The 72089-nt window shown below is 33.5% G+C and overlaps 1 protein-coding gene across 1 annotated transcript; it reads right to left on the reverse strand.

The window, feature by feature from the left end:
* Positions 20851 to 42118, reverse strand: LOC18507258 (polyvinylalcohol dehydrogenase). The gene is made up of 4 exons (XM_018118870.1): positions 42032 to 42118; positions 41428 to 41915; positions 21594 to 22194; positions 20851 to 21494 (listed from the first exon to the last, which is right to left on the reverse strand). The coding sequence occupies exons 1-4, from the start codon at positions 42116 to 42118 to the stop codon at positions 21036 to 21038; spliced, it is 1635 nt and encodes a 544-aa protein (XP_017974359.1). The 3' UTR covers positions 20851 to 21035.

Below are 72089 nucleotides of genomic sequence, written 5' to 3' on the forward strand. Positions count from 1 at the left end.
TTCTTATGTTTTGATTTTTAGTTAAATTGATAGTTTTAGTTAGTTAAATGTGTATAGAAATCAAATTGGGCAAGAAAGCATGAAATTTTCACAATACCCACCCTTGGCCAAATCTTCAATGATGTACAATGATGAAGAACTGATTTTTATTCTAAGAGAAATGAAGAGAAAATGATGAAAAATGGTTAAATGTGATAGAAAAACAAAGTGGAAAATTTACCTAGTTAATGTCCCATTTTTGGCCGAATTTTCCAAGGAGAAAAGTGAGCTGATTTTGGTGATTTTAGAGGATTAGTGGCTGATATTTAATGGTTAGAAATGTTGGAGAGAAAATGGGACAATTTAGAGCTAAAATAGAGAGCGTTAGCAATTTATCGGGTAAAGTGCCAAAAGTAAGTTAATACCGCGTTTAAGCCATTTTAGGCTATTGCATTTCATACCATGCATTAGTATAGGATTTAAATCAATTATGTAGTGATTTAGCATCAATGTGGTAAATTGTGAAATTTTTGCAATGTGTCTAGGAGGAGAGCCTTCCAGGAAAGGCAAGGAAGTCGTACTGGACGAACAGTGATCGGGGCACCTAGAAAGCATTTAATTTGTACAAACGGTGAGTAAACCTATTATTATTATAAATTATCTAGAGTTTATTTTTAGATGCTCTTCATGGATTTTATGAAACGAAAATGAGATTAAAATGAGATTTTTGATGTTTTAGAAATAAATGTGACAAATAAATATATTGTCTTGATTTTCTGAAATAAGAAACTATTGATTATAAAATTGAGTAATTGGAGGCTGTCAATTGTCTTGAAAAATATATTTTCCTATGAATGGCTTATGATATATGAGTATATATGGCTATATTTTATAATTGCATTGGGAATTTATGTAAGTTTTCTTTTACTATACAGGTTGGGTAAATAAATAAAAGTCACGTTATACTGTCAAAATTTTATTAAAATTGGTGGGTTTAGTCACTGCAGTGACGGGTTTTCATGGACTACCTATTAGAGGGGCACAGTAAACCCGGTTATATAGTTACTCCGGATGTAGAGGCGATGAGGGTAACTCCCGGGGTAGTGTTAAAGCTCACTTCACGTCGAATCCCCACATGAATGTGTAACTCGGCCAATGCCAAGGAACAACTTGTTTTCAAAACTAATATGTGTTTAACATGTATATATCTTAATAACCTTGGCGGACTCGGTTAGATGCCTCGGCCAAGGTATCCCTGAGGACTAGTTTTGGCTTGAGCCCTGTTTTTAATTAAAGTTATAAGTCTTAACAACTGTTTTGGTAAATTACAAATATTTTATGGTTTAAGAAATAAATTGAAAACCTTATGAAATGGTTTGTAATTTGTTGTTTAAACTTGCCTCCATTTTACTCGCCTTTAGATATTTATAATAATGTCTGTTTACTCATTGGGATTGTAAAATCTCACCCACCTTTTTTCCAAATATTTCAAGCCTGTGGTAACTTGTAGATACTCGATTTTGTCGAGGATTCCAGTTGACCCCTCTATCATACAGACAGTAAGTTACTATCACCAACATTTGGTGTATTTATGGGCCACTTGTCATTGTAATTATTATTGTACATTATAACTTTGTAAATTATTGTATGTATCAATTTATTTTACTTCTAAGTTACAAAAGATTACTTACACGTGTTTCTATAAATATTGTTTTATATAAAAATGCTATATTTTTATCTTTTCATTTACTTGAGTCAAAAACGACTGGAAATTATTTAAAACTGATATGTAAGCCTTGTGGGGTTCCGATTGGTATTTCAAGTAATGAGTATCAATCGGGACGTCGCGGCAGTTGTCATGGGCTTAAGGGAGGTTCCGAGTTGAGACAAATATATTTGTGCCAAACTGTTATAAAACTATTTTAGGCTTTTTATGAATGTATGAAATTGAATGAGAAATGTTCGAATAATCACTTAAAGACGATATTCTACGTGGGTTCAATTATGATCAGACTGAATTTGTATTCGATCTAACTCGAACTATACACTGTTGAATTAACCAAAACATTCGATTCAACTTCAAATATATTCATTACACTTCCAATATTCCAAATACACCAAAGTACCTCAATGAGCTTGATTGTGACTTAATTCATCGTAACCGAAATTCATTCTGATTCTGAACTAACATGCTAATCAGTGTTAACACAGTCCAATAAATCCATCTACATCATTAGGAATCAAATCCAAGTACATTTACTATGATTTTCTCATTATTGTTCAAGTCATTTACTAAAGGAACTATACTTTTCGATAGTCGTTTTCGATATCCGATACCATAAATCATCAATTACGAGCTAAATAACATAAAATACAACAAAATCGATCGTCAACATGTCATCTGTAAAATTCGGCCAAAGAGGGTTGCTGAAGAGCATGTGATTTTCTTGCTTGTTTTTCATGCCAAACATCATCAAACAACTAAAAACACTAAGATATCATGAAATCTAGCAAAATCCACCATCAAAACCTCTCTCCCTATGTTTGGCCAGCAAGTCTTTCCTCATGGAAACTTGTGTTTCATCCATAGAAAATGAAAAAGAAATCATGGGAAAGGTAGATCTTAAGATAAAATTAAAAAATCTTACCTTTGATTGCTTTGTTCTTTGAAATTCAACAAATTTCTCCTGAATTTTTCTCTCTAGGGTTTGTTTCTATTCTTTTCTCTTTGTTCTTTGCTTTGGCCGGCCATGAAGAGTGAAATGGTAGAGTTTATGTTGAGTTTATAAAGGAAATTATAAAAATATTAAAACTTAACATGTGTCACCATGTGATTGGTCCATGGTTAAAACTTAACAATTAAGCATTTTCTCACCACCACATGTAATCTCTTAATTATCCAAGATATAAAAATGATAATCAGTGAAATTCATGGACTTGACAAGTGTCATGGTGGTGTAAAATTTCAAAAATTTCAATTGCGTCCTCGTGGACACGTGAAATGACTGTTTTGCCCTTATGCTCGGAATTGAAATTTTTCACTTCTCAAATTGAAATTATGTTCCAACTAGTCAAACTTGATCAAAAATCTCTTCCAACATTCCAATTTTGCCCTCGGGTGTCGAAATGACCATTTTGCCCCTATGTTATAAAAATTCCTAATTTGACTCCAAATTAATCCTCAAACTCCGAATTACCATATTAAGACATTATAAGGTTCAATAACTCTCAAATACATCCTAAAATCTCTATTCAAACTAGTTTGAGGTTTTAATCGACTTAATTGTATCACTAGGTACGATGCCGACTTTTAACGATTCTCCAAGACATCCCAGTATGTAGATAAGCTGTTAAGTACATGAATGACATGGCAAGTATATTATAGAGCTGGGCTTGACAAAATGTATTTAAGTCAAATGAGCTTCTAGGTTCTTTGCTCAGTTATGAGATGACTCGAGGGTTTTAGCTTCATGAACTCCGACAAAATCAGCTGCACTGACACTTGTGCTAAGTCAGCTTGCAGCTAATCATTCAAACTTTTGGTGCTACTGGCAACATGCTCTATAGGGTGTCCATCACCTTTCCTCCGCAAATCCTCTAACTTGGTGGCTAATGCCTTCACCACTATGTTAACCCCATGTAATCCCGTCACCACCTCATTCGGGATGGCACTTCATGTCAAACAATCATCCTTCACATCCTAGGAGTAAATCTCCCCCTGACTACATCTAGGTGTCTCTACCCTAGCAAATCTAGCACTTCTACCTCAACTACCATGACCTTTGGAATTAGAGGCTTTTGGTTTAGCTGTCACCCTATCAAGAACGTCCCATTCCAAGGTCCTTCTAGTGGTGGCTCGTTTTCTAGGTGGCATTCTTTACTTAAACAAAAGCACCAACAATCAATAATCATATATATATATATATATATATATTTACATAAGGTAAAAGGTAGTTTTTATATGAATAAAGGAATCTATGCAGCCTCTATTTAGTAATCTGTACTCGGGATACACAAACTATAATACCTCATACTTTGATATGGTGACTAATAAAGCTTATTGGATGTCAATTGAGGGTAATTATAATGTTTAAAAATGATGAAAGATGAAAAGAATAGTTTGGGATAAAATATTTCGCACACGAGAAAATAATAATAAAATAATGATATTTTTATCGAAGAAGAATTTGTGAGATAAAAAGTAATTCGGAAGTCAATTGAAGCATAATAAGGTATTTTGGGTACCAGGAGGACAAGAGAAGACAAGAGAAAATTTTTGAAATAAAATAATATTAAAATATTAATATTTTATTCAGTGTCAAAATTTTTTATGAAGGAGTATATGGTCAATCTAAGTGGGGGAGAAGAAGAATGAGAGAAATTTGGGAGAAAAATTATGCTGGTGGGGCCCGTGTGTCTTTATTAAATAAAGATAGCGCGGGTAAATAAATATTTTAAATATTATGGTGATACCGCATTGGAGTATAACTTCGATATTTTAGTTGCACACATGTAAAAGAAGAAAGATAGATAGAAATTAGAATTTAAATCGTATTGGAAGGGTCAAATTGTAAGAGAGGAAAGTTGAAAAATTTATACATGAAATTTTAATATTTTGAGGAAATAAAATATATAATAAAAAGATAAAGGAATGGAGGTGGCGGCATGGGAAAGATATTTCCAAGAACTTGTCATGAGCCTTAAAGTATGAAATAGTTGAAGAAAGGTCAAAGAAAGCATGTGTTCTTGGGCTAGCCGCCCATGTGACCAAATGGAGATAAATGATAAGATAAAATAATAAAAGAAGTGAAAGCGAAGAAAGAAAAATGATGGGAAAATGTGACATGTGGGAATCTGCCCATGGTGGCAAGAAATACAATAAAGGAAGTCAATTTTTTTAAGCTAGGCATTTGTGAAGTTCGGCCATTGAGAGAAAAAAAAAGACAAAAAGGAAATCGACAAGACAATCAAGTACATTTGGTGATATTTATCCAAGCCAAGACATAGTAAATGATTTTTTTTCTCTTGGTAATGAAACGGCCCTTTGAGAAATAAAAGGAAGGAGGATTAAGAGATAGGTAAGTGTTTTAATTTTTACATTTATAAGTAGAAAGGAAAAATGAGATATATAGTGACTATTGTGCAAGAATTCGTTGAAAGATACTATGTGGATGGCATGTTAAATGGTTGTGTATGAATATTGATGTTATGATTGGGGATAGCATGTAAATGTAAATTGTGGTGCATGTGGACTTAGAAAGTGCTTGATGGAAGTAAATTATAGTTGTTACCATATGCTAGGTTATTGGTGTGGAAATGATGGTTGAATATGATAAATGTCATTGAAAAGGTTAAAATGTGTGCTAGAGTCGTAAATAAGTTATCGGTATTTATAATTAATGGAATTATGCAATGCAAAGAATATAAGTACCTTTGGCAAAAATGTGTTGAGATATAAGCTAATTGAATGTGAATTCATGATTGAATGAAAAAGAGGAGTGGAAATGATGCACTAAAGGTATTAAATTTGGATGGTTGCTAGGAAATACAAAAAAAGTGAGATAGTGCCGTGGTGGCGTGCCAGAGGAAATGACGAGCGACCGGCAAGTAGAAATAGCGATGTAATATCCCGCTATTGTGATGTGAGTAGAGGGTTCCAATTTTAAAATTTTCGTAAATATATACCTATACGTATGATTTATTTTAAACGTGAAAATTGTGAATAGCATGTGCTGGTAACAATCTTAGGAAATTGTGGTTGCAAATTATGTTTAGAAATCGTCTTGAATATATATATGTATAAATTATATGTAAAGTGTTTTGAAAATCGGGAAACAAGCCTTTCACACTTTTTGCCTTCAAATATGTGCCTTATATTTGTGTAGTGTGCATTCATGATTATATTGCTTACTCGCCATGCAAATTACTATTTAAAATTCATGCATAAATTTTATTTTGAGAAAATGATAGATTTTATAATACACAATATTTGACGCTTTGAAAATAATTCGGCATGAATTTTCAGGGACGCAACGTAAATTTTTTTTTAAAACATTTTGGACAAATCGAGAGCGTCAAGAGTAGGTCAGATTTCACATCGGTTAAGTGTGACCCTCGTGCACAAGTGGGCTCTAGCTAGAGAACCATTGGGTCATCGACGGGCGGTTAGGGGTGGTTGGGGCCACAGCCTGTGATATATGTATGCGTGGCTAGGCCACTAGACGATTACGCAGTTGCAACCACTTGATATCTCTGATGTCAGCCAACATCATTGAGATCGCCATGGCATATGGGAATCTGGTGGAAGCGATGCTCCCGAATGTTATTAGGTGGTAGTGGGACCACGAGTTAATTTTCATTCCCTACTCGAGAGTGGCATCTTTGGGTTTTCAAACTCAAAGTTTTTGCATGGTGAAAGCGAAATTTAACGATTTTTAAGCAGCCCTCTTATTTTTACGGTGAAATGAATTTTAACTCATCGAGTGCGAGGTGATTTATGATTTACGTACGAGTTTGATTAACATTCAATTTCATGGGAGCTTGTCGAATATATTGATTTCAATTGAGTAAAATGTCAATTGATATTGACGGCGGAATTTTCTTTATGTAAAATTGTTTTAATTCAATATTTCAAATGATTGTCTTGAATAAGGTTATTGCTCTGTTTTGTAGGGAAAATTTTTATCTGCCTTGGTTAATTTACCAATTGAAGTGTTTATAATGCGTAAGAAATACTCGGTTTTCCATATAAGGAACAAACTCCCGTTTAAAATAAATTGTTTTTGTAATCCTGCATTTTTATATTCAATTGATCTGCTGTTTGCTTGTTTCCCATCTATGCCCTGCTCACAAGCCGATGATCACTGAGTTTGTGAGACTCACACCCTTTTTATTTCTCCCTTTTTGCAGACAAGGATCAGACTAACGTGTAATCATCAACGTGTATGGTCCACCGCAAATAGGTAAGGCATCTCATAGCATTTTAGCTTAAGTCGCTCCACTGTTAGAGATCGAATCGTAGCACTTTATTTATTAAGTTGTAAACGGATATTGATTTTGTTATAAGTAAATAATTGAAGAATGTGAATTTCGATGTATATACTTGTGATTAAATGGTTTAAAGCTTGAATCGATTATTATGTTTATGGTTTAAATCATGGTATGAGAGTATATTGTTTTTAGTATCAATATGGACTGGGTTCGTATATAGTGAACTAAAGGGCATTGTGAGTAAGGCTTGTTCGGGACTTAGCGGGTCTTTCCCAGAAGTCTCGGACGCCAGTAGCCACCGAGGAAAGGTCGTTACACAAACTACCAAAGAAATCCTAACTAGAAACTTGATGACTTTGTTGGACTCACAAGGAAAGCCTAGGACTCTTCGAAACCTAGAACTTTGATACCAACTTTGTCATGACCCAAACTTAGGCCATGACTGGCACAATGGCCTAAAAGGCATAGCCCACACAAGCCTTGTAGTCGTACTTAACTTGTACATGTCCTTATAAGAGCACTCAAATACCCAATTAAATAACTCAAACAATAACTTAAATAACTAAAACCCATGTAAGAAATTCATTTTATATTTATTAGTTTACAAAAAAAAAAGGAAGTCTGTTAAGCTAACAAAGATTGTGTTGAAGGTAAGGAGGATAAAGGTTTGAATCTCACAAATTACAAATTTGTGAAACATTATATATATATATATATATATATATATATATATATATATATATATATATATATATATATAAGTATGTATGTATAATTGGGTTTGAGTTTAGGATATCCTAAAGTTGATACTCGAAACATACTCAAACTCGAGTCAAGTATTTCCACCCCATAACCAAATATAAGGTACTTGAACCCTATGTTATCGAGTCAAGTACTTGCGGATACCCATATAACAACAACCCAAAGCATTAGCCATATCCGTTCCATAACCAAACATAGGGTCCCTGAACCCTATGTTATCGGGTCAAGTACTTGTGGTTACCCATTTAACCACAACACATTTACATGCCTAGCCCTAAACAAAACAACCATTTGAGATTTATTTTGCTTTATTTTTTTTGTCCAATAGAGAATGTGTTGTACTTGACATCTCAAAAATCTTGTGTGTTACATGTGCAGCTTTTATTTTTTTTTCCTTATGAAGTTATGTATGTTGGTTTTTTATTTAATTCTTATTTTATTTTGGTGATTCAAAATTTAATGTGTCTATGGGAGATGTATGACCCTTGATTGTAGAAAGGCATGTCTCTTTAATAATTAGAAGGATACATTTGTTCACTTCTTGAATAGATGTGTCTATCTAATGAAGATATACATTGGTGATGTTTCACTATCTATAAATACACATCCCCTCATTTTTGAAAAGTACTTTTTATCTATTGTATCCTAACTTTAGAAATTTTTTCTAATCCTCTTTTTCTCAAAAATTCAATCCAAGCATTCCATGTTTTAATAAACTCTATTATTCTCCCCTCTACAATTCCTTTAAGAGCAATTGAGAGATTTACGAGTTCGCTTGATTTTTTATTTGAGTGCATAGCAAAATATCCTTGAGTGGTTAGTTGTATCTTGGGAGTAAGACGTCATGGATTGCTATTTGCACCAAGGTAGCGATGGAAAATCTACTCTGAAGTCAGCGCCTTCCATAGTGTGTCTCAAACCAGTGTTCACATTCAAAACGCTTTCTTATTTCTTTTTGTTATCAACTGTCGAGTCTCTATTATTTCTTTCTGTGTTCTTCTTTATATTTTCAAGTATAAAGTTCAACAATTTCAGAGTAGATTTGTTTCTTGCATTTTAAAAAAAATGGTTTCTATTAAAGAAAAATTTTCCTCAAAACCAGAGAAATTCTTTGGGCAAAACTTTCACAGATGGTAGAATCAAATGTATTATTGGTTAACAATCTTAGGACTTTATTTTGTTATCTCTAATCTTGTTGTTTCTTTAAATGAAAATCATGATCTTGTTGATCCTTTAAATCAAAACTCTAGTTCTAACTTAACTAAGAACACAAACACACCAACAGAATTAGATAAGGATTATCTTTGTCATGGTCGTATTTTGTTTGCTTTCTCTGGTAATCTTTACAATATCTTCTACATTACAAAAATTGCACAGGAATTGTGGGAAACATTAGAAAAGAAATATGGTAAAGAGGATGAACGTCTTGATAACTACATTTTAAGGAAATATATGGACCTCAAAATAACTGATAATAAATCTATTGTGGAACAAGCACACCTTTTTCAAGTTCTTATTCATAAGTTGAACCAAAGGAAAATTGATATGTGTAAAAAATTTCATGTGGGTGCCTTACTTGAAAAACTTCTTCCAAAATGGAAATCTTTTGTTTTGTCCCTAAAATATAAGTGTGAGACTTTGACTATGGACAGTTTAATTGTTCTCTTAAAATTGAAGAAAATAGAGAGATAAGGATGAAATGTACAATGAGTTTGAGGACTAAGTAAACATTGTAGGAGGGAAAAATTCAAACTCAAAAAGGGAAGTTTTCAAAAGATAATTTTTGCGAACAACCATTTAGTGTTAACAAGAAAACGAAGAGATGTTGCTTTTGTTTGTGGAAAATCGAGGCATCTAGAAAGAGTTTGTTGAGATCGTAAACGCTAGAAAGCATTTAAGACACTGGTCTCACAGGCTAATATTGTGACTAGTGAGAAAGACAAAAGGTTTGTTTTAATCATTCTTGTGGTCAAGAAAGACAAAAGGTTTGTTTTAATCATTCTTGTGGTCAATTTAGTGTGTGAATCTACCGATTGATGGATTGATACTAGTGCTAATATCCATGTTTGTGCTGACAAATCCATATTTTTAAAATATCAAGTCATTAATAGAAAATATGTGAACTTGGATAATTCTGCAGTTGCACAAGTGACAGGAGAAGGAATGATAGATTCATTACTGACTTCTAGGAAAACCTTATCTCTTCATGAAGCGCAACATGTGCCCGACATTAGAAAGAATTTGATGACTAGCTCTCTTTTCATTAGAGATGGTTATAAATTATTGTTTGAGTCCAAAAAAGTTGTTCTTATTCGAAATGAGTCTTTTGTCGATAAAGGATTTGTATCGACGGTCTCTTCAAGTTAAATGTTGAATGTTTTTTTCCATGGTAACAAAAGTAATAATAGTCTTTCTCTTCATAATATTGTTCCTTCTTCTAATGTTTGCAATGGTTGTTTTGGGCATATTAATAATATGTCCATTAAGAGAATGATAAATTTGGATCTTATTCCTAAATCTGACATAAACATGCATGGAAAATGTGAAATTTGTGTGTAGTCTAAATTTCCTAGAAAGCCTTTTAAATCTGTAACTAGAAAGTTTGTAATCTTAAAGTTAATACATAGCAATGTTTGTGACATTTAAGTTAAACTCTAAGAATGGTAAGAGATACCTTACTACTTTCATAGATTATTTGTCTAAATATTGTTATATCTTTCTAATTTGAACAAAAGATGAGGTTTGGGCTATGTTTACTGCATATAAAAATGAAGTTGAAAGTCAAAAGAAAAAAAGAATCAAAATTCTTCGTTCAGATAAGGGAGGAGAATATGTTTGTATAGAGTTTTCAAACTTCTATAATGATAATGGAATTATGTATCAAGTATTGTTGTCGATTTTATCACACAAGTGTACTTATCATAACAAGTAATGTAATAGTAAGTAGAGTGTCAAATCCCATAGAGAATTGTACCAACTTTTGCTAAATACTAAATTAACACAACCAAATTTTAATCAAACAACCGAATTAAAGTAATCAATTAAAAGCAAAAATAAAACTAAATAATAACTAAATGAAATCTAAAAGTTGATGGGTGAAACTTTACCAAAATACTTCAATTAATAAAAAGCCTAGGATTATAATATCTCTCAATACTTCATCTGAATCTTATTTCTCTCTCTAAACTTACTTCATTAAATTAAGTTGTTAACCTAAAGTTCTAATTTATTTATAAATCTCTATCGAGGTTCTTATAAAATATCTCTCCCAATTAATTTACTATATGTTTATGTAAATTCAACTGAAGAAAAATTCATTAGGCTTGTGACTTAATTTTGGCTACATGCGACACATATGTCTATCTTATATGCAAATCAAATCACCTAATCAACTAAGTGAATTTGAACACATGCTAATCCATTCATAGCCTAATTCAAACTCCTTTCGTCAAGTTGTATCTAGATATCCAAATCAATCTAATTGGTGATCAAGCAATTAGAATCATTAAACATTAATTGGAACAAACAACTGATATTCCATTGATAATAAGTAAAGCAGAGATAAAGAATTCAAACTACATATTGAGTTCAATTATAATCCTAGAAAAAGTAAATTAGTTCATAATATCTACTAAAAACATCATCCAAAGAAAATCAACCATTAATCCAAGTCAAAGAAAGTGGGAAAGAACAAAAGTAGAGAGAGAAAACTAAGATTTTTCAAATCTCAAATCTTCTATCTTCTTTGATTTTTCCTTTTCTTCTTTGCTCTCTTGATAGCCTTTTTTTCTCCAAAAAAACTTTCTTAATCTCTAGTAAAAGTGCATTGCAAGCTCCCTTTTTAAATGGCCCACAAAGACCTAATTTAATTAAAACTTGAATTTTAAAGTGCAAGATGTTGACGAGTGCTGTGGCATTCCTCCATGGGCGTCGTGGACTTTACACTTGAGGTGGCACTATGGTGCATTTTGCCTCATGCTGTTTTTGTTGCACTAGTTCATCTTGTGACGTAATTCTCTCCTTCTTCCAGGATGAATTAGGCAATGTGGCAAACATGAAAGTTGTAGCTCTACCTCTTACCTTTTCAATGGTTCACAAATCACATCAATTGGACTTTTGTATCAAGTATTATTCTTGAATACCACAGCATGTACAAACAAAGTTATCACCATACTTGCACGGATTATCAATAAATATGATCTTTTCATCAAATTTTCTACAAAAGCAATAAAATAGATCAGCAATAACTAAATTTAAAGTGACTTAAAGCTATTTAATATAAAATTAAACTAAAATAGCTTAAACTAGACTACTCAACATGCATTGAACCTAACTAAGAAAAACAACTAAAATACCTAATTTCGAATCTAAAATCTAAATGATTTAGCTATTTAAGCACCCAAAGTGTGACAAAATAACTCAATAGAATAGAGTTATCAAGTATCCTTCTTTATCACACCCCAATCAAGTGATGTGGTAGGGAGGAAAAATTGAACTTTATTAGATATGGTAAACTATATGCTCTCAAGTTCTTGACTCCAACAAAACTTATAGAGTGAAGCATTATTCTCTACATGTCACATTCTGAATAAAGTTCTTCATAAAAAATTAGACAACACTTCATATAAATTATGGAAAGGGAAGAAACCCAAATTAAATTATTTAAAAATGTGGAGGTGATTGGTAAAAGTGAAATTCTATAAATTAAAAGGAAGAAATCGGGACCTAAAACTATTGATCGAGTTCTTATGGGTTATTCCCAAGATAGTGTCACCTACAAGATTTTAGTAACAACATCCAAAATTATTGATATAATTGTCAACACTATCACAGAATCAAGAGATGTTGTATTTTTTTAGGATATTTTACCCTTACCCTTGAAAAATAAGGTGAATCTCCAATTTTGGTGAGGCAAGAGGAAAAAGATTATGATCAATATGGATGGTCCTAGAAGAAACAAAAGAGCGAGAGTAAAGAAAAATTTGGAAACGATTTTTATACCTATCTAATGAAAGATGATCCTCAAATGTACAAGTTGACCATATCATTTGTAGACTCTACTTTTTGGAAAGATGCCATAAATACTAAAATGGAATCTTTAATAAATAATAAAATTTGAGTTTTGACCGAATTGCCTAAGAGGTGTAAACTTGTTGACTGTAAGTAGATATTTAAAAAAAACTTCAGCCAAATGGATCAATAGAAAAATTCAAGGAATGATTAGTTGCAAAAGGTTATTCCCAAAAAGAGTGGTTTGACTATTTTGACACTTATTCTCTAATAGCAAAAATGATGACAATCCAAGTGCTTACAAATTTAGCATCCATATATAAGTTGGAAATCCATTAAGTGGAGGTCAAAACTGCCTTCTAAATGGTGAGTTTGAAGAAGAAATATATATGGACCAACCGAAAGGATTTGTCATTGTCACGACCCGGTACTCTCTTTGAGCCCGTGACAACCGCCGCGATGTCCCGATAGACATACCTTACCCAAAATATCAACCGAAACCTTGCAAGGCTCTAGCATCAGTTCTCCGCCTCCCCTGTGAGCAACAGTTACTAAATATCATGTTTTAAAGGAATATGGACTATTTTCAAATCAAAGTTAATCAAAAAGTAATTTCTACCGCACAGGGGTATTTTTGTCATTTTATCTAAAATTTTTGAAACTTGCTAAAAATATAATATATAAATGAAAAATATACATTCCATATCTGAAAATAAATTTAGGTATCTAAATCATCCATTTAAAGTGAAATTATAGCTAATCAAACTAAATAAAAATATTGAATAAAATATTCCATTTTCACATAAAACAATATTTATAAAATTCTACATAAATAGTTAATGAAAAGTAATAACAAAATAAATTCGTATATATAATAGCACATTGTACCGAGGTATACAAAAATATTCTACAATGACATGTGAGCCCCAAAATAACAAAAATAAACACGACTATAAACCTACGATTTCTAAGGATGCGAATCCAAAAGCAAACCCTCGACAAAATCGATGGTCTACAAACTGCCCTGAGCTTGAAATGGGTGAAAGAAGGGTGGTGAGTTTTTATAAACCCAGTGAGTAAGCAAAGATCATCTATAACATCTAAAACCGAGTAAATGGAGACAATTAAAACATCTCATCATAATATGATTCATAACATTAAAACTCATTTCAACCCATATAAAACAGTTACATTTCATAAAAAAAATCAACAAGGCTTATAACTCTCTTAAAACTTGGCTCGTGCCAAAACTTGTACTCGGTGACACCTTGCGCAAGGCATCCAACCGAGTCCACCAAGGCTGTTAAAATAACATATACACATGAAACATATTTTTACATTTAAAAACACAGTCGTTCCTTGGCGTTGGTTGAGTTTCACCCTCACGTGGTGGTTCAGCGTGAAGTGAACTCTAAACTATCTTAGGAGATACCCTCCGCGCCTCTCATACTAAGATAAAATATGATGGGGTTTACCGTGCCCCTCTAATAGGTCGGTCCACGAAAACCCACCCACTGTAGTAAGCTAATCAATTACCCCACCAAATCAATAAAAATTTTGGTAGTATGACATGGCTAATATGTTATTACCCAGCTTGTCAAGGTAGAACAAAACAATTCATATATTCCACACAAACATAAATCCAGCCATTCATGCTGTCACATTGTCATAAGCCATCAATTCAAACCATATGTCAATTACAAATCCTGTTATGCCAATACATTTATTACAAAGCAGGGTTGGCATAACTAACAATAGTCAAAACATATATATAACACAAGTATATAGTCTCCACTTACTCAATTTCCAAAACCAGGATTCAATTTCAGCCAAATTATGAATCTCATTTCATTCAACTAACACTTCAGTTATAAAACATAATAGCTTACAATTTAAGTTCATTATTCTATAAAATCATAAAAACGAGTATAAACTACTTTAGATAGTTAAGATGATAGTCTGATTACTCACAATAACAAGAGTACTCCTACTCTTGGTCCTCGGGTACGATATCCTCACCCTTACCAGAGGGCTCACCACCTATACCTAATACACAACAAGTAATTCAATACATTTGTGCCAAACTATTAAAAAACAATTTCAGGCTCTATATGAATACATGAAATTAAATGAGAAATGTTCGAATAATCATTTAAAGATGGTGTTCTATGTGGGTTCAATTGTTATTGGACTGAAATGGTATTCGACCTAGCTTGCACTATACACTGTTTAATTAGCCAAAACATCTGATTCAACTCCAAATAAATTCATTGCACTTTCGATACTCAAAATACACCCAAAGTATCTCAATGAACTTGATTGTGACTTAAATCATCACATCCGAAACTCATTCTGATTCTAAACTAACGTGCTAATCAGTGTCAACACAGTCCAATAAGTCTGTATATATCATTAGAAATCAAATCCAAGTCCATTTACTATGATTTTCTCAATGTCGTTCAAGTCGTTTACTAAAGGCACTATACTTTTTGATAACCATTGTCAATATCCGACAATCATCAAATACGAGCTAAATAATATGAAATATAACAAAATTCATCATCAATATATCCCCTATTAAATTTGGCCAAGGAGGGTTTAGTGAAGGACATGTGGTTTTCTTGCTTGTTTTTCATACAGAATGTCACAAAACAACTAAAAACACCTAGATAGCATGAAATCTAACAAAAACCATCATCAAAACTCCCCCCCCCCCCCCTTGATTCGGCCAACATGACTTCCTTCATGAAAGTTTGGGTTTCAACCATAGAAAATGAAAAAGAAAGTACGAGAGAGGTGAATCTTAAGCTAAAATCGTGAAATCTTACCTTAGATCGCTTTGTTTTTCGGTAACCAATGAATTTCTCTTGAATTTTCTTCCTCAAGGGTTGTTTCTATTCTTTCCCCCCTTTTCTTTGGCTTGCACGGCAATGAAAGAAGAATTGGGAGAGGTTTATGTTGGTTTATAAAAAAAATTATAAAAGAATTCAAGCTTGACACGTGTCAACGTGTGAATGGTTCACGGTTAAAACTTAACTATTAAGCATTTTCTTACCACCACATATAATACCTTAATTATCCAAAGTATAAAAATGATAATAGGTGAAATTCATGGGCTTGACAAGTGTCATGGTGGTGGAAAATTTTAAAATTCCAATTACGTCTTCATGGACATGTGGAATGACCGATTTGCCCTTATGCTCGAAAAAATGTCGAAATTGGAATTTTTCACTTCTCAAATTCAAATTATGCTCCAAATAGTCAAACTTGATCAAAAATCTCGTCCAACATTCCAATTTTTACCCTCGGGTGGCAAAATGACCATTTTGCCCCTGCATTATAAAAATTTTCGATTGGATTCCAAATTAATCCTCGAACTCTGAATCACCATTTTAAGTCATTCTAAGGTTCAATAACTTTCAAATACATCTTAAAATCTCAATTTGGACTAGTTCGAGGTTTTAATTGACTTAATTGTACCACTAGGTACGATACCGACTTTTAATGATTTTTCGAGGCATCCAAGTATGCAGACATGCTATCAAGTATATGAATGATATGGCAAATATATAATAGAGCTAGGCTTGACAATCATATTGGGTTAGAAGCATAAGATTTGTACACTAAAGAAATCCTTATATTAAAACAAGCCCTAAAGCAATGGCATGAGAAATTTGATCAAGTCATCTTGTTAAATGGATTTTCAATAAATGACTCTGATAAATGTGTTTATATTAAAATTACTAACATTGGGTGTGTCATATTGTGTTTGTATGTCGATGATATTCTCATCTTTGGTAGCAATTTGAGTATTATTAAGGAAACTAAATATTTCTTGTCAAATAACTTTGACATGAAAAATTTAGGAAAGGCAGATGTTGTTTTGGGAATTAAGATTTTACAAAGTCCTACAAGGATTGCAATTACACCATCACATTATATCGAGAATATATTGAAGAAATTCAATAAATATGATTGTAAACCCATAAGTACGCCTTATGATCTGAATGTGAGACTAAGGAAAAATGTTGGAGAGCCTGTTTCTTAGTTGTTGTACTATCAAATTATTGGTACACTCATGTATCTCTCAAATGCTACAGGACCAGATATAGCTTAAGTAGAAGGAAGGTTAAGTAGATATACTAGTAATCTTGATATAAAACATTGGATGGCATTGGAAAGGATATTGAGATTTCTAAAGGTGCCATATCATTGGGTATACACTATTCGGGTTATCCCCATTGTGCTCGAAAGATACAACGATCTAAATTGGATCTTTAATTCAGATGAAACTAAAACTACCACAAGATATGTTTTCACATTAGGTGGAGTTGTTATTGGATGGAAATCTTGCAAGCAAACATGTATTTCTCGATCCTCCATTGAATCCGAGATTATAGCCCTAGATGCGACAGCACAACAAGTAAAATGACTTAAACATTTATTAATGGATATTCCAATTATTGAAAAACCAATTCCTACAATCTACCTTCATTGTGATAACCAAGCGGCTAGTGCGAAATGTAAACAAAAGAACTTAAATGAGCCAAAAAGACATATGCATTTGAACTAGAAAACAATTATGAGTTTAATTAAAAATGGAGTAATTACATTGGATTACATTCTTTCTTTAAAGAATATTGCAAATCCATTAATGAAAGGATTGGCTAGAAAGTAAGTCGTTTAATATTCAAGAGGGATGGGACTGAAGCCCATTAATTAGAAATTACTAGTAGTGGTAACCCAACCTTTCTGACTAAAGATCCCAAGATGAAGGTTCAATGCAGTAAAAACAAGCTGTTTAGTGATTAAAGAAGCACCATCTTTTAAGAGTTCTAAAGTCCCACCATGATTTTCTGATACTTAAAGTAATGATTAGGAAGAGCACATGCTCTGAATGAGTTCGTGGCAAATTATGCATGATATGCTTCCATTACACATGTCCTTCAAGAACTCACCTATTTGAGTGTGGTTGTGAGGGTGCAATCTATGAGATTGGGCTTTTCTCTAGAGCACTCAAGAAGCAAGATATGAGCGCAAGGCTGTTAAAGCACAACCGTATTTAGAACTCAATAAAAATCTTGTATGAAGTGCATGATGAATTGAAGCTTGAGATAGAAGATCTTAGTTCAAGACACAAGTTCACTACGGTTCTTCCAAATGGATTTTCTAATACTAAGTGAGGTTCAAGTCCACAAGACACCTTCACCAAATACATTGTAAAAGACTATTTTTGTATTCGTTAAATTTCGAATCATGTGAAGGATTTTTGGTTTTTTATTTAATTCTTATTTTTATTTTGGTGGTTCAAAATGTGTCTATGGGAGATGTATGACCCTTGATTGTAGAAAGGCATATCTTTTTGATAATTAGAATGATACATTTGTTCACTTCATGAATAGATGTGTCTATATAATGAAGAGACACGCTCGTGATGTTTCACTATTTTTTTTTTACGCTGAAAGTTCTCGCAGGACCCAACTATCCTATTAAATTTTATTAATTAGAATGAAAATACAAAGAGGAGGGGGACCTAAACCGTACCCCCAGCATTACATGAGATAAACGAAATAAATTAAGAAATTCTCCTAATAAAGACATTACTTTCCAAGCATAATGGTTTAAAATGCATTTGGAGAGTAATAGTACTTTAATACAAAAATCTATGAAAAAAATATAAAACATATATTAGAAATTATAATTTATAAATACCAATCCCCTCATTTTTCAAAGAACTTTTTATCTCCTATATCCTAACTTTAGAAATTCTTTTAATCCCCTTTTTCTCAAAGGTTCAATCTAAGCATTTTGTGTTTCCAAAAACTCTATTCTTCTTCATTCTAAAATTCTTTCAAGAGCAATCGAGAAATTTATGAGTTTACTAGATTTTTTATCTGAGTGCACATTAGAAGATTTTTGAGTGGTTCATTGTATCTTTGGGAGTAGGATGTCATCGATTACTATTTGCACCGAGGTAGCGACGGTAATCTACTCTGAAGTCAGCACCTTCCATAGTATGTCTCGAATCGGTTTTCACATTCTTATTTCTTCTTGTTATTAACTGTTGACTCTCTATTATTTTTTCGTGTGTTCTTCTTTATATTTTTGAATATAGAGTCCAACAACATAGGATGGAAGGGATTTGGACTTAAAGATATTCATTTTAGAGGGAAATATTTGTCTGTCATTGAGCCATTATCGTCACCAATAACAAAAGATCAATCGACCTAATCAAAGGAGGCTTAGACTTTATCCTAAGCTCAACTCCATAAACAGATGGGTCGAACTCAAGCCTTTGTCTTATACTGCAGGGTGGTGAGTTAGGTAAATTTACACATAAGAATTCCTCGTCGTAAGAAAATTACTTGTACTTTTTAGTGAGAGAACAGACAACGAGAGAGGCTTACATCAGAATCGATCTGCAGGTGCTGTAGCGAGAATTAGACAAAAAAACAGACAGAACCGAAAGATAACTGCAGCATCTAGGAGGTGCCATTCAGGTTGAGTTTATGTTGCTTTAAGCAAAATCTTTTTTTTTTCTTTTTTGTTGAAAGGAATTCAAACTGATTTCATTGCTTAAAAAAATGTGTACAAAAACTACCACATTTTGGTAGTAGATCAGCCAAATCATGTAGGACAAGTCCCCGGGATGAAATGTGCTTTAAGCAAATCTATTAACTTGTTATTTACGGTATATACCACGTAATGGGGCCATAAAGGATCTAATAAGGATTTATGAATGTTGAATCTAAACTTCAACAGATAGAATAATGCATGAAGGGAATTTTGACTTTGGAACAAATGAATGAAACCCTTAATCTAAAACTCTCCACTTTAGCTTAACATTACCATATTCAAATGATATCTCTACTTGCATAATTTTAAATCTATGTTTGAGTGGGGTGAGATAATCTTGATGCTATAGATAATACTATAGAGAAAGATTATCTGCACAGGTGTACCCTAATGGTTAGGAATTGACTGGGGGATGAGGCATAGACTTTTTCTTTTCTTTTAAGGAATTAGGCATAGACACCAATAGATGAGATTATTCAGTTGTAGGAACTAAAACTGTATGTGAATGCTATTAAACTAGTTATTATTATAGCCAATGCTATGAAAATAATTCCAGCGGTCAGCATGGTTCATTTAAAGTATTTCCTTGAGACAAAAAAATAAAAATTTGATGCTTTGTGGTAAATTTAGCTTTGCTTACGGATGCATTGTTTTCGAAGGTATGGATGGTGAAAATAGTAAATATCATTAAAGAACAATGGCCAATATCTTATGGTATTAATCTTATCTTGATATTTGCGCATGAATAAATAGAGAGGGGAGAAAGAGAAACTATATATATATATATATATATAAAGCAAATTTGACCCCGTTAATAGCAGACTATTTGAATTACTCTTAATTAGATACTATGAAAGCCGTGCTGAAAACTGAGGCTATATGGACTTTTGTTGCTCTTACATAAAGAGTGAAGAAGGGAGGAAGCTTATACTTGCAGGACAGTTACTACAGCTACTGAAACTCAAAGAATGGGGACAAAAATTTAGATAGCAAAAAAGGGCATTGAGAAGAGCTTTCGTTTTATTTATTTTTTGACTGTACCTTGGCCAACATTTTAATATGTCATTTAGATTTATCGAAACAGAAGACCTCTTTGAATGCTGTGCGTGCTTTACTTATAGAACAATTACAGAAGCATTAGAGAGAAGATCAGCAAGTTACAGGCTTACAGAAACATGGAATTTTTTTGTAATAGCTAGGATATTAATTTCTTCCAACTGTTGTAGGTAAGATTGTGCTTTTTACATATGGTTCTCGTATCTTGCAGGGTGATGCAGGTACCCAGAGGATCCATTATTATTGGAAATTAAAATGAAAGGAAAAGGTTTGACTTTAAGATGTCTGTATCATTGTTTTTTCTTTCTTTTTTTGTTTTTTTTGGGGATTGATTTATTTCACAAATGATCATAAAAGCATTAGATCTATGCTTGCTCGAATGTCAAAGCAACCAAACTACGAGAACAGAAAAGCAATTTGCTAGGAATCGAATGTCAACTGTTCCATTGTTAATGACAAGTGAAGTGTTCTCTGAGCTGAAATGAGACTTTTCATTAATAAATCTTTGCCATAAAAATATCTCCCAGAAATTAGATAAATTTCTTTTACATAAAAACTGATGGTGCATGAATATCACTGTCTCCAGGTAGTTGAAAGAGAAACAGACAGTAATACAAAGAATAGCCCCTTCTCATGGGGACAAATATCACCCCATTGAAGATTCAGGACATACAGAAGGCAAAGAGTGAGGTTCCAGCAGAAAAGGATGGAATAACAGCGCCAAAACTTACCTTATATCCACTACCAACATAGATGCATCCATTGCTCACAGACATTCCACCATACACAGTAGCACCGGTGTCATATGACCACAAAATTTTTCCATTTTCAGCATCAATAGCATAAATAGGTCCTTGTTTATATGTTGAACCGGAAAACAGGACACCATTAGCAATGGTAACAGGGCCACTAGCAGTGGCATTGCTAGGATCAGCTGTTGACCATAGTATTTCGCCGTTATCAGCATCCATTGCCACCCATCCGCCAGCAGTTGTATTTGTTGTGGATGGTCTCAGAGTGAAATTCTTGAATTGCGAATTGGCTATATTTGTGTAAATCTTCTTCTTATCTGTAGCTGCTCCCCAAGTACCTCCTCCAGCAGAGCCACCAGGTCCGGCCTCCTATATAACCAGGCATTGTTTATAAATAGCAAAGTCTTTACGGGATATATGTAAATACAAAGAATCCTCTGTAAAAGAATGTAGCATAAGCTAACTTACAGTAGACCAAATAGGGCTACCATTATCACGATTTAGAGCCCAAGCAAATCCGCTCTTCTGAACGGCAACAATAATATCTTGCTTAGTCCCATTGACATTGATGCTTAGCATCATTGGCGCCTCAGCAAAATCAGCATCGGGGTTAGGACCAGGAGGACAATTCGGGGTTGAAAGATTGTTGCAGGCAAAGAACCATACATCATAGCCCCCCAGCTGACGATACCATTTGATCGTTCCAGTGTCCAAATCAAGAGCTAGGATTGAATTTGAGTGGTTTTCCGGTTCAATACACTTGTCAGGACTAGTTGGTACTGTTTGATTATTTTCGGCTTCTTGGCATTGGCGTATACGAAGAGGAGCTGAATACAGGTTCCCTGTGCCAATATAGACTAGGTTCCTGGTAATATCAATTGACGGGCTGCTTCCCCATATAGCTCCTCCAGCATATTCACCCTTCTGTCCAAAATTCTCAGGTAGAGTAAATGTTTGCCACAGGACTCTGCCAGATAGGGCATCTAATTTGGCAAAGCTGCCCCGGAAGGTGCAACATTGCTCAATGCTTAGGCTTTCTTCTTGTGAAGATGTCCCAACATAAAAATACCTACATGTTACAAAGTACTTAATGTTGAATTATACAATTAAGTAACACGGTGAAGATATGACATATAAGTAACATGATAAGATTTCAACACATGCACATTGCACAAGGTCATTGTGTCATTCTAATTATACTTTGATGTTACTTTGAGAATGATAATAGTCACATGTAGATGCAATTATTTGCTAAGTTCGACTAAGTAAATCATCATTTCCACAGAAATCCAAAACTTTAGGAGCCTAAAGATTATTGTTTTCGGTTTGTGGCTATGGAAAGTAAGATGAAAGAAATTGTTCAAGGTGTGCTGCAAATGTCACTTTTCTTTAGGTTTATTTTGCCGCCTTTAATTACAGTTTGCAATGAGTTTAATCAAATAGCCTTACGATATAATGAAATCTTTTTTTGACGGCACTTTGCACATGAAGTCTTTGTTTGACTGCACCTTACACTAGTGAAATTAAACCAATAAACACTTCTTGATGAGAGGCAGAATAATTCTTCTTATACATGATTTTCTGCAATAGAAGATGTTTAAGAGACTAGATCCAATTCAACGAATAGAGAGGATTTAAATCAGAACTACTTGTCTTTTGTTGTATGTTGGAATGATCTCTATTTACAATATTAGTGAAATTTCCTCGAAAGATATATCTCTTCAATTGGTGGTTAATCGATCAATCAATTCGTTTTTTCAATTGTAATTATTCAGAACATACCTTTCGGATCTAGATAGATGTCATTGGCAATCTTTCATGAAAGAAAGTTGACTTTTTGAAAGTTTAAACTACTGGGGATTTGAAACATGCTAAGGCAGATCATGGGTAGTGGAGTATTAAAAGTTTTTTATCACCTAAGCCCTAAATCACTTTAATTGAAACTAATTTAGACAAACCACAAAAGAAAGATTTCGACATATACCTAAAAATTTTATGCCTACTTTCCTTTGGTAGAGTCCTCCTTGTTTTTTTTCTCATACCTTAATTAAGACTTATCAAACCATAGCAACATAATTGTCCTGCCTCTAATGGTAATTCACACAATGATTTGCCGAAATCTCTTCACTAAGAGTGAATGAATCCCTTAGCCAATGTTTGAACTAGCAAACTCTCAACTTTGAACTTAGTTGTGTTTTTCTCTTTTGGTTGTGATCCTATCTCAAAACATGAGAGACTAGATTCAGAATTCTTTTGTCTCTTTATAGAACAAGGGCAACTAAAGGATCCTTTTATAGGGTAAATTGACATACTTCATGTCCTATAAGGATTAGAAGATGCCTTGGGCTAATTGGGCCCAATTGGACTTTTGTTTAATTATATAAATTTAATTAACTTTCATACCCATGTGTAACTAGGTCCAATTATATTAAAACAAATAAATCAAGTCCAAAACAAAAGCCAAAGAGATTAATTTATGCTTAGGTCGATCCCTAGCCCAACCAATATAAATCGCAAATACCATGCTTTATGGATTTTGTCGATTTCTCTTTTGCTTTATACTCCATCAAATCATATTTGATTTTTCCCAATAATTAATTGGATTAAGCCTTTATAAAATCAATTAGATCACATCCAATTGAACTAAAATTAATTTCGAAAATTCACCTTATATGTGTGACCCATTAGGTTTCGAATTATGTTGGTAATGAGTACAATTGTAATCTTAAATCGTATGTAGAATTAGATTAATCAAATCTTTATTTAACTAATCCTCAATTCTTTAATTGATCAATATATACTCATAGACCAAGATTGGTGTTTAGGAACACATCATAGCCCCCAACTATTAGAAAGGTCAATGTGGTTTGACCAACCTAATTAGTGCACAGTTTATCTATGTAATTCAATCCCATCATCATGTATCTTGGAATGAGTAAAGAGTTTTCTCTATATGTCTTTTCATGTTTCTTGTTGACCTTGTAATTTGCTAGATGAAGATTCCATGAAAACTCATTTTTCCTGAATCCTCATTATACCTTGGCCAAGGATTTGCATAAGAGCAAACACAAGTCAAGTAGTCTATAAGATACTTCCCATTGCTTATCACTTAGGCTAATGATTTCTCTACAAACAATGCATATACCTTTATATAATTCATATTATACCAAATGACATCCTTTTTAATTATCCTTGATTTGGACTCGGAGAGATGAAATTAAAGTATAACACTCCATATACAAGATAACAATGGTGTCACAAGTCTAAAGATTATTTACACAACTGTCACTAGAGAATTATCTCTACAAACACTTGAGTGAGATACCAAATGAAATTCTCTTGTCAAGTCATGTTTAGTGAACTTGTTCTAGTTTGTTCTAAGTATCCCTTTATTATCAATTTAAGAGATCGATTGCCCACCAATGCGATAAACATAACACGTGCCGACCTTCGAGCATTATAGATGCCCCGTCTCTATAATACAATGGCTAGGAAAATTTAGGATATATGCTTTGATGCACAAGAGTCCCATAGTTATAACTCTTTACAATCTCTTTTCAAAGCATAAGTTTATCCAAGGGCTTTATTCAACAAGTGAATACTAAACTATTTCAGATGCATTGACTTATTGATAAAGTGAATACCTCATAATTTATTAATAAAAGGATAAAAAAATCCAAAATACAAGAAACAAAGTGCATCTCTAATCCAATTCGATTAGCTTTTAGGGCATACACTTACATAAACCTTATGAAAGAAAACTAGTTATTACAAATTTGAATTTTTAGATTCTTTAAGTTAGTAGACTAGCTCAAGTAATTGTTGACTAACCCTCTTTCAGATTCTCAGAAATCTGCCCAATAGTCACCTAACGTCATTTAGTTAGTTGGCTAATACACTCCAAAATCAAATTATTACTTTGAGATTTACCATTAATCAATTATGCAAAAGCTTTAGTTGACTAATTTGTTCTTAGAGTCTTTCAATTCATCTTTGCGTCATGTTAGGTTGACTAATATAAAGATTTAGCTTATCAACCATTGTAAGTTTTCTTTTAATCAACCATTTCATCAAATTTAATCGATTTATCTTTTTATTCCTTTCATTTCCTTTGTTTTGAAAATAATCAAGCAATCCCCCATCATTTTCGAAACAGAGCAAATTTGATAATTCCGAAAATCTTATACATATATGAAGGTATCTATTTGGATTAAAACCTCCACTTTAGTGAAAAGTGTCATCAAGTTAATCAAAGCTACATGTGAGACTTGAAGTCTTTCAAACACCAGTTTGACATGATTAGTCATGAACTAATCCACACATAAAATTTTAAAACTCACGCAAAAAAAATTGATTTACGATATGCTTGGCACTATTCTTGGCCACATTTCATGTGTTCTTTTCATGATTGCTACAAGGGCCCAATTCTTTAGCTCCTAGAAGCAATACCACTTCCACTTATATAAGTGAACAACATTGCGAATGTCCTTATAATGAGCACTTCAATAATGTTTTTTACTATTATGGGTCATTAAGAGTATAAAACTCAACCTCCCCTTCTTTGACTTAAGAGTTTCAAGCGCTGGAGTGGTTGTAGCAACATTCTTATGTTGTACTTTGACTCATTAAAATTCTAGACTCAATGTCTTATTAAATGTTAAATTGAGGTTCCATCACACGTGATTAAGTTATAGGGCTTGAGTCCCATTCTAGACAGCATTTCCTATGCAAGTAGATTGAATAAGTGTGTAAATTAAATAAATCTTTATATTGGCTTAAATAATCTTGCAAGCAATGGCATTAAAAACTTGATGATATAGTTTTAGCAAATGATTACTAGTAGGCTTGAAATTGGCTTTAGTTTTGAAACGACAAAATTCAATGATTTAAAGATGCTTATAAACTTAAAAGAAATATCCTTGAAATAAAATAGCTTTCCCTTAAAAGTTTTTAAAGCTTTTCTTTGAAAGATGAAATTATTTGAACGCTTTAAAAACAAGTATCAGCAAAGAAGAATCAACTTTTAGAAGCAAAGTATTAATTTCTTGAAAGATAGAAAACTATATTTCTTATTTGTAATAGGAAGGAATCAACTTGTCAAGGAGTGAACCATCGATTCTTACAAAATAAAAAGCTACTGGACTAGAAGAATCGAGCACTCAAGAAGCAAAAAGTCAATTCTTGTTAAGGGAGAAGTATAAGGAGGAAGCACTAGATGGCAAAAGTTGACTTCTCAAGTCTCCAATGATCGATTCTTAAGGAAAAATGAAAAAAATGCTGGAAACGTGTTAGAGAAGCAAAAAATGATGGAAAGCTGTTGAAGAAGTTAAATGGGAAATTTTAACGGGAAAACCAAAGTTTGAAATTTCAAAACAATGCTCCAAATCTATGAAGAATCGACTTGTCAAGAAAGGAATGCTCGATTCCTACGAAATAAAATGTCTCAACCTTGAAGTATGACAAGAAAAATCAACTTCTTGATGGACAAATGATCAATTCTTGAAGAACAGAAAGCACCAGGACTAAAGCTAAAGCATGAAGAATTGACTTCACATTAGACAATGTTCAATTCCTGAAGACTAATAGATTTGAATCAAGTGGCTCCAACGGTTTGAATTTTTTAATTCCCCTTTTCTATATAAGTAGTTAGATTTTGTGAGAGGCTATATATACCTCAAAGGGCTCCATTTTAAACAAAAGAGAAACTAAGAAAATGAGAGGAAAATGTGCTTCATTCCAAGAGAAGAGAAAAGCTTTATTCTCAAGATCATGTCTCTTTCACTCTATAAATCCTCAAAAAATAGAGCACTAGTCGAGAGCTTAACTTCTTTTATCCTTGCTTCGTAGCCTTGTACTCAAAGATTAGCCTAGCTAGAGGCATTTCATCTTGTGATCCTCTATTGTAAAGGTTATACCTCCTTGAAAAGGTAGATAGGTTAAACTTGAGCCTTAAAAAGCAAGCTTGGTTATACCTCAATTGCAAAAGGTAGAAAGGTTGTGCTTTAACTTGTGAAAAGGTAGTGATTTGTGATAAGTTATGCTTTAACCTTGAAAAAATAATGATTGTAAGGGTTATGCCTAAACCTACTGAGAAAGGCAGCATCTTTAATGGATTCAAACTCCTTGAAATACCATGGAGAGGGACGTAGGCACCATCAAAGCCGAACCTCTATAAAATCCTGGTTAAGTGTTTTTCTCTTTTCTTTTCTCTTTTCATTTGTTGTGATCAACTTTAAATGTGTTTATCTTGTTGATCTATGCTTAAAGTTTTGAATTTTAAATGATCGTGATGGAAAGGAGAAAACTTTAGCTTGAAAATCCAATTCACCCCCTCTTTTGGATATATTTCACAAGCTTCTTCATCTAATAATTACAATATTAATCAATCGACCAACATTTCAATGGTAAGTTCAACAATGAAAAAGCTGTCATCATATACTTATGTGTAGATGACATGTTAATTTTTTGTACAAATTTACAACAACTTGAAAGTGTTGGGAAAAGTTACACAAAGGTAATGAATAATTAAAATTTTTCCTTCAAGCAAGTGAATCATTAGTCATTTAATGTAGATTACCCTAACTAATAGGTAGAAGATTATTAAACCTTTAAGCCTTTGATGCCAAAATCAAAAGGTCACAATATTCTACGAATGAAATATTTATCCCACCAAGCTTAAGTTGATGCAAACCTCAAGTTGTCTAAATGTGCAACCTTCAATGATGATCCTCATAGATTCCAAGTTGAATAACACTAAAGGTGATTAGGCTTGCTTTCACTACTGAGACTTTTTTCCTCAATCAAAGTCAATATTATTACATATCAAGAGCTTATACATGAGATGATCAATGGAAAAATACTAGACCTTGTGAAAAGGAAACAGATAGTCTATACATATTAAATTACTCATACATAAAAGCATGACCACTGTACACAAGATATTCACTTCATACACATGATCAAAACTAGCATCTAACATCCTCCTTATGAAAACAAAAATACCACACCCTAATAACCATACCACAAAAAAACCATGAAAAAAGTGCACATAATGGAAGCTATCTTTTTCCATCAAATCCAACCCAATAACAAACTCAACATAATGTTGCCCATCTTGTATGCATCAATGGAAATAACCTACCCATAATATTCTTTTTTACACTGAACCCAAAAATAAGATAGCATAACTCATAAAGCTCAACAAGTAGCAATGAAACAAAAAGCATAAAACTCCATAAGAACAAAAAAGCTTTGCTGATAGCCTAGTAAACGTAAAACTTCCCCAATCACCACTGTACAAAGAGAATTTTGAATCGTTCCACCCCTAATTTTTCTAAAAGTGCACAGAGTATGAACTAATGTAGTTTCGACAATCATTTTACACAAGCTATCAATCACATTGATAAAGCACTAGAACTCCCATAATCGAAAATGTTCCTTTTGAATGTAAGACTAACAATAATGGAAAACATTCTTATCTTAGCCAGTAAGTAATTGCTTTGATCATCCAACCATTATTCATGCACTTATTCAACATCATCCACATGCCAAAACTTGTTAAGAAGACACCTAAGATAATTTGACTCACCAAAAAATTATTTATGTCTTGAAAATCACAAAATACTTCTAGATCATTAATTTGCATCTACCTCTTCAAGGTTGAGTATTCATTCAACCATTTGAGCTTCATCACATACGAGCATCAAATCGAGTTGTTCACCCCAAATTAAACATTTCCTCAACTTCTTTCCTAATTAGTACATTTTTGTTTAAAAAATCCCTATTAGATGTGGAGGCGTAAGCCATAAGGCTTTCAAGTGTTGGTTTTCCTAATAAATTTCCTATTGTATTTTTCTTATTTCCTCTTTTTTTTTTTTTGAGTTTTTCCTTTTTTCCTCCCTTTATCAACATCAAGAAGCTTACTTACCCATGCTATTTTATCACATATGTAATGGGACTCAAATTCATCCTCTTAATCTGCATCATTTACCTCTTAATTATTTTTTTTTCAACAACCCAAACTCTTTCACCTACATTTCTAGCTATCTCTGAATTTTTGCCTTCCATCACCTTTTAGTTAAACCCGCAATGCACCATTTAGAACCCAAAGTAAGCCACTTCATGGTTTGACTTTCTATTTGAAAGCTTTAGCCCATTTCAGTCTCAAGCATGCTATGGCCTTATCTTTAGCCCACTTCCATTATATCCCCTCTTTGACCCTTTTATTGGTTTTGATTCAGGTCTCTTACAGGAATTGTGTTGTTGTCTAACCTAATGGTTTCCCTTATTCTTTTGAAACTTATATACTTTTTTATCAATATTGGCCTAAATTTTTTTCCACCCTTTTTTTCCCATGTTTGGCTTAATATCTCTAACTTCATTAAGTTTAATACTATTACCTAAACTAGCAGCTCATTCCCTTAGGTCGGGCTATGTAGTACTAACAGACCTTGACTCAGACTTGGATTCTTTTCTTCCTTTTGCACTTTTGTCTACTATCTTCCTCTCCCAATTCCTCAACACCCCAACTTCTTCAATGTGATGGCTCCCTCTTCATCATTTTGTGTGATAGAAATCCCCTAAACTTAACATTAACGCTATTAATAAATTTTGGTACCCCACTTCTGCAATTCTCCCCTTTAAACCGTTAAGATCTCGATCTTGTAATACCACTTATGTTCTCTACAAAGGATCTTTCCTTGATTGGGTTTCACTATTCCACTCACCATAAGTTGTGAATTTCACACAATCAGGGTGAAATTCCTCTATATGCACCTTGTACCAATTTTCCTCAATATTCAAAAGAATATTTTCCTTTATTCTACCTTCTGAGCCAGTTAGCACCAAAAATTATTGTTGTTTCAAAGGCACAAAATTTCAATGATTCCTAATAACTCTATTTTATAGAGATATGTTGCCGCATTTTGAGCATTAAATTGGCTAAGTTCTTAAGAGTTAGGTTAAGAATTATGTATTTTAGTTGTTTACCTTAGTTTAATTTAAATCATGTTGGGCTTATTTAATTTAAGCTATTTTATTTTAGTTTTATGTTAATTTGCTTTTAGTTTAGTTAGTATTGAGTTAAGCTTGTTACTTTTATTGTGCTTGTAGGTATGCAAATAATTAGGGTTTCAATAGGTGAAAAAGAGTGCAATAGTGGCCAATGTTTCTTCTGCACATGATTTAGTATTTTTCTCATAACTTGCATCCTAGAAGTCCGATTGGTGTAATTGTTGAACCATTGGAAATATAAAAGAGAGGGCTACAACTTTTATTTTTACTATTTTATTCAGTTCGAAGGGGATCATAAAGAAAAATTGTCAAGAACTGGCTCAACAATCTATTGACTATAAAAAACGCTTCTTATGAGGCAACCCAAGCTATATTCTTTTAGATTTAGTTGTTATTTTGTTAGTTTTTATTTCTTTTGTTTAAATAAATAGTTATAACTCCCCCTAGCTTGTTTTATTGAGTATGTAGGTTTGAAAAGCATGAAGATGAAGAGAAAGAAAATTAGAACTTTCAATGCACTAACACCATTGATAGGGGAGTTTATTTTCCTTATTTTTTTTTATCTTTTCACATTGAGGACAATGTGCAATTTAGGTTTAGGTTAAGGTTTTATAGTTATTTGTTTTTGTGCTGCTTTTAGGTTAGTTTATTTTCATTAAATTTTTTTAATCTTATGCATATTTTAAGATTTTAAACTAGAGTTAGTTGTGCCAATTTATTTAATTCACCATTCCAATGATGATAACCAATTATCTTGTTAATCTTTTTCACATAGTAAGCATGAATATTGTTTGAGTGTTATGTGAATTCTTATGTTTATTGTCATGATAGGATGAGATTTCCATAATTGAGCACTATATCTCTTGCATTGAAGTACTGTGCACCTTTAGAGAAAGCTTATGTAAATGTAAAGTTTTTAAATCATGTTTGGAGTTTTAGAATTTGTTTGACTCTTCTTTGAGGCGAAATCATGGGCTATACTTAGAGAAATGACTTAGGCCATCTTTAGACCGATTAAGCCTTTCGAGCTAACTTAGTTACATTTTTATCCCTAGTTTACCCCTTTAAGCTTAAATTGTCCTTATCTTTGATTAAACACATGAAAAAATTAGCATAGCCTTTGAGCAATTTTCTAATTCTTTGACCCTCACTCTTAAGCATATATATTATTTTAAGAAATATATGTTGAGCTAGTTGATGAAAAAGTGGAAAAGATAAAGTGTAGAGAAAAATGCAAAATTTTTATGAAGCATTCATCCTATTACCAATGAAAAACACAAGTTTGGGGTATTGAATTGAGAAAAAAAATATGTTTGATGAATGAAAAGTGAAAGGAAAAGAAAAAGGTGTACTCAGTGAAAAAAATAAGGTTATATAGGTCCTAGAACAATTACGTGCTTAGAGTGATTTGAGCTACATATTATCCCATATCCTACCTTGACCCTAGCCATATGTTATAAGCTGAATAAAGTCCTAAGTATCCTTAAGTGCTAGCCTGCATTAGTGGAGAGGAAGATGAAAAGAAGTTTGCATGAACATAAACCTATCCAAAATGTAAGATATTCATTGTAAGAGATTTCACACACACATGGGAATTCATTTGAAAATGAGCTTGCATTTAAATGTAATGTGAACTTTGATAATATTTGTATTTTACTTTGAGTTTGAAAAATGAGATAATTGATGAGGAAATTAAAATGATCAATGACTTGGTGCAACCTACTTTTACTTTGATGTTTTCAACTGTGTTATGTTATTTTTATCTTAGGTTTTGCTTGAGGACTAGCAAAATAGTAAGTTTGAGGGTGTGTGATAACTATATTCTATAGGGTTATTTTGCTACATTTTGAGTATTAAATTGGCTAAGTTTTTGAGAGTTAGGTTAGGAATTAGGTATTTTAGTTGTTTATCTTAGTTTAGTTTAAATCATGTTCAGCTGATTTATTTTAAGATGTTTTATTTTAGTTTTATGTTAATTTTCTTTTAATTTAGGTAGTATTGAGTTAAGTTTATTGCTTTAATTGTGCTTGTAGGTGTGCAAAGAAAAAGGCTTCAATAGGTGAAAAAGAGTGCAAGAGTGGCCAATGTTTCTCCTGCACATGTTCTAGTATTTTTATCATAACTTGCATTATAGAAGTTCAATCAACATCATTTTTAGACCATTGGAAATCAAAGAGAGAGGGCTACAACTATCATGTTTACCACTTTACCTAGTTCAATCGGGATCATAGAGAAAAATCATCAAGAAGTGGTGTCATGGCGCCAGCCCAGTATCTCGACATTCAGTTTTAGTGGGTTTTTAAAATACTAGGGTTTGAGGGACTATTTAAGGGGGCTTTTGAGATAAACTTCAAAGACAATTAAGCTAGGGTTCTCTAGAGAAAAAGAAGCCATCAAACATGCAAGAAAGCTAAGAAAATCAAGGAAGATTGAAGATTCAAGAATTGACAACTCTTTGTTTCTCTATCAACTTTTGTTTTTCTTTAACTTTCTTAGACTTGTTTTGATGGATAACTTTCTTTCGATTATGTTTTTATTTTTTAGTATGAACTAATTTACTTTTTCTAGGATTGTGTTGGATTTCAACATGTAGTTTAAATATTCATTTTTCTTTTATTTATTATGAATAGGTATAGTTTTGTTTATTCAAACCTATTCTTATTGCTTTTGATTGTCTGTCCAGTAATTGAATGATTTGAGAATCTGGATGAGACTTGACCGAGTGATTTTAGATTGGATTAAGATTTGGATAGTATATGTTCACATTACTTAGGTGATCTTATTCACAATTAGGCTAAACAAACACCTAAATGCCATACATAGCCAAATTAAAACACTAACATAATGAACTTTGTTAAATTGGTTTCTATAGACATATAGTGATTCAATTAAGTTAGATATTTGTGCAAGCATCTCAATGGAGACTTATGCATAGGTTTGGACTCAATGGAGACTTATGCATAGGTTTGGATTCTAAGTTAGCAAAACCACGCATGAATAATAAATATTGAGAGAAATAGATGTCATATGAAGTGTTGAATGAACCCATAATCGTAGGTTTTAATCTATTACTTTTTTCTAGTGAATTTTTAGTTTTGGTTAATTAATTTAGTTTTTTATTCAATTTTGTTTTAATTAATTTTCTACAAAATCAAGTTACTTGAATAAGATTGGCCTATCATAATTTTAGTATTTAATGAATAATTAGGACCAAATCGTTGTTGGATACAATTCTAAATTTATTATTTATATTACTTATTCGATATGCATACTTACGTGTATTAAATTGACAACAATTCCTCTCCTATGCTAATACATTCACTAAATAGACTGACCACATTTTGAAAAATGGTGGAATTTAATGCATGAATGAGGATCCCAAACATTAAAAATCAGCAATATCATAAACTCCAAGTCCGGTGACCAATCTTTGAAGCCACTAAACCAATGGGATAATCGCTTGCAACTTGCATCCCTATAGGCCTTCATCTGTAGATTCTTGAAAATAATCAAGAAATTTCTTCCAAAAATTTTTCTAATTTCAATATCCTCTATATACCTTTCTCATAGAAATCATCAACTATTGTATCAGAATCTAAAAAATCAATCCATTAAACAATAACACAAAAATCCGACTAGTGCAACACCTCATTGTCAACAAAACCTTCACACCATTTTAAATCTTTAGTACTCTAAGAAGCACCCATACCAATTGTATTTTCATTGGGTTTGTTACCAATCAAGGCATCAGCATATGTCTCTTAAGGAAATTTTTATAAACATCCAAAATAGAGATCATTCCAACACACACTAAATGAGAACTAGTTTTAATATCAATGGTCTTTGTTCTTTGAAATAGATCAAGTCAGTTAAACATCTTTTATTACAAAAAATATATTGTATAGGAAAGATTATTTTGCCTCTCATCAAGAAGTGTTTAATGGTTTGAATTCACTAACGTGCAATGCAATTAAATAGAGGCTTCATTATATCCTAAGGTTATTCTATTAAACACATTAAATCCTTCATGCATCATAATTGTTGGGGGCAAAATAAGCCTAAAAGTGGCATTTGCGTCACATTGTAAACATCAAATTTTGCACATTTCAAATTCTATAGGTTAAAAGGAAAAGTCAAATATTCTAAAAAATAAAATATTTTTTATTTAATAAAAAATTTGGAAATTTCATAAGGTTAGTCGACTAACATGAAGAAATTGAGAAATTCAAATTTTTTTGTTGTGAAAATTGTCCAAGAATCAACAAAGATAAAACCCAGAGAAATCAAGCAAATTGAAAAACACGAGAATTTACATGGTTCGGCCTCTTGCCTACGTCCACGAAGTAAAACTATTCTTTCTATTATTGAGAAATTAAATTACAATAAATTGACCTCTATGGTTCCCCAAACCAACCCAAGATCCTTTGCACACTCTTTCTCTATAACTTCCCAAGAACACTCACCCAAACCACTCAAGCTCCACCTAAAGCAAAAGACAAAATTACAAGGTGTTCCCTCTCTAGAGCTCTCAAAGCACTACTTGCAATTCTAAAGCCTAGAGATCCACTTTTATAGTATAAAAGTCCAAAGTAGAATGTGATTAAGACTCGATGTGGAATAAGAAGTTTAAAACCATACAACTACTCAATGTTGTACACAAACAAGAATTCTAATCAAATAAGATCTAGAATTCTAGTCAACCTAAAACTGAACAAATCTTCACCTTTGCCTTGAATTCAAACTCCTTAAACCTTTTCCACCAGTCGCACTTAATCGTAACTTCCTAACTCCACCTACTTTCCAACAACTTTAACAACTCTCCAAGCATAAGACTTTCCAAATCATTAGCCTTTATAATTACCACGACTACACATACCGAATTCAGCATGGTCCAACACTCAATTCTACAACGCGGCCAATGCACTTGTGTAGTCATCAAGTCAATGGCATTAATTGACTTCGAAAAGAGACCTCGACAACCCTTCCAATTCATTACTGACAAGATTTTTCGTCCTTTCACCACCGTCTACACCATCGGAACCTTCCATCACCTCCTTGGCAAATGAAATCTCACTTTGGTAGCTATTATCTCCTATGCATTGTTCCCATCCTTTCAGGGCCTCACATTCTAGACAATACAAGCCATTATACAAATTCCCTCATCAGGATCATGTTGCCTTGTGTGACTTTTACCACTCTATCACAAGCAAAATATCCATACCTTTTGGAGTCTAACAGGCTCAATGATATTAGAATCTTACGCATCTCTAGGACATAGGCCACACCACCCAAAGATCCCACAACCCCATCAAACATTTTGATTTTCACCACTTTAAGACCCATGACCTTCACTATTGACTTATTACCTAAAGTCAAATTCTCAGCCATCCCTTCTTGAAGTAAATCAAAACAATCTTTTTGATAACATACGTGAGTGGTAGAAGTAGAATCTAAATACCAATCATAATTTGCATCCTTATTTTCTTAGATTGCAAGGACATCATAATCATCACCTTCAGCAACGAAAGCACACTCACCTTTGTTCTTGTTACTTTAATCTCTTTTTGTAGTACAATCCCTTTTAATATGTTCATACCCTTTGCATTGAAAGCACTGAACATTGTTGGATCTAGACTTGCCACCCTTAGATCCCTTACCAGTTGACTTCCTCCTACGAACCTGACGCAAGAGTGTCTAGGATTGTATTTTATTAAATTTAGTTTATTGCTAATTTAGTTGATTTAGGATTTATTTTCTTTATTTTATTTAGATTATGATTCTTTTCTTATTTTATTTTAATACTATTAAGAATTAGTATTTGATTAAGATAGTCATGTTCTATTTAGGAATAGAACACTTATTTTATTTAAATCTCTTATTAATCATTCTAATTGTATTAGATAACTAGAAGTTGAGTTTTAGTAGGATTTAGGCCTATAATACTATAAATAGGACCCTTAAGCTTAGTTGTAAGACATTCAGAGTTGAGAGTTAATAAATAATATTTTCTTAAGTAGGAGTGCTTATTTCTCTAGACTCTTTTAAAGAGTAAGAGGTTTTAGTATCTTTGGCCTAGCCAACCAAAGTGGGATTTTGGCTATTTTTCACCTTAGTGGGATTTTCAACCTTGCCAAGATTGGTGATTCACCTTAGTGAAGTTTTCAACCTCGCCACGATTGGTGTCTTTCACAATGCCCAGGTGTCTTTACAATGCCCCGGCGTTAGTTTGGTATCAGAGCGGGAGGATCATTGTTCACTGCATAAGTTAATGTTCATTATCAAGTTTCGATACTCCCTGTTCGGGTAATTTTATTTATTGCTTTATAAGTTATATCATCATTTTTTTTTTGTTTTCTCTACATCACCACATCATCATCATCATACAATAAAATTTCGCCAAGACGTCAAAATTGTCACGAGATTGAGATTGCAGAACTACGTCAGCAAATTCAAGAATTACAAGAGCAACTTGCAAGACGTGATGCTCAAATCAACAATAGCAGCTCCAGTGATGAAAAGAATGACACCAACCTGTTTCATCAAAATTTATCCTCTGATGAAGAAGTACCTATTCGTCGCTTAAGAACTACTGCTACTAGAGATTTAGGAATCAAAGTCGACATTCCTAAATTTGAAGGAAGACTTCATCCTGATTACTTTCTTGATTGGCTCTACACAGTGGAAAGAGTTTTTGAGCTCAAAGATATTCCTGATGAAAAACGTGTGAAGCTTGTGGCAATTAAATTGAAGAAGCACGCTTCTATTTGGTGGAAAAATCTCAAAAGGCAACAAGAAAGAGAAGGACGCAATAAGATCAGAACATGGGATAAAATGCATTGAGAACTCAAGCGTAAGTTCCTTTCTGAGCATTATCAACAAGAAATTTTTATCAAATTTCATAACTTGAGGCAAAAAACAATGTTGGTGGAAGAATATACAATGGAGTTTAAACAACTTCACATGAAGCGCGATGTCCATGAGCTAGAAGAACAAACTGTAATGTTGAAATTGCAGATGTTGTTCAACTACAACTATATTGGAACCTAAATGATGTCATCAAATTAGCGTTTAAGGTTGAGAAACAACAATTACGAAAAACCTCAGTGAGTTCATCTAGACAGAAAGATTCCACCTCAAACCGTGAGAGACAGAGTTCAGCAACCATTCCACCTCTAAAGGTAAACTCTTCCAAAACTCTAAACAATAAAGAGACTACTTCTACTCGTACTTCTAATGTCAACAAAAAGTGCTTCAAATGCCAAGGATTTGGGCATATTGCTTCTGATTATCCAAATCGAAGAATTATCTCTTTAGTTGAAGAAGAAGTCATGGAAGAACCTAGACTAGAAAAAGTAGACAATGAGCTAGAAATATTCAACAACGAAGAGATAGAAGAAGTTTTTGCTGACCATGGAGAAGCTCTTATTGTTCGTCGTAACCTTAACACTGCTATGATGACAGACGATGAAAGTTGGCTACGTCACAACATATTCTATACAAGGTGCACATCTCAAGGGAAGGTTTGTAATGTCATTATATATAGTGGAAGCTGTGAAAATGTTGTAACCAACTACATGGTGGAAAAGTTGAAACTTCCAACTGAAGTACATCCTCATCCTTACAAGTTACAATGGCTGAGAAAAGGAAATGAAGTTAAGGTACCAAAGCATTGTTGTGTTCAATTCTCTATTGAAAATAAGTATGAAGATGAAGTCTAGTGTGATGTTATTCCAATGGACACTTGCCACTTATTGTTAAGACGCCCATGACAATATGATCGTCAAGCTCATTATGATGGATACAAGAATACTTATTCTTTCATTAAGGATGGAGTAAAAATTATGTTAACTTCATTAAAGCCAGAAGACCGACCAAAGAGACAAGAGGAAGATAAAACACTCATCACTATGTCTGGCTTAAACAAAGCTTATTGTGAGTCAAACCATTTATGTCTCTTATTAGTCTCCAAGGAGAATGAAGTATCTTCACCCATATATGGTCAGACAAAATTGATCAACCAAAGTTCGGGAAACTTATCGAGAAGCTTTGTGGACAACCATGCCGTTAACAAGACTACAGTTAAGTATGATTTTCCTATCCCTTGATTGAATGACATGATCATTGGCTCTAGAGTGTTTTTGAAGATCGATTTGAAGAAAGGATATCAACAAATTCAAATACGACTTGGAGATGAATGGAAAATAACCTTCAAAACAATGGATGAATTGATCAAATGGTTGGTATGGACTATGACAATATATGGATTCAAACATCAACGAAAAGTATGTCAAGGCTTACTCGTCAGAGTCGAGTGTTTTTTTTTTACCCGAGGAGAATGGCGCAGGAGCGTCTAGGATTGTATTTTATTAAATTTAATTTTTTGCTAATTTAGTTGATTTAGGATTTATTTTCTTAATTTTATTTAGATTGAGATTCTTTTCTTACTTTTATTTTAATACTTTTAAGAATTAGTATTTGATTAGGATAGTCATGTTCTATTTAGGAATAGAACACTTATTTTATTTAAATCTCTTATTAATCATTCTAATTGTATTAGATAACTAGAAGTAGAGTTTTATTAGGATTTGGGCTTATAATACTATAAATAGGACCCTCAAGCTTAATTGTAAGACATTCAAAGTTGAGAGTTAATAAATAATATTTTCTTAAGTAGGAGTGCTTATTTCTCTAGACTCTTTTAAAGAGTAAGAGGTTTTAGTATCTTTGGCCTAGCCAACCAAAGTGGGATTTTGGCTATTTTTCACCTTAATGGGGTTTTCAACCTTGCCAAGATTGGTGATTCACCTTAGTGAGGTTTTCAACCTCGTCATGATTGGTGTCTTTCATAACGCCCAAGTGTCTTTACAACGCCCCGACTTCGGAACCTCAATTACCAATGCCAAGCCACTTGGATCTCTATCCCCTTCTTTACGTTTCTTTCGGGCTTCACGAGATATTAACATTGCTTGTGCTTGTTCTAATGTTATTGTATCCACTCCACATATCAGAGATTCCACAAATACCTCATAGGAATTCGGAAGCGATGCTAGGAACAACAGTGCCTTTTCCTCTTCCTTCACCTTCACATCAACCTTCTTCAACTGATCAATGATCCCATCAAATTCATTCATATGCTTCATGAGGTCTCCATTCTCCTCCATCTTTAAGCGATACAACTTTCGCCTAGGCTGCAACTTGTTGAAAAAACTTTTCGCCAAGTAAATCTTCTCTAACTTTGCCCATAATCTTGGAGCAGAATCCTCATCAGTAACATGGTTAAACACGTTATCTCTAATGCAAAGCCGAATAATGCTCACACGCCTTTACTCCAACTCTGCCCATTCAACATCCTTCATGTCATCTGGTTGCCCTTCCTCTTTTCCTAGCAAGGGGTGCATTAAATCTTATTGCACAAGGAGATCTTTCATCCTTCTCTACCACTACGTGAAACTAGTCTTCCCATCAAACTTCTCAATTGAAAAATTCGTAGAACTAGTAACTTTCGACATCCTTGTTGAATTTTGAATTTACGGAACCTGAAGCTCTGATACCAGTTTGTTGTGAAAATTATCCAAGAATCAACAAAGATAAAACCTAGAGAAATCAAGCAAATAGAAAAACACAAGAATTTACATGGTTTGGCCTCTTGCCTATGTCCATGAAGTGAAACTGTTCTTTCTATTATTGAAAAATTAAAAGACAATAAATTGACCTCTATGGTTCCCCAAACCAACCCAAGATCCCTTACACACTCTTTCTCTATAACTTCCCAAGAACACTCACTTAAACTACTCTAGCTCCACCTAGAGCAAAAGACAGAGTTACAAGATGTTCCCTCTTTAAAGCTCTCAAAGCACTACTTGCAATTCTAAAGTTTAGAGATCCACTTTTATAGTATAAAAGTTTAAAGTAGAATATGATTAGGACTCGATGTGAAATAAAAAGTTTAAAACTATACAACTACTCAATGTTGTACACAAACAATAATCCTAATCAAATAAGATCTAAAATTCTAGTCAACTTAAAACTCAACACTTTTCAAAGGCTATCTTTCTTTCGTAAAGGCTTTCAATGGTATTTAATGATGTCCAAAAGATATATTCTCAATATTTACAATTAAGAAAACAAATTGATTGGTTGAATCACCACCAATTGAAGATATATACATTTTTTGAGAAAATTTTTTAAAAAATATTCAAGATAAAGATCATTCTAATACAGGACAAAAGACAACTAGTTATGAAATCTATTCTTTCTATTTCATAAAAGAGTTCAAGTCTCTTATACATCTTTTACTGCAAAAAATCTTATTAAAAAACAAACTAATCTTCCTCTCATTATATTCTAAGGCTAGTTCAAAGTGCAGTCCAAATCTTCATTATATGCTAAGATTATTCGAGTAAACCCATTACACAGCATAATTAGTTGGAGAGAAAAAAATCTTTGGGAAAATGACATTTGCCACACACTTAAAGCCATATCTTTCATTTTCTGACTTTTTCGAAAACAAAAAAATATAATTTAGTGCATGTTTAGCTCAGTTGTTTTTCAATTTAATTATCTCTTTTAATCAAGATAAACAAGATTTTGAGAAATTCTTATAAAAATAACTTCTAGAAAAGCTCTAAAAATAAGTTTTCTCTTCTCTTTTTTTAAAAACATAAAAGAATGTTTATTTTTGTTTAAAAAATATCCTCATCTAATAAAAATAATTTTAACATTACCCTTTAAAAAGAATACTCTTTATGATAATTTTAAACAAAATTAAAACTTAATGCCAAACAATTTTGAATTAATTTTAATAAAAACCTCATAATAATTTTTAAATTAAAAAAAGTTCACCGAACAGACTTTTAAGCTATTCTATTGCCTCTAGTTGACTTCTCACTAATTGTAAGCCCGAGATTGAATCATGCATCCAGCCCGATGGCATTATCTAATTGATTGGATTTTCTTAAAAAGTCAGACAAGACATTGCCGACAAAGCTGAATTGTTTCCATTAAATTGCAGCATAATGTATCGCACTGCTTTTAAAGTCAGAAAAGGCAGAATCTAAGCAGTTTTCTGTTGTAGCTCAACTGTCGACCTTGAATTATTGTAATCAAACTCATTAGTCACGATGTTTTTATATTGTTCCTGATTGGCCCAAACTAAAACCTGTAACTCTGGTAGAATACTTTCTGAGTATAAGAGATATATAATTTCAGTGCACAAAACCTTTCCTAAGATCAGAAGATAATAAGGAAGGACAAAAAAAATTAACTCAAGAGTGATAATAAGTTGACTAACCCTTTGTAGTAAGTTCCAGACATGGTAATAACACCTGTAGCATGGTTATCCAGCTGGGTTGACCAAACAAGCTCACCAGTTAATCTTTCAACAGCAATAACAATAGCAGGGCCAGAGATTCCAATGATAAGCAAGTCATCTGCTATGGTTGGTGTTGCTCTTGCAACTGTCCAATTAACGTTGATAAGAAAACCGGTACCGGTAAGGCCAGTTAACTCATGCAAGTTTTTCTCCCAAACAAGGGATCCATCAGCTGCTTCAACAGCATAGATGTTTCCATTCCAGCTTGGAAAATAAAGGATTCCATTGAAAATTGCAGGTGTAGCTGTTATGTCTTTGCCTGCATAGAATTCCCATTTCAACCGCAGCCTGGAAACTGTTTCAGGGCTGATCCTAGTCTCTTTTTCAGCATATCTCCTGTTATACAAGTCCCCACCATGGTTCAACCAGTTTTGTGAAGACTTCTGCTCTTTTATAACTGAGTTCCACTGCAAACGACAACCGTCCAGAAATATTAATATCACTTGGAATCAAAAGAATGGGAAAAATGGAAAATTATGCATATAGGAATTTGTCAATAGGATTTAATAAGAGAGAGACTTACCCCAAATTGTGCAAATGTTCTGTTCAAAAATGGAAAAGAAAATAGAAACATGAGAAGAACATTATGGCGGTATACATGAGCCGCCATTGAAATTGAATTTATGTTGATATATGATATAACCATTTGAATTTATATCAGAGAACGTAGCCATCAAACAGAATTGTAATAACTCAATAATCTTTATCTTATTGGTTTGACTCTATCGGCCAATGATTTCTTTTTCTCCTCTGCAAGTCATGGGATTTGATTATTTGACCTTGTGTTTTAAATTGTGAAGGGGACGTCTGATATTGTGATAGATGAAAGCACATGTTGCAAGGAGTAACGTGCGGTGCACAAACTCAAAATTGGAAAACGGAATCTATACTCACAAATTTCTAAGCTCAGTGAATATAAATCATCCAGCCCCTTCAAATCATTTCAACAACGAATATATATTCTTGGGCTAACTCATAGACCCATTGCATCGTAAGGCCTTATTCATCTAAGCAAATAGAAGATGAATGGGCGGATTGATCCCCAGCTTATGGGCTAACATCTCGGCTCCATTATATATACAACGACTTTTTCGCTTAAGAAAATGAATGTGATAATGTAATTTAATAACAAAAGTTAGAAATTGGCCAAAAATAAAAATAAAAGTTAGCAATTATATATTGGTTATTTAATTAAATTGATACTAGACACGAGTTTTAGGCCAAACAGTTTGGATTAGTCAACCACACAAAGTATACACTTGTTCTTAAATTAAACTTGCTTTTGTTGGATTTGTATTTTATATAGTTACACAATTACCAAAAAGTAATTAATTAATTAGTATTAAAGTACATCATATTAAGTAGAGTTTTTCTTTAAAACACTTTCAAAAGAACTCTACTTGAAAAACACCTTTTGCAAAAGGTCCAAACAGGGTCAGACGCTCTAATTTGTTGGATTATCAATGATGTTCAAGTATGCTAATATTGACTATATATTATTGGATTACCTATAATCTATAATCTATGTTATCTATATAAACACATGGACCATATGTAAAGCACAACCTCCAAAAGTTTAAATAGTGAACGATATTATATATTCTTGATAATTTATTAAATTAACTATTTTATCCTTAATTAATGATTTGTTATTAAATCAAAAATTGACTAATTAATATTTATTCACTTATTAACATTGATTTCCTTATTATAATTCAAATTTCATTAATTGATAATTTTTTTATTAAATTAAATATTCTAACTCTTTATGAAAGGAAATTGTTCTTAATAAATTTAAATTTAACTATACAAAAACTATAATATTTATTTAACATATGTGATATCAAATAACATGGTTTAGGCGAGTAGCTTATTGTCTATTAGATTTATTTCTTTCTTTGTTTCTCCTTTTGTTTTTCAAAAGAGAGATAAAATTATTTCAATGTAAAGTGGTCGGTGTCAACCACTTATAACGTCAAGGTGTAAAATATATAACTAACCTTTTCACCATGTTCGGTAGGAAGGGAGGAAAATGCCAAAAAAAAAAAGGGTAAAAGTTAAGGTGAGGAAAAAAAAAAAGGAAGGGAAAAAGGAAACAGAAACAGAGAGGAAAGAAAGTTTTTTTTTTTTCCCTTGTATTTGGTACGAAGGATGAAAAATAGGGAGAAAGAAAGAGGTTAGAGGTAAAGCTGAGATTGGAACTGTAGCTGTTAGATTGATAGTTGCAGCAATGAAAATGAAACCAATGATGAGAACATGTTCGCCTTGGTAAAAACAATTGTGGTGATGTGGTGAGAGTAGAAAACAAACATTAAGGGCATTAAGTAAAAATTGGATAGTTTCTTAATTATAATGTTATAATTGAATTATGAATTTTATTTAATTGATTTTACTAATATAACATTTATAATTTCTTCATATTTTTTAGTCAATTATGTTACTACAATCATCATTGGATAAATTACAGAAGTATCTTGTGATTAGAAATATAAAAATAATTGCTGTTTTGATATTTAAAATTTGACACTTAATTACCATTTGTCTATTTTCATTACTTTTCTACTTAATATGGTTAACTTTATTTTGAAATTTTTTTTTGGGTTTTGATTAACACCGCTAAGGCCCATATAACGGTGAAATTAGATATAAGCAAGACTTATGATAAGGTGGAATGGTATTATTTGGAAGGACAGATGATGACAGTGATAGGGTTTTCATAAAGGCAGATTTTTTAGTAACTACTTGTGTCCGAAGAGTGACTTATTCGGTTATCATTATGTCCGTACCTTTTCTTGCTTTGTGTTGTGGATTTCTCTTCTTTACTTAGAAGAGCAGAAGATAAGGAAAATACCAAGGGTGTTGCGATGGTTCAAGGAGGTCTGAAAGTCTCCCACTTGCTTTTCATTGATGATTATATTTTGTTCGTAAGATCGACCGAAGGTTATAGTATAGTCATGTGCTAGGATTCGACTTCATGCTCAAACATAAAAATAATCAATAGTTAAAATAGTAACGTAGCGAAAAAATAAAATAATATTTAATCAGAGAAACAGTCGAATCCTACAGGATCAATATTTGTGTTTTTCATGTAACTTTTAAATTAATAATGAACACTTATAAGTTTAAGAGTTACATACCTTGCTTTGGATATCGTAATTAAGAGCCAATTAAATCCAAATCTTTGCTTCTTCACCTTTAGGATTTGTCAAATCTTTAGCCACCCAAGTGTTTGGCCTCTAATAGTAATCCACACAGTGACTAAATAAGACCTTTTCAAAGGTAAGATTTTTACTTGTGTTAGCAAGTATTGTTTCTAAAACAAAAGGATAAAAAATTATTGTTGAATCTTATTTTTGTCAGAGAAAGAAAACTATTTTTCTTTTCTTATTTTATGAAACAGTTGAGATGTGGTTTGGAGTCTTCTAGTTCTAGTTTGCTAATATAATATATTTATATAGCCAAACTAGTTTGTAACTTAAATACAACAGTTGTATTTTAATTTAATTAAGTCTCTGAAAAGTTAATTAATTTCTCACTTTATTTTGGTCTCTTTCAATTAAGTCCAACTTAATTAATTATTTTTATTTAATCTCAATCATGTCACTTAATGTGTGTGACCCATTAGGCTTCTAACATGTTGGCAATAAATATAAATCATAATCAAATATCATTTTGATAATTAATTTATATTTATAGATCGTGAGCGGTATCTAGCAATACATCATGACCATCCAAATGTGAGAGAGACAATTAAAGAATTTGACAAAGCCCTTCAGTGATAAGCTTCTCGGTGCAATACGGTCCTTTCATCAAATATCCCGGATATGTCATTAAGCATGGCTCAGTGTCTACTTATAACATTCCATATTAGTTCCCATAGTTCATGACTAACCTTATGAATTTAGAAAACTAACTTTCCTCAAATTCATCATGCTTTGGCCAAAGACTTTATACAAGTTAATCAATAATTGAGAACAAGTGAGATACATCCCCTTATATCACTTGGGATGACGAATCCTCTCTTGACCACTCATTCACCTTCGCATGCTTCATGGCATACCCAAAAACACCCTGTTTAGGCATTTGGTCACCTCCAAACCTGTAAGGGGTGAAATCAAAGTATGTCATTCCCTATACAAGATGACCTGGTGTCTCAAGTCTAAGCACTAGTTGCATGACTATCACATGAGAACATTTTCCATAGACACTTGAGTGAAATACCAAATGGAGTTCTCATAGCGGGTCATGTTCAGTGAACTTGTTCTTTAACAAGTACCTACACGTTATCCTCAAGTATCCCATATACTTCAATCTATGAGATCGATTGCTTACTTCCTAAGTAAGGAAGCTTAACATGTACCAGTCTTTAAGCATTGTCAATGCCCTGTCTTGACAATACAATGACCAGGAACAATTTTAGGAATATGGCTTTGATGCATAGTGATCTCATATTTGTAACAATTTTACAATTCCCTTGCAAGGCCTTTATATTCCATGGGCTTCATCCAATTAGTACTTAATAACTCCTTATTATTGCACTAACATGAAGGAAAACCTCTATCACATATAATTATCTGATTAAATATGCATTAAATGACAATATATATATATATATATATATTTCTTGACTAATCCAATTGGCTCAAGGGCATATACCAACATCATGATGGTCATTTTGAAACAATATGAGCTGACTTCCAGACAAATGGTTAATGTCGCAAAACTAGTTGTGTATTTTAGTTTGAATGCTTCTGTGGAGATGCGACAATAGGTCATGTGTTCTTTAAGAATTATCAAGACTTCGGAGAATGATATCTTGGTTTAGCTTAATTGATAGGAAGAGCCACGCACAAGCTATTCCTACTTACTAGCTCTATTACATTATATGAACATGGTGATTGCATTCTTTTGGTGGGGTACATTGGTTGCCTTTAGGATAACATTTACAAGCCTAAGCGTGAGGTTGGATTGGGTTTCGTAATTATAAGGCATTTTTTTCTTTTTTTTCTTAAAGATCGCTACCTATCTGATCTGATGGATAGGGCGTTGTATGGGACGCAACTTGTTGATCGATCAGGATCTTTCATGTTCTCTTCTTCCTCTTTCATAAAGAAGGTAAGTTGAGAACTTGTAATTATAAGGCATTTAATTTGGCATTGTTAGCCAAACAATTTAGGAGGTTGGTTCATCGAGAAAACACGTGTTTTTTTAATTTTAAAATGAAAATATTTTTCATATGGGTTTTTTTTTTATGCAAAGGCAAGATAGGATCCTTATTTAATTTTGAGAAGCTTGCCTGAAGGGAGAAATATTTTGGTTGTTGGGTGTAGATCGCAAATAAAGTATGGAAGAATATAGATTTTTAAAAGAATAAGTGGATTAATAAATCACCTGATTATAAACCCCAACAAGGTAATGATCAAGAGCCTCCTTAATCCATGAGTGTTAAGGAGTTAATAGATCCTTTTAATCAGGCTTGTAACACATACATGGTATATAATTTATCCATACTAGAGGATGCAGAAGGTGTGTTGCACACTCAATTGACCTCTTGTTTTATGCAGGATGAGTTGATATGGCATGAAGCTAGAAATGGAGGATTTACCATAAAGTCAGCTTATCAAGTGGCGAGATGGATGCTTAGAGGTGAAGGAGTTGTGGTGAATGGTGTTAAGCCATCTTGGTTAACTACTTGGAAAGCAAAAGTTATCCCAAAGTTGAAGATTCTAGTATGGTGATTCTTGCACTGTATTTGGCCCATATGTGAAATGTCAAAAAATGTCGAAAGACTTCACAATGAGCAAGATAAATATTTGGGAGAAAAATATCTACTTGGGAAAAAAATATTTGTATTGCATTATCTAAGGTGTATGTAAGAAGCAAACCATATTTATATGCCAGTTAGTTTGTAATATAGCAAGTAAGTAAAGGATTAAAATGTAATACAACTAGATTTCTAATAATAATCTCTGAAATTGAACTAGATTTGTCTCTCTAAACTAGGGTTTATGAGAGAAAACGTCTTGTTCCTAACAAGGTGAGATCCAAGGTTATTCTGTAGTCTTGGTTTTGGGGTTATTTTAGATAGTTTTAGATTAGACTCTTGGCTCTGATAGTAATTAGTCATGGATGAGAAAAAAGAGTGATGGAAAAAATTCAAATTATTGGAGGAAAAAGCCAATCAAATTAAGATCAACTGCAGGAATATCACGGGTTCATCTAGAATTGAGAAGGAGTTTTGTCTACTAGGATCAATATGGGACGTGAGAAAAGTAAACAGAGATGCTATGGTCAAAACCTTGGAGGTATATGGAAATTATTTGAAAAACTCTCGATGAAAGAAGTGAGAGAAAATTGGTTCTTATTTGTATATGGGATACTTGAGGATAACATGTAGATGCTTGTTAAAGAACAATTTCACTGAACATGACTTACTTTGAAAACTCTATTTAGTATTTCACTCAAGTGTCTATGGAATATATTCTCATGTCATAGTCGTGCAATTAATCCTTGAACTTGAGATACCAAATCATCTTGTATAGGGAATGACATATTTTGATTTCACCTTTTCGAGTTTGGAGGAGACTAGATGTCTAAACAAGATGTTTTTGGATATGCCATGAAGCATGCAAAGGTGAATGAGTGGTCAAAAGAGGATTCATCACCCCAAGTGATATGAAAGGATGCATCTCACTTGTTCTCAATTCTTGATTAACTTGTATAAAATCTTTGGCCAAAGCATGATGAATTTGAGGAAAGTTAGTTCCTAAATTCATAAGGTTAGTCATGGATTATGAGAACCAATATGGAATGTCATAAGTAGATACTAAGTCATGCTTTACGACATATCTAGAATATTTGATGTAAGGACCATATTGCACTGAGAGGCTTGTCACTAAAGGGCTTTGTCAAATTTTTAATTGATTCTCTAATATTTGGGTGGTCATGATGTATTGTTAGATGCCGCTCATGATCTATAAATATAAATTAATTATCAAATTGATATTTCATTAAGATTTATATTTATTACCAACATGTTAGAAGCTTAATGGGTTACACATATTAAGTGACATGATTGGAATTAAATAAGAATAATTAATTAAGTTGGACTTAATTGAAATAGACCAAATTAAAGTGAGAAATTAATTAAGTTCACAATGACTTAATTGAATAAAATACAATTGTTGTATCTAGGGTTACAACTTAATTTGGCTATATAAATATGTTATGTTAGTTAACTAAACTCTAAGCCTTTAGCCATTTCTTAGTCGTTTCACAAAAATAAGAAAAAATAATAATTTTTTTTATCTTACAGAAATAAGATTCAGCAAGAACTTTTGGTCTTTTTGTTTTAGAAAAAAAACCTGCTAGCACAAATAAAATCCTACTGTAGAGAAGTTCTTATTCAATCACTGTGTAAATTACTGTTAGAGGCTAGACACTTGGATGGCTAAAGATATGACAAATCCTAAAGGTGAAGAAGTAAAGATTTGAATGCAAGATTTTAGACTAATTTGTTCTCTTTTCAGGTTACTTGCTTCATCACAAGCGTTTTTGAATTTAATTGGTTCTTAATTATAATATCTAGAGCAAGATATGTAGCTCTTAAACTTATGAATGTTCATAATTAATTTGAAAAATTACATGAAAAACACAAACATTGATCTTGTAGAATTCAATTATTTCTTTGATTAAATGCTAGTTTATTTTTCTACTATGTTATATTTTTAATTTCTTGATTATTTTCATGTTTGAGTATGAGGCCAAATCCCAACAAAATGCTTATTAAAGTCATTGAAAAAATCGAAGAGTAAATTGGTGAGTGTTGAAAAAGCTGGAACTAGCAGAAAGAAACAAAAATTGGGGGACGAGTATTTACATGAACCAGTGGTGTTTGAAGGTCCTAGGGACCTACACCGCTTCCATCAATGAGACTTGTCAGATAGAATTGTTGAGGCCTCGAGAAGCCTCAAACAATTCAATGTTCCTCATGTTTATGAGGAGTAAAAATCTTGACATAGTTTTCTTAATGGAAACAGAAAAATTTCAGTTGAGATAGAAAGAATGAGGTTGATTGCGGGTTTTGAAAATTGCTTGATGGTGGATGCTATGGGCAGAACTGGTGGTTTAGCACTGTTGTGGAAAAAATAAGTTAATGTGGGAGTCCAATCTTATTCAAAAAGTCATATTGATGCTCAAATATCAATGAGAAACAATAGCTGGCGATTAACGGGGTTTTATGGAGCTCCAACGGTGAACGATAAGCAAAATAATTAGGATCTTCTTACTCTCTTAAGCTCAAAATCCCAATTGCCGAGGTTATGCTTAGGTGATTTCAATGAGATTTTCTTTGCGAGTGAGAAAGATGGGGTTGCTGAAAGAAGTGAAGTTTGGATGTGGGAATTTAGAGACACATATAATTCTTGTGGATTGAGAGATTTAGGCTTTTGAGGGCCTAAATACACATGGTGAAACAACAAAAAGAAAGATGATTTTATCAGATGTCATCTAGATAGTGCTCTGGCATGTTGTTTTTGGTTGGTAAAGTTTCCAAGAGTTGGTGTCTTTACTGAGGTAATAAGAGCATCAGACCACTTGGCATTGTATGTTGATCTATTTCATCATAGGAGGGTCAATTAGCATCGAAGGTTTCAGTTCGAAGAGGCATGGTTGAAGGATGAAAATTGTGGTAAAGTCATAATTGAGGAATTGGGGAACTATGAAATGCTGTCATGGGATTTTGTTAACATGCTAGCTTTGGTTAAAATGAAATTCATGACTATTAAATTGAACCTACTGAAGGAAATTCAATTGAATATCAGGAGGAAATGGGATGATCTTCAAAAAGCCCATGAGTCTAGGAATGGACACCAATAGATTAAAATGATTCAGGGGGAATTTAATGAGCTAATTAGAACTGAAGAAATAATGTGGAAGTAATGATCTAGGGTTGATTGGTTAAAGAGGGGGAAAAAAACACAAAATTTCTCATGGTAAAGCATCTGAAATGAAATACAAAAACACTATTTGGACTTCGAAGAAAGACAATGAGGAGCGGATGGATTCACTAAGTGATATATTTACTGAAATTCATGCTTATTTTACTAGTTTATTTTCTTTTTCAGGTCCTTCATAGATAGAGGAGAATTCAATGGGAGTACAGTAGAAAGTGAATGAAAAGATGAATGATATGTTAAATACAGAAATTACTCTGGAAGCAGTCCAAGTTGCTTTCTTTCAGATGCATCCTACTGAGGCTAGAGGGCCAGATGGATTACCAGTGATGTTCTACCAAAAGTACTAGAGCAAATTAGGAAGTTCTATACACAAATTTGTGGTTGATTTTTCAAAGGTAGAACAATCTCTCTAGAGATCAACTATACAAATATTGTCCTTATTTCGAAAGTAGATCAACTTGAATAGGTCAGTCAGTTTAGACCGATTAGTTTATGTAATGTATGTTACAAAATCACCTCCAATGTATTAACTAATAGGTTAAAACTGGTATTACCTAGTATAGTTTTTGCAAATCAAAGCACCTTTGTACGAAGAAGGCTCATTTCAGACAATGTCATTGTGGCACATGAAGTCATGCATTAACATGCATAATTAAAAACAGGGTCGAGATGGAAACTTTGCTCTTAAATTGGACATGAGCAAAGCCTACGATAAAGTTAAGTGGCTTTTTATCCATGAGATTTTGGGAAATTAGGTTTCAGAGGTAGGTTTGTGAAGATGATCGTGAGATGCATTTCATTAGTTTCATACTCTATTCGGATTAATGGTGTTTTAGGTAAATCTTTTATACCAACCAGAGGGCTACGTCAAGGTGACCCACTTTCTACATTTTTGTTTTTGATAGTTTCAGAGGCTTTAACTGGTTTATTGAATATGGCTACAGACAAAAAAAATAAAACAGGGGTGAAAATTGGTAAAAGGGGCCCTAGAATTACACATTTATTTTTTACAGATGATAGCATGATCTTGGAAGAGCCAGGAGACGAGATGTTGCCATTTTAAGAGAAATTATGGAGATGTATAAACGAGCCTTAGGACAAAAAATAAACATGGATAAGTCGACATTAATTTTCAGCAATAATATAAGCGAGAATGTTATCCACGAGGTTTGCCAAACAATGGGAATTAATCAAGACTGTTGGGGTGGTAAATATTTGGGTATGCCTTTGATAGGATTTGGTCGAAGAAACAAATCTTTAATTATGTAAAGGATAGGATTTTGAAAATGATGACTAATTGGAAAATAAGTCATTATCTGTTGCAGGTAAAGAAGTCTTTATCAAATCAGTGGCCCAAGCCATTCCTATATATGTGTTGGGCTGCTTCAAATTTCCAAACTCTTTATGTAAAGAAATTGACTCTGCCATTGCTCAATTTTGATAGAGTGGTGATGGAAAAGGATAAAAAAATACACTGGAGGAACTGGAAAAGCATTTGTTTGTCAAAATTTTCTAGAGCAATGGGTTTCAGGGACACAAAGAATTTCAATCTTGCAATGTTGGCAAATCAAGGTTGGGGATTGCAAATGCAAGAACCCACTTTGGTGTACAGTGTGCTCAAAGAAAGGTATTTCCCGAATTTTGAATTTGTAAATGCGCCAATTGGTTCAAACCCAAGTTATATATGGCACACCATCAGAAAGAGTCAAACAGTTATCCAGAAAAGACTAATATGGAGGATAAGAGATGGCTCTAAAATATCAGTGAAAAATGAATGTTGGATACCATATGGAACGCCGAGGCTTGTCTTAGCATGTGGTAATAGTTACTGAATCCATTAAGGTGAGTGAGTTTACTGATTTAAGTTTGATAACATGGAATGAGGACAAAATAAAAGACTATTTTCCACTTTTTGAATGCCAGCTTATATTGTCCATACCCCTGAGTATGAGATGGCCTAGAGATAAGCAAATCTGGTTCCATAATAGGGATGGAGAATATTCGGCAAAATCAGGCTATCAAATTCTTTGTTCATCAACAGTTGTTATGGATGGTACGAACTCATCTAATAGCCTTATGCCAATGTGAAAAACATTATGGTCCATTTCCATTCCTCGTAAAATCCTTCTATTTGCTTGGAAAGCCTTGAAAGGAATTTTGCCAACCCGTGATGTTCCGGCTAGAAGACATATTAATATGGAAAAACTATGTAGCTTTTGTGGTGAGACTGATGAGATAGATTTCCACTGCTTTTGTAATAGTCACTATGCACGAGTTGTCTGACTATTGTTGAAATGCGGGTTTAGAGATCTTGGCCAACATTTTCTATCTCTGTTTGACTAGTGGTCTTGGTTATGCTTACAAATCAGTAGAGAAGACCTGGAATAAATTATTTGTGTGCTTTGGGCATTGTGGAAAGCACAAAATTAATTAATTTTTAAAAGTCAGAAGCTAGTGCCTATTGAAGTTGTGGGTCACGAGCTAGATATGATTAAGCAGTACAGAGAAGAAAACAAATCTATTTTTAGTTTTCCAAGTCAAGTACTCGATCAAGTGGTGTTATAGAGACGTCCAAATGGAATAAAGATTAATACTGATGCCACGGTTTTTGACAAAGCTAGAAATAGAATGTTGGTAGCGAGCTTTGTTGTGAGAGATACTGCTAGTGAGCTGATATTTGCAGGAGGTAAACAATTCTAGCATAACTTAGATGTCGTTGCAGCTGAGTTGAGGGATCTTAAATGGGCTTTATTGAATTGTTATAAATAACAAATAACAATCAGTGAGATAGAGATTGACAGCCAAATATTAGTCGGATGGATTAAAGGCAAAAAATTTCAAAGGAGCTGTAAGGCATTTGGTAGAAGATTGTGTGTTGATGATGGACAAAACACGATGTGGATCCATTAATTTTACTTCAAGGGATAACAATGCTGTGGCTCACTCAATCGCAAAGTGGATGAAGGATTTGAATGCAGAATAGATGTTTCGGAGGGACAGTTCTCAAATGCCAAGCTCAATCCAAAATGCTCTACTTAAAGATGCATTGAGACTTCTTTGATTTAATAGAATTAGAGAGGGGATGAGAATTGTTGTTTCATTATAGATTGGATACTCTTTTTCCTCATCCATGGTTTTTTCCCAAGTGGTTTTTCCATGGAAAGGTTTTCTAATGAGACCCAATGTTTATGAACTAGGATATGATGGGGGTGGGATGTAGAAGGAGCGTTTTATCAGTTATTGTTCCTATTCGTATTGTAATTGATTTTTGATTTAATGGAATGAGATACCCATTTTATTTTAAAAAAAAAATGTAATACAGCTAAACTAACTCACTCTAGTCAATGTTTAACTATACACTACACTAATTATGGTAAAGGATAAATTACAATAATAAATTTATATTTATCACTCACCCTCAAGATGAGTATTTTGAATATTCATAATACTCATCTTGCATAAAAGTGAATGAAATGGTCCCCCATTGTAATCCTTTTGTAGAAAAGCCAACTAGTTGTAATTTTGTTGAGACACAACAAGGCTCAATAACTCCTTCAACCACCTTATCTCGGATGAAATGGCAATCCATTTCTACGTGCTTTGTGCATTCATGAAAGATGGAATTTTTACAAACATGAAAAGCAGACTGATTATCACAAAATAATTTCACTACACCAAAATGCTCCACGTTAAAATCCTTAAGCAGATATAATAGCCATATCACTTCATAGCAACCTACTGCCATTGCTCGATATTTAGCCTCAGTCGAACTTCTTGCTACTACACATTGTTAGCTTCTAGCTAATCAATGACTGGCCAAGTAACAAGCCATAACCAGCCATAGACCTCCTAGTATCCGGGCATCTAGCTCAATAACTATCACTATATTTTGTAAACACAAATTAGAATCAGCAAAGAACAAAATACCTTGACCAAGTGCTTCTTTAAGATATCTCAAAACTTGAAATGTTGCTTATAAATGATTCCACTAGGCTTGTCTACATATTGAGAAAGTACATGAATAACATAAGATATATCCAATCTAGTAAATGTGAGATATAATTGCTTTTTACCAATTGTCTATACAAAGTGCCTTCTTTTAGTTGTTCTTCTTTTGCTGCCTTAAACATTTTATGATGATAATTAATAGGTTTTGAAGTTGGTTTTGCACCTAATAACCAATATTCCTCCAAAGTATACTTTCGTTGACAAAGAAAAATACTCTTTGGTGATCTTGCAACCTCCAACCCAAGAAAGTATTTCAGTTTCCTTAAGTTTTTTAGTTTGAAATTGAAAATTAGGTAATTTTTAACTTCATTACTAAGATCCATGGAAGTATTACAAATGATGATATGATCCACATAGACTAACAAAGCAATAAACCCCTCCCTCATTCATGCACTTAGTGAACAAAGAACAATCAACCTTAGATTGTTCAAACCCATAGGCCATAAAGCAGCTAGTAAATTTATAGTTCCATTCTCTCAACACTTGTTTAAGACCATACAATGACTTGTGCAATTTACACATCGTACGAACACCAATAGAACACTCCTCGCCATCTTGATAACCTTGTGGCAGCTCTATAAAAATAGTTTCATCCAAATCTCCATTCAAGAAAGCATTATTAATATTGAGTTGAGTAAGAAACCAACATTTAGAAACTGTTAAAGCTAAGAAAAGTCTCAAGGTTATGTGTTTTGCTACAAGACTAAAAGTCTCTTGATAATCAATTCCACCTTTTTGGTTATAATAATCTTTGGGAACTAATTGAACCTTATACCTGTCATAGCCCAAATCCCGAGCCATGACCGGCACATGTGCCCAATGGGCATAGCCAACTAAGCCCAAGCAAGCCTTTTTTTTTAAAGCAATCTCAACCATCATTTCTAAAATCACATATTGCAATTCTCAATTATAAATATTTCAGTAACGTTTTATAGCAATCCAATATTCACATTTGTATTATGCTAACATAGTATCACTCATTTGCCACCTTAAAGTGGCATCAATAATCAAATATACATATTTGATTTTTAACATGAATCTTAGTGGTCTTCATTACTTATACATGTACACATGCATAAGACTCTTAACCATCAGCGGAGTGACTCTGAGTGAAGATACAGCTACTGAGTTGCCATAATACCTACCAAAAAGACAAGCATATGTGGACAACTCAATCTAGGTCCCAATTGCCTCTGAATCTGAAAACATGAAGTTTAAAAACGTTAGTATAAACTCAGTGAGTGAACATAAGAAGAGAACAAGCAATCGATAAGGAGAACTTGGAAATCATGATGCACTTGTTCCAAAACAATGCAATTGAGTTAATTTCTTACTAAAAAGCCCACATTTCAAACTTTGATTAATAGCTTCAAAGTATTGAAAAACCCATGAGAAATCCATGAAGTTAAATGGGTAAAAATATGTCAAAATCAAGCAAGATAACAAGCCTGACAGCAAGTTTCTCGCTGCAACGAGAAACATTTTAGGTTTGCATATTTTTCGGGTTTTCAAGTATATCTCACTCTACAAAGGTTCAATTGGCATGATTTTTGAACCATTAGAAAGATAAGAAACTGGGCTACAACTTTTATGTTTACCACTTTGCCCACTTCTGATCGGAAGGTGGTTAAAATCTTTGTCAAAGTGAAAGAACTATACAGAATTTTTAGAACCACCCGAGAGTTTCTCGCTGCAGTGAGATTCAGGGCAAATGACAATTAAGGGGTTTTCACATGCCACAAAATCCATCCCTACCATATTGCACATCAAAGTGAACACATTGACAATAATCAAGTTATCAACATTCAAAACAATTACATATTATAATCATAAACTTGCTATCACATATACATATATAAACATATATCCACAAGTACACCACCCCACTTCATTCATCGTCATGTGCACTCCCTACTCGCACATAGTCGGGTCATCATCATCACATAATTATTATTTATCAAGGCATAACATATATTATATATATATATATATATATATAAACAAAAATGGAGGAGCACATGGATTCATCTTCTTCTTTTTTTCTCACATTTCACCACATCAAAATAATTTATCAAGGGCTTGTTCCCAAAGCACTCATTTTTCTTTTTAAGAAAAGTTGGATAAAATCATTCAAATATTTTGTGCAAATACATTCACATTCCCAAAATAATTTTGAAATGCAAGTTCACTCACCAGTATTTGTTGAATCTTCAATCAACCCTAACTTCAATTATTACTTCAACAGACATGTGAGGCCTCGTTGGAACCTATCACACCCAATAGCACCTTAATCAACCCAAATTGGCATTAATACACTCTCAAAAGCTATTTCCTAATTCAAGTTCAGCTAGTTATTCCTAACTAGCTCCCAATTACCATTAAGTGGATATTTGTTTACTTTACTCTAGTCACTCTAAAAATGATTAACAATCTCAACAATAGATTAACTCACCACTCTAATCATCAACCATTATCAACAACTTGAAAATTAAACCTAATTCATTACTCACCTTGGTGGTTTTTTTAGTTGAATTCCTTTTCAAAAGCTTCCAAGCTATTGTGGACAATTTCCCTCTCTCTCTCCACCCGTTCAGCTAGTGAGAAAATATACCAAGGAAAGACCTTTAAGGGCTTTTGAGGTGTAGAAGAGAAAGAGTATGAAAAACCCTATGAAAAGGTGTAGAAAAACACAAGGTTTAGGGTTACCATGGGAGGCTTCCATGGAAGATGAAGAAAACATGAACTAGAGAGAAGAGAGGGGAGGAAGAAGAAGAGTTGCTGGAAGCTGCTGGAAATTTGCTGGAGCTTTAGATATTTATATCTAAAGTTTATCCATTTCTCACATAAATTACCAAAATGCCCTTAACATGGTGACTTTGTCTTCCTCTCATCCTTTGTGCAACTTTTTACTCTTTTGACATTAGGGCAAGGTCCATAATAGTCTAGAAATACTCGGTTCACGAAAACATAAAAATTTAGACTCAAGCTGTAAAAAAACCATTTTGCCCCTACCGTGGAAATTATCATTATTTTTATCTTCTTCATTTATTTTACCATCATAAACATCATTCATTCATTCCTTAGGCCTATTTAGACCTTAATAGCATAAAAAAACCCAATCGTAGGAACTCACCAAGAGAAATTATGAAATTACCCCTAGTTTGCATTATCTCGTCTACTTCTAGTTATGTGTCTATGGAGATCGAGATTTCACAAGTTCAATTCTGAAGTACCCTTTTTAACTCGATAATTAACCTCAGTTAGCATCTGTAAACTTTATTAGCCACCGTATCAAAATACGGGGTACTACAATACCTTTAAACACTACCATTAGCATTCAGCTTAACTTTGTAGACCCATTTACACACAATTGCAGGACAATTAGCCAGTAAAGGCATCACAGTCCAAGTCTTATTAGCCTCTAGAGCATCTAATTCACATTTCATAGCCTTTCTGCATTGAGTTTGTTTTACAGCTTGATAACAATAAGTTGGTTTAAGAATATGAGATAAAAAAGTTGTAAAAACTATGTGTTTATAAGAAAACTGGTCACTAGATAGAAATTGAGTAATGGGATGTTTGGTGACAAGGTTGCTTTTTGAAACGAAAGGGTAGAATGATAGGCTTCAAGATATTTGGGTGGTTTTTTTGTCTAGTGTTTTTTCTTGGCTGTAAAGTATATGAAGAATCAGTAGAGGGGATAGAAAAATATGCAATTTCATTAGAATTCAAATATGACAAGTTAGTATGTGCAAGGGTATCATTGGAAGAAATAATAACATCTATAAAAATGCTATTTCAAGCTTTGAAATAAGGCTAGAAATAACTTGATGGTAATAGGTTAGTTTAAGAATATGAGATAAAGAAGTTGTAAAAATTGTGTTTTAAGAAAGCTGGTCACTAGACAAAAATTGAGTAACAAGATGTTTAGTGATAAGGTTTGTTTTTTGAAGGAAAGGTATAATTTCAAGATATTTAGGTTGTTTTTTTTTCTAGTGCTTTTTCTAGGCTATAAGGTATATGAAGAATCAGTAGATGGGGATAAAAGAATGTGCAATTTCATGAGAATTCAAATATGTTAAGTTAATATGTGTAAGGGCATTATTGGAAGAAATAATAACATCTGCATAAATGCTATAAACAAGTTCTGAAATAAAGTTAGAAATAGCTTGATGGTAATAGGTTAGTTTAGGAATATGAGACAAAGAAGCTATGCAAACTTCGTGTTTATAAGAAAGTTAGTCACTAGATAGAAATTGAGTAATGGGATGTTTAGTGACAAGGTTGGTTTTTTGAAGGAAGGGTATAATGATAGGCTTTAAGATATTTAGGTGGTTTTTTCTATCTAGTGCTTTTTCTAGGCTATAAAGTATATGAAGAATCAATAGATGGGACAGAAGAAAGTATAATTTCATGAGAATTCAAATATGGCAAGTTAGTATTTGCAAGGGTATTATTGGAAGAAATAATATCATCTACAAAAATGCTATTAACAAGTTTTGAAATAGGGCTAGAAACAAGTTTAGAATCAACAAGAGTAGTAGCATGATGTGGAGTATCAACAAAATCAGAATTCAAACGGTCAATATGTGTGTGTGGCTGAGGAACATCAATAGATACATGTTCAAGATTTATAGAATGAATAGGTGTAGAATCAAATGGGACATGAACATGTGGAAAATGACAAGAATTATCAAAATTAGAAACATTTTCTTTAATTTGACAAGAAAAAACAAGCTAATGAAAATAACATTTTTAGAACCAAAAAAATATGTGTAACATGATCATAGCACTTATAACCTTTAATTCTGTCATGACCCAAATTTTGGGCCATGACCGACGCATGGGCCCAATGGACATAGCCCACTAAGCCCAAGCAAGTCTATCTATATGACCTGTTCATCATTCCATCAAAAGTTGTAAAAGTTATATTTCATAATTTTAATTCAAAATAATACTGACCATTTCCATCTCATAGTGGCATTACCAATCAAATATATACATATTGTCTACAACACATATCTTAATAGTTTACATCGGGTTTGTCTATACACAACAAAAGGAATACTCGACTTATAGCGGAGAGACTCGAGCGAAAGTTTAGCTATTGAATGTCGAGATACCTACCAAAGAAACGAATCTACAAGGACACCTCGACCTAGTTACTGACTGCCTCCTCATTTGAAAACATGAAGTTGAAAACGGTGAGTATAAACCTAGTGAGTGAACAAAGGAAGGGAACAAGCAATCGATAAAAGAAGTTAAGAAATCATAATGCACTTATTTTAAAAAACAATGCAATTTAGTTTAATTCTTATTAAAACCCCTCATTAACCCTTAATGAATTAATCACTTGACGATAAAAGATCCATGCACAACAAATGATTTGAAGAGTAAAAACTTTAATAACATTCAAGCAAGTCAAGTGAAACGATGAGTCCTCGCTGCAGCGTAGCTAAAGTGAAAATGAATTTTTGTTGCAGCGAAATTTGGGCTCAATTTATTAGCTGGTCGAGGGTTTTCTCAACTGTCTGAGGGTTTCTCACTAAAACCCCTCATTTCAAACTTAATTAATTAATTCCTTGCTGTTGGAAGTCCATGATCAACTATGGTGCTAAAGAAGTGGAAAATAAAGCAGTAACTAAACAAGGAGGTAATCAAGACAGAATGTTTCTCGTTGCAGCGAGAAGCTTCAGCAACTTTCTCGTTGTAGTGAGAACCAAGCCAATGTAACCCCCAAAACTTGAGAGTTTTTCGCTGCAGCAAGAATGACAGGACACCAACAAAAAGTTTTCATTCTCTCAAGAAAAGGCCATTTTGCTGCAATGACAAAATCAACTTAAAAATACTTTGAAATTTCCAAGGTTCAACATGCAAGATTTCACATGCATTACAACCATATACCATATTCATGAACTTTCTATAACACACATATATGTATACCATCCCGCCATACTCCGCTCATGTGCACTCCCTACTCGAACATAACTGGGTCATCATCAGCTCATGTGTACTCCCACACCGCATATAGCTGGGTCATCATCAGCTCATGTGCACTCCCACACGCACATAGCTGGGTCATCATTATCACACAAAAATGAACATCCAATGCATAATATACATATCAACATAATATATGAGCACTTGGATTCATCCTTTTACACATTCCACATTTTCACAAAATCCAAAACAATTTATCAATGGCTTATTCCCTGGCATACATTTTTAAAGAAAGGTTGGATAAAATCATTCAAATGTTTCGTCCAAAAACATTTACATTTCCCAAAGAATTTTGAAATGCAAGTTCACTCACCAATCTTTATTGATGTTTTGGTGGCCTCTAACTTCGACTAAGATTCTAAATGGAGGTGTGGGGTTTTGTTGGAATCTATCACACATAACAACATCACCATCAACTCAACTTGGCATTAATACTATTCCAAAGCTATTTTCTAAATTGATTTCTACTAGTCATTCATACTAGCTTCCAACTACCATTGAATGGCTATTATTTGCACTACTCTAGTCACACTAAAAATGATTAAACAATCTCAATAATAAAACACTCACAAATCAAATTACTAGACATTATCAACAACTAAGAATATCAACTCAATTTCAACACTCACCTTGCTAGATTTGTAATTGGATTCCTCCTCAAGAATTCCCAAACTATTATAGAGAGTCTTTCTTTCTCTTTCTAAAACACCTAGCTAGTGAGAGAAAGTATTGGTTTAAGACTTTGGAGGGTTTTTAAGGTGAAAAAGTAAAAGAGCACAAAGGGCTTGTGAAAAGGTGCACAAAAGCATGAAATTTGAGACTAACTTGAGAGGGTTATGGAAGCTTGAAGAGAACTCCCATGGAGGATAAAGAAACGTGAGAGGGAAGAAAGAAGAAGCTCTTGGAAATGTGAGAAGAAGCTGTTGGAAGATGATATTTATAGCTCAAGCTTATCTAACTCCACTTAAATTACGAAAATGCCCTTAACAAGTTAGCTTGTTCTCCACCAATCCTTGGTGCAATCTTGTTACTCTTTTGACACTGGGATAAGGTCCATAGTAGTCTAGAAATACTCAGGTTCACGAAACTTAAAAATTTTGACCTCGAGATGAAAAATGACCATTTTGCCCCTGCCTTGGAAATCATCATTATTTTTATTTCCTTCATCATTTTACCCTTATTTTCATCATTCATTTATGCCTTAGGCCTACTTAGGCCTTAATATTGTTTAAAAGCTTACTTTTAGGGGCTCACTAAGGAAATGATGAAATTACCCTTGGTTAGTGATATCGCGTCTACACCTAGTTACGGCCCTATAAGGGTCGAGGTCACACAAATTCTCATAGGATAACCTATAAAAAATTACCTTTTTGTGCTCTAGGTTCAAATTTTTTCCTATTATGATGTTAGGTAAAGAAGCTTGTGAAATATACCCAAAAGGGGGGGTGAATTGGATTTTCAAATTAAAGCTTTCTCCTTTCCCTCAAGAATAGATAAAGCATAGAACTTTAGGGACAAATCAAGAAGATAAAAGCATTCAAAGTTAATCACAACAAATGAAAGGAGAAATAAAGAGAAAAAAACACTTAGCCATAATTTTTTTAGAGGTTAGACCTTTATGGTGCCTACATCCTCTCCTTTGGTATCGTAAAGAGTTTGAATCCATTAAATGCTACCGTTCTCAACTAAGTTAAGGCATAACCTTTACAATCACTGCCTTTTGAACGTTAAAGCATAACTTATCACAAATCACTACCATTTTACAAGTTAAAGCACAACCTCTCTACCTTTTGTAATTGAGGTATAACCAAGCTTACTTTTCAAGGCTCAAGTATAAGTTATCTACCTTTGCAAGGAGGTATAACCTTCGCAACAATGGATCACAAGATGTAGTACCTCTAGCTAGGCTAATCAAAGACTTTGAGTACAAGAAAATGAAGCAAGGATAAACGAAATTAAGGTCTCAGTTAATGCTTTGTTTTTAAGAGGATTATAGAATGAGAGATATGATCTTGAGAAATAAGGGTTTTCTCTCTTCGTGAAATGAAGCACACTTTCCTCTTCTTTTCTTGGTTCTCTCTTTTGTTTGAAATGGAGCTTTTGGAGATATATATAGCCTTTCACAAAATCTGGCCGTTAAAACAAAAGAGGAATTCAAAAATTCAAACCATTGGGGCCGCGTTAGTTAAATCTATAAATCCTCAAGAATCAAACATTACCCAACTAGAAGTCGATTCTTCATGTTTTAGCTTTAGGCTTAATGCTCTTTGTTGTTCAGGAATTGAACATTCATCCATCTAGAAGTCAATTCTTCTTGTCCTGCTTAAAGATTAAGACATTCTATTTCACAAGAATCAATCATTCGATTTCTGAGAAGTAAATTCTTCTTGGCTTTTGAGTGTTGTTTTGAAATTTCAAACTTTAGCTTTCTTAGTCAAATTTCCCTTGAACTTCTTTAACAAATTTCCATATTTCTTTTGGCTTCTTCAACACGTTTCCAATATTTCTTCACTTTGCCTCAAGGAATCGATCATTGGAGACTCGAGAAGTTGATTTTTGTTGTTCAGTGCTTTCCCTTATTTTTCTACCTTCATAGGAATCAACCTTTCACTTCTTGGGTGCTTAATTCTTCTGGTCCAGTAGCTTATGTTTGGTGAGAATTGATGGTCCACTCTTTGACAAGTTGATTCCTTCTTGTTACAAATAAGAAGTATAGCTTTCTTTCATAGTTTCAATACTTCACTTTTATAGGTTGATTCTTCTTTGTTGAAACTTGTTTCTAAAGCATTCAGGTAATTTTATCTTTTACAAAAAACTTTAAAAACTCTTTGAGAAAATTTCTTTCAATTCAAGGATTTTTCTTTTAGGCTCACAAACATATTTAAATCATTGAATTTTGTGATTTCAAAACTAAAGCCAATTTTAAAGCTAACATATGAGATAAAGTTGATGCAAAACATAATGAACCAAAGATCTTAAGATGAGAATATGATGGTTTTTTATGAAATAACATCTTAAAAGGTGTAGTATGTTGTAAAATAGTTGTTGGAATTTTGTTTATGATATGAGCAACAACTAAAATAGCATCACCCAAAAATTTTGAAGGAAAAGATGCTTCAAACAAGAGTGGTTGAGCTACACTTAGTAGATGCTGATTTTTTTTTCAACAATGTCGTTTTGTTAGATGGTCAACACAAGAAAATTGGTGCATAATGCCTTCAGATGTAAAAAAAATCATTAAGATGAAATTCAAAGCCATTATCGAACTTTATATGCTTAAAGGAAACATGAAATTGATTCAAAACTATGTTATAGAATGTGGGGAAAATGGTAGTAACTTCTAATTTAAGTTTCATTAAAAATATCCATGTAAATCTTGTAAATTCATCCATAACAGTAAGAAAATAACGATGTCTAGAAACTGTAGAAACTTCTTATGGCCCCAAAATATCAACATTTATAAACTCAAAAGCAAAAGTAATAGCAGGAACATGAATAGGAAATGAAAGCCTTTTTCTATTTTGCTAGTGGAAAAATCTCATAAAGTAAGCTATTTGTACATGAAACATTAGGGAAAATTTGATAAATCTGTTTTATTTTGTTGGGTGGAATGTGCTCTAATCTGAAATGCCACAAATCTAACTTATTTGAAAAATGTGTACAAGTATTTATAAAAGGAAAAACAATTTGGCTATCATTTTGAAATTGCTAAAGCAATTGCACATCTAACTCCTTATGTAAGAAAGATAAGCCATCTCTCATTCTAGCACCCCCAATCACTTTCTAGGAAATTAGATCTTATATTATGCAATATGAATAAGTAAATGTTAAATATAGTTTTTGACTCTTAGCTAACTTATGAACAAAAATAAGATTGAAACTAAATTAGAAACACACAAAACAATTTTCAGAACCAAATTCCTTATCTTAATAGTGCTTATATGTGAGAGTAAAATATTTGTCTTATTAGGTAATTGAACTAACATATTTTGAACTTTCTTATATGCAGTAAAATAATTAAAATTACAAGCTATATGATCAGTAGCACCAGTGTCGAGTATCCAAGCTCCATTATTCAACATTGAACATGCTAGAATTTGTAAATTGTTAACATAAGCAAATGAACTCATATTATGATTCGCAAGGATAAAAAGATTGGCATATTTACCTACTAGAGTTGAATTCACCATTGCAACTTTGTTTGGTTGAGTTAAAGATGTTGAAGTGCTTAAATCAGTAGGTGATGGTTGCTCATTAATAAAAGACATGAGTTTGTGAATCTGACCTTTAGAAAGATTGAGCTGAGACATCCAACTGTTAATCACTTCATCATCAACATCATTAGGTTGAGGCAAAAAGACTACATTATTAACAGAATGCATGGAACCTTTCTTAGCAACAAATTTGTTTTTAGTGAACTTGTAATCTATTGGGAATCCAATAAAAAGGTAACATTTCTCCTTCAAGTGCCCATTTTTTTCCACAATTAGAACATATAATCTCTATCTTGTTCTTAACGTTTCCATCAGTAACTAAGACATAACAAATGTTTCAATTAATGGCTGAACCTTAATAAAAAACTTCCTTTGATTTTCTTCCCTCAAAACAAGATTATAAGCCTCATCTAAAGATGACAAAGGATTCATCATGATAATCTGTGATCTTAAACTATCATTCAATCCATTAAGAAATCTAAAATCATTGTCTTTAGCATATTGATCAACAAAGTTTTGAAAACCTCCATAAGTACAACTTAGCAAAGGTCAAAATTTCCTAAGTTCTTCCCATACCAAATTGAACATAGTAAAATACAAGTCTCCTGACCTACTGCCTTGAGTGATGCCATTGAGAGTATGCTATATATTACAGATTTGCACATCATCAGGTTGTGAGAACCTATACTTAAATTGTCACGACCCGGAACCTCCCTCGGGCCCATGACAACCGCCGCGACGTCCTGATTGACACTCATTACTCGGAATGCCAATCAGAACCCCGCAAGGCTTACATATCAGTTTCTTTCCTTTTCTGTGAGCAAACAATTTTAAACACTCCATTTTAAACAATTTCCAGTAATTTTCGGCTCAAGTAAATCAAAAGACAAAAATATTTAAAAGGATTTATAGACAAATATTACTATTCAAAATCTTGACTAAATATAGGATTTTTATGTAAAACAATATTTATAAAAACAGGTGTAAGTAAAATAAATTCATACATACAATAATTTATAAAGTTATAATGTATAATAATAATTACAATGACAAGTGGCCCATAAATTCACCAAGTGTTGGTGATAGTAACCTACTGTCTGTGAGATAGAGATGTCAACTGGAATCCTCGACAAAATAAGGTATCTACAAGCTACCACAGACCTGAAACGTTTAGAAAGGAGGTGGGTGAGATTTTTCAATCCCAATGAGTAAACAGACATTATCATAAACATCTAAAGGCGAGTAAAATGGAGGCAAGTTTAAACAACAAATTACAAACCATTTCATAAGGTTTTCAATTTATTTCTTAAACCATAAAATATTTGTAATTTACCAAAACAATTGTTAAGGCTTCTGACTTTTATTAAAAACAGGGCTCAAGCCAAAACTAATCCTCGGGGATACCTTGGCCGAGGCATTTAACCGAGTTCGCCAAGGTTGTTAAGATATTTACATGTGAAGCACATTTTTATTTTTAAAACAAGCCGTTCCTTGGCGTTGCCGAGTTACACATTCACGTGGGGGTTCAACGTGAAGTGAGCTCTAATACTACCCCAGGAGTTACCCTCCTCGCCTCTACAACTGAAGTAATTATATAACCGAGCTTACCGTGCCCCTCTAATAGGCAGTCCACGAAAACCCGTCACTGCAGCAACTAACCCACCAATTTTAATAAAATTTCAACAGTATAACGTGGCTTTTATTTATTTACCCAGCCTGCATAGTAAAAACAACTTACATTTATTCCCAAGGCAATTATAACATATAGCCACATATACTCATATATCATAAGCCATTCATTTTTATTTGTCATGTTTATTTCTAAAACATCAAAAATCTCATTTTAATCTCATTTTCATTTCATAAAATCCATGAAGAGCATTTAAAAATAAACTCTAGATAATTTACAATAATAATAGGTTTACTCACCGTTTGTACAAATTAACTAATTTTTAGGTGCCCCGATCACTGTTCGTAGAGTATTACTTCCTTGCCTTTACCGGAAGGCTCTCCTCCTAAATACATTACAAAATTTACACAATTCACCACATTGATTCTAAATCACTATATAATTGACTTAAATCCTATACTAACGCACGGTATGAAATGCAATAGCCTAAAACGGCTTAAACGCGGTATTAACCTATTTTTGGCACTTTACCGGTTAAATTGCTAACGCGTTCCATTTTAGCTCTAAATTGTCCCATTTTCTCTCCAACATTTCTAACCATTAAATACCAGCCAATAACCTTCTAAAATCACCAAAATCAGCTCACTTTCCTTTTTGAAAAATTCGGTCAAAAATGGGACATTAACTCGGTAAATTTTTCACTTTGTTTTTCTATCACATTTAACCATTTTTCATCATTTGCTCTTCATTTCTCTTAGAATAAAAATCAGTTCATCATCATTGTATATCAATGCACATTCAGCCAAGGGTGGGTATTGTGAAAATTTCATGCTTTCTTGCCCAATTTAATTTATATACACATTTAGCTAACTAAAATTACCAATTTAACTAAAAATCAAAACCTAAAAATTCCAAAATCTCTCCCCTAGAATTTCGGCCAGCCCTTGGTTTCACTTTTTGATCTCTCTCCTCAAGCATGCTAAATGGAAACAAAGGCATAGAAAAGGTAGAAATCAAGCTAAAGTCGAAAAATCTTACCGTTAGACACGTAAACGGGTGAAAAATGCGATTTCCCCTTTGAATTTTCTAGTTTTCCTTTATTTTTCTCTTTTCTTCCTTTCCTCTCTATTTTCTCTCTTGTTCTTTCCTTATGGCCGGCCAGCACTTAATATGGGGTTTAAATGGGCTGCCTTTTCATTAAAATAATATTAAACCATAAAAAAATGCCATGTGTCACTTTCCCATTGGTCCGTGTTTAAAATTTCATCATTTAAACTTCAATTTTTCACCACTTAACATACCATAGTTTTTCATACCAAAAATAAATAAATCCTATGATTTTGACAAGTTTTGGGTGGTGAAAATTATGGTTTTTACCCTGAAATGATAAAATTACCATTTTGCCCCTATGTTTCGAAAATTGCCGAAATTGAAATTTTTCACTTCCTATCATTAAATTATACTCCAAACAGTTAATCTTGATAAAAAATTTCACTCCATGATCAAATTATTATCTTATGTGGAAAAATAACGATTTTGCCCCTAAACATCAAAATTTTCAATTTTACCCCAAATGAACCCTCGAACTCTGAATAATCATTTTTAGTCATTCTTCAACTGTAAAATATTAAATTTCATTCTACGGTTCCTATTTAAATTAGTTGGAGGTTAAATCCACTCAAGTGTACCGTTAGGTATAATACCAGGTTTCGTCTATTCTTAGAGACTTTCCTAACGTAATAATATGCTACTCAGTGCATGTATGTCATGACATGCATTTATAGGGTCAGGTTTTACAATTCTACCCCCCTTTAAAATAAAATTTTGACCTTAAAATTTCACTTACCAAATTCGACAATAGATGCGGGTATTGGTTCCTCATCTGATGCTCTACTTTCCATGTCATTTCCTCCATTCGAGCACTTTTCCATAACACTTTAACCATTGAAATACTCTTGTTCCTCAGTACTCGATCCTTTCGATCCAAGATACTTACAAGTTGCACCTCGAACTTCAAATCGTCATGCAACTCGATCGGAGGTGCTTCGAGGATGTGAGAGGGATCTAGTACATATTTCTTAAGCATGGAGACATGGAAAACGTTGTGGATCCGATCTAACTCCGGAGGTAGTTCTAACTGATAAGCCACTGGTCCAATTCTCTCAATGATTCGGAATGGTCCAATGTACCTCGGGTTAAGCTTTCCCCGCTTCGCAAATCGAATCACACCTTTCCACAGAGAAACCTTAAGAAAAACTCTATCATCGATCTCAAACTCCAAGTCTTTTCTCCATTTATTTGCATAGCTCTTCTGCCTATCCTATGCTACCTTTAGCCTCTCTCGTATAACCTTGATCTTGTCATTAGTTAGCTCAATCAATTCCACACTAGCTAACTTTCTTTCACCCACTTCATCCCAACAAAGTGGAGTACGACATTTCCTTCCATATAAAGCTTCGTACGGTGCCATACCGATGCTAGATTGGAAGCTGTTGTTGTAAGCAAATTCCACTAATGGTAAGTGTCTATCCCAACTCCCAAGAAAATCCATGACACAAGCCCTCAACATATCTTCCATAGTCTGGATAGTCCTCTCTGATTGACCATCCGTCTATGGGTGAAAAGCAATGCTAAATTTTAATTTAGTTTTGAGAGCTTGAAATTTTGGCCAAAATCGAGAAGTGAATCGAGGATCTCTGTCTGACACTATAGAAACGGGAACTCCATGTAGCCTCACAGTCTCATCTATATAGAGCTGAACCAGCTTCTCAATAGAGTATATACTATAGACAACTAAAAAGTGAGCGGACTTAGTCAACCAATCTACGATCACCCAGATCGCATCCTTTCCCCTCTATGTCCGCGGCAGTCCCAAAACAAAATCCATAGTTACATGCTCCCATTTCCACTCGGGAATAGGTAAAGACTGAAGTGTACCTGTTGGCTTCTGATGTTTCACCTTAACTTGCTGACATGCGATACACTTTGCTACGAATTCTGCTACGTCTCGCTTCATACCTAGCCACCAATAATTCTCCCTGATAGTCCTATACATCTTGGTGCTTTCGGGATGTAATGCATAGGCAGAAGAATGGGCTTCTTCCATGATCGCCTGTCTCAACTGGTTTCCCTCAAGAACGCAAACTCGATCTCTAAACATTAAAACGTTATCCTCTCCGAATCTAAACTCACTGACTCCCCCATCGGTCAGTTTTTAAATTTCTTTTCTTAACTCATCATCAGACCTCTGAATGTCCTTAATCTGATTAAGTAACAAGGTCGCACAATGAAGCTTGCCAATAAGGATCCATCCTCACCATTTCTCAACTGGACCTCAAGAGATTTCATCTCTAATAATGTTGAAAAATAACAACTCTGAAATGCTGCTAAAGACAATGAAGACTTATGACTTAAGGCATCAGCTACAACGTTCGTCTTTCCCGGATGATAGTCTATCACCAAGTCATAATCTTTTATCAACTCCAACCATCGCCTTTGCCTCAAATTAAGCTCCTTCTGAGTGAGCAAATATTTTAAACTCTTGTGATCCATAAATATCCGACAATGCTCACCATACAAGTAATGCCTCTAGATTTTTAAAGCAAATACCACTGCTGCTAACTCTAAATCATGGGTAGGGTAATTTGCTTCATGCTTCTTCAACTGTCGAGAAGCATAAGCTATTACTTTCTCATCCTGCATCAACACACACCCTAACCCCAACTTAGATGCATCACTGTACACCACAAATCCCTTACCACTCACAGGAAGTGTTAAAACGGGAGCGGAGGTTAACCGGTTCTTTAGCTCTTGAAATCGATTCTTGCAAACATCATCCCACACAAACTTAACTTCTTTACGAGTTAGACGGGTCAAAGGAGCTACTATTAAGGAAAACCCCTAAACAAACCTCCGATAATAACCGACTAATCCGAGAAAACTACGAATCTCCGTGACTGTCTTAGGTTGCTCCCATTGTAAAATTGCCTCTATCTTCTTAGGATCAACATATATTCCAGCTCTCGATACTACGTGTCCCAAGAATACCACTTCCTGTAACCAAAACTCACAGTTCAAAAACTTTGCATACAACTGCCTTTCCCGTAAAGTCTGTAATACTATACGCAAGTGGGTAGCGTGCTCATCATTATCTTTCGAGTAAACCAGGATGTCATCAATGAACACAATAACAAACTTGTCCAAGTAAGGGTGGAACACCCTGTTCATGAGATCCATAAAAGCTGCTGGTGCGTTAGTTAACCCGAAAGGCATGACCAAGAACTCATAATGACCGTACCGAGTCCTGAATGCTGTCTTGGGTACATCCTGTTCTTTAATCCTCAATTGATGATACCCAGACCTCATATCAACCTTAGAAAACACTGTAGCTCCCTATAATTGATCGAAAAGATCATCAATCCTCGGCAACGGATACTTGTTCTTAATGGTCATTCTGTTAAGCTGTCGGTAATCTATACATAACCGAAGTGTACTGTCTTTTTTTTTCACAAATAAAATCGGTGCTCCCCACAGAGATGTACTAGGGCATATAAAACCCTTGTCCACTAACTTTTGCAATTGTACTTTCAACTCCTTTAACTCTGCTGGAGCCATTCTATATGGAGGAATAGAGATAGGGGAAGTACCCGAAAGTAAGTTAGTGGTCAATTCTAACTCACGATCTGAAGGAAGTCCTGATAATTCATCAGAAATACATCAAGGAACTCACTTACTACGGGGACATTCTCTAACTTAGGTTCCTCCCTCGATACATCAATCACGTGAGCCAAGTATGTCGGATATTCTTTTCATACCAATTTCAAAGCTTTGAGGGTCAAGATTACACAAAACGGTAATACTCGACGTTCCCCTGTAAATACAACTTTTGCTCCCTCTAAGCTCTAGAGAATCACTTCTTTCTTAAAACAATCCACCTTTACTCGATGAGTGGACAACCAATCCATACCCAAGATCAAATCAAAGTCCCGAATCTCCAAAGGGATTAAATCACCCATAAATTCTTTTTCCCCAACTTTAATACCACAGTCTATATAATACGTATTTCTTACTAACCGCTCCCCTAGAGGAGTATGCACTACAATCTCTTCCTCTAATGGTGACAGGTTCCTATTTGAGAATGATGCAAATGATATGCTCACGTATGATCTATCGGAGCCTGAATCTATCAAAACATGTGCATCTCTATCAAACACAATCATAGTACTTGTCATTATGCTAGGTCAAACTCGAGCTTTATCCTTAGTCACTGCAAAAATCCTGATCGAAATCTAGGGCTACGGTCTGGAAGATGGTTGCTCTGGGGTATTACTCCCCATGCCTGACCGTTTCACTAGGCCCTGTCTAGACTGTGATCCTGAAGTGTCTCTCTGTGGCATACTAGGATGAGTCGAAGGAGTAGAAGTAGCTATTGTGCCCCGTCTCAATTGAGGATAATCTCTCTTGACATGCCCTTGTTGGCCACATTGAAAACACTTTACAGCTTGTCTACATGACCCAACATGAAATCCTCCGCAATTACGGCATCTGTCCAATCCTCCTGAAGTTCTCCCCTGACTACTCATCACTGGCCGATCAAATCTAGAAGATCTCGGCTATGACTGCTGAGATGAAAGTCTAGTGGATGCCACAGATGCAGAGGTAGTACTTCCTGCAGTAGATGTCAAATCTCTGCCTTTCTTTGAAGACTGACTCAGGAATGTAGGCGGATTCCTTATGTTTGCGAACTCAGCTCGGATCCGTCTATTCTCAATG

This window comes from Theobroma cacao, chromosome 4, assembly GCF_000208745.1.
Source record: "Theobroma cacao cultivar B97-61/B2 chromosome 4, Criollo_cocoa_genome_V2, whole genome shotgun sequence".
NCBI classification, from domain to species: Eukaryota; Viridiplantae; Streptophyta; class Magnoliopsida; order Malvales; family Malvaceae; genus Theobroma; species Theobroma cacao.

Bases quoted from the DNA above. Each gene is read 5' to 3' on its own strand.
- LOC18507258 (XM_018118870.1), bottom strand. From the start codon at position 42,118: ATGGCGGCTCATGTATACCGCCATAATGTTCTTCTCATGTTTCTATTT. The intron at 22,195-41,427 runs GTTAGTCAACTT...TGTAACATGTAG, and splicing joins TCTGGAACTTACTACAAAGG to GTATTTTTATGTTGGGACAT. The intron at 21,495-21,593 runs GTAAGTTAGCTT...CTGGTTATATAG, and splicing joins GTAGCCCTATTTGGTCTACT to GAGGCCGGACCTGGTGGCTC.